At 32.7% G+C, this 72,089-nt stretch overlaps 3 protein-coding genes and 1 long non-coding RNA gene across 4 annotated transcripts; 3 read left to right on the plus strand and 1 right to left on the minus strand.

The window, feature by feature from the left end:
• Nucleotides 1-604: 604 nt before the first annotated feature.
• Nucleotides 605-1,865, minus strand: LOC133034015 (uncharacterized). Its single transcript, XR_009685990.1, has 3 exons — nucleotides 1,350-1,865; nucleotides 1,174-1,272; nucleotides 605-1,003 (listed from the first exon to the last, which is right to left on the minus strand). It is a non-coding gene; the product is annotated as an uncharacterized LOC133034015 (long non-coding RNA).
• A 12,479-nt stretch (nucleotides 1,866-14,344) lies between these two features.
• Nucleotides 14,345-15,370, plus strand: LOC115720641 (germin-like protein subfamily 1 member 17). The gene is given in 3 exon segments (XM_030649805.2): nucleotides 14,345-14,492; nucleotides 14,494-14,545; nucleotides 14,669-15,370. Coding segments are annotated over 3 exon segments (681 nt in total). The 5' UTR covers nucleotides 14,345-14,420; the 3' UTR covers nucleotides 15,226-15,370.
• A 25,446-nt stretch (nucleotides 15,371-40,816) lies between these two features.
• On the plus strand, nucleotides 40,817-42,209 carry LOC133035067 (uncharacterized). Its single transcript, XM_061110737.1, has one exon. It carries the CDS (start codon nucleotides 40,822-40,824, stop codon nucleotides 42,103-42,105), a length of 1,284 nt encoding a protein of 427 aa, XP_060966720.1. The 5' UTR covers nucleotides 40,817-40,821; the 3' UTR covers nucleotides 42,106-42,209.
• Nucleotides 42,210-67,594: 25,385 nt separating this feature from the next.
• Nucleotides 67,595-68,598, plus strand: LOC133029076 (germin-like protein subfamily 1 member 17). The gene is made up of 2 exons (XM_061110738.1): nucleotides 67,595-67,814; nucleotides 67,932-68,598. Exons 1-2 carry the CDS (start codon nucleotides 67,691-67,693, stop codon nucleotides 68,486-68,488), a joined length of 681 nt encoding a protein of 226 aa, XP_060966721.1. The 5' UTR covers nucleotides 67,595-67,690; the 3' UTR covers nucleotides 68,489-68,598.
• Nucleotides 68,599-72,089: the final 3,491 nt, after the last annotated feature.

The raw sequence follows: 72,089 nt of genomic DNA on the forward strand, positions 1-72,089 counted from the left end.
AAGGAGGCTTGGAATCCATCTCCACATGATTGGATTAAGTTGAATTGCAATGTTAGTGTAACACCCTAACTTATTAGGCATGTTAGCGCGATTTTAAACGTACTGTGCAGCTCGTGTCTAATCAACGAGATTAATGAAAAACGTGATTAATTAAAATTTTTCTTATTTAATTAGGAACATAAAGTAATACATTTGTAAAATCTCGGGATCTCATTTACAAAAATTTATTATTCATATACAAAAGTTTGTCGCCTGGCAACTATACAGTAAAAGCCCTGATGTCCCAAAGATCGTACGCTCCAGGCCTAACCGCCCGGACATGTGCACAGTACGTGACACTTCAACGCGCATCACTAATGAGGCTGACTGGAAAAGTAATTTTTAGTGACGTTCCAAACGTGTCACCGAATGCTTTTGCACTCATTGTCTGCGCGTCACTATAGGGGTACAGTGTTAGGTTTTGTCAGACTAGAAAAACAACAGCCACTTACATGGAGTGTCACTATATCCTATTTTATTTTTTTTTTCCTTTTTTTATTAATATTTTTAGAGATATAGTGACACACCAAAAGTGCCTCTACATTATATATTTTTTTAAAAAAAATATAATAATTAATTATTTTAATTCAAATTTTATATATTATAAATAATAATTTATATTAATTATATACAAATACAATTAACTATAACAATAATAATTTTAATTGACCAAATGTAAAATTTATATAAATTAGACCATTATAATAATTCACGTCAACACAACTAATAAATATTACATATTAATTCATTATACCAATAAATCCATAACTATAAAATTATAAAATAACTATTGGTCTATTAAAACAAAAAACAACTAAATAACCGATAACATATCACTTGCCCATTGGTCTATTAAAACAAAAAACAACTAACGTCAGTAAGTTTGAATAACCGATAACATCTCACTTGCCCAATGCTCTTTCACTTCATCAATTTATTCTTCTGTATAATTTGCATCACTTAACTACAAAATTTAAAAATAAATAATATATTAATTAAAGTTATCATCATATATTCATTCTTAATAATAATAATAATAATAATAATAATAATAATAATAATAATAATAATAATAATAATAATAATAATAATAATAATGTATGACATATTTATATAGTTTGTATGTTAATATACCTCGGCCAAAAAGTGTTTCCGGTTCGAAGCTTGAATTAAATCTTTCATCATCTTCATTACATAATATCCACATTCGGTGTCTTCCAGTTGATGTGGACACTAAAGATTTTTCTTTAAATTAACAAAGATCTTAACAAAATATAATTTAATTTTTTTCTTAGAAAAAGAATACGTACAGTTGGGCGTCGAACTTTTAGCTTCGGTGGAATTTCTTTCCTTATAGCCCTGTAGTAAGTTTGAAATGCCAATGTGACCGTCTCTCTAATATTAGGTCGATTACTCAAGTGTGAGTTTTTGGGATCCATGAAACATAACCAATAAGAGTCCGGCACCAATAATATCAACATCCAATTCTCACTACATAATCCATCTATTATAGCAAACAAATAATTCAAATAATTCAACCAACATGCAATAAGTTTTCATCCTTATACCACCGCAACACAATCAAATTTTCGCAGAACCTACTTCACTAAGGGACACAAGTTAGAAACCTTCCGTTATCACCGCAACACACAATTAATATTAAAACCTACTTCACTATGGATGAATATTTAGGATATTCAAACTCCTCTAACATTGGTATAATATTAATTAACATAAAAAAATTAATATGCACACGTACCTCTTCTAATTTAAAATGATCACGTTAACTTTGTAAGAATCCTTGCTAGTAACCAAAACACTAATAATAACATTGAAAAAAAAAACTATTAAAATAGGTAATAGAAATGACAATCATCATTATCAAGCTAATAATAGTAATAAAAAAAAAGTATAGTTTGGTTTGCTTATTATTCTCTTTCTTATGTTTGAGATTTGAAAATACCACTAGAAAATTATTATTTTCCAATAAAGTAATGATTTAAGAGAGGAGACAACATAGTATTTAAAAAAAAAAATTCATGTAAACTTTGACTATCAAAAAAGGTCAAAACTTTATTAGCTTTTCTATTATTTTATTAAAACTAAAATTATAATTTATAATATTTGTTTTCTAAAAGATTTTTATCATGCTAAAAAATATTTTAATTTTCATATTTAGATTAAAGCTCTAGATACAAAATAGAGTATACCCAAATTTTAATTAATTTTTTACTCTTTCAATTTTTTTGAGCTTGTACTCAACAAATTCTATTTTAAAATAATCTAAAATAACAAAAAAAAAAAAAACATAAATAAAAAACAACATAAATAATCTGAAATTAAAAAAAAAATTATATTTAGATTCAAGTTTTAAATGCAAAATTAGGGTATACCTAAATTTTCTATTTTAAAATAATCTAAATAACAAAAAAAAAAAACCATAAATAAAAAAATAACATAAATAATCTGAAATTAAAAAAAAAATATTTAGATTCTAGTTTTAAATACAAAATTAGGGTATACCTAAATTTTAACTAATTTTTTTATCTTGAAATTTTTTTGAGGTTATACACAACCCACATTATTTTAACATAATCTGAAATGAAAAAAAAAATAATAAACGAAAATGAAAATTAAAAAAAAAATAAAATTGTTACCTGAGATGGAGGAGCACACAGCGCCTAAGATGGAGGAGCACCGGTCTCTGGCTGAGAGGGAGGAGCTCTGCGCTGGCCTGAGATGAAGAAGAAAAAAAAACTAAATATTTATAAAAAGAAACTAAACAAAATAAAAAACCATTACACTTACCTCCTTTGACCTTTGGAAGATAGTCTTTGATCTTGGAGGGTATCGCCGGTAGCAGGAACAATTTTTTTTTGGGTCTGAGTGGCTAGTATCGTGTGGGAGCAGTGGCCTGGTATGGTGGAGCTGTGTTTTTAGGGGAGAAGCAGGAATATTGGGACGATATAATAAGGATGAAATAAAATGGGATTAGGGCTGATATGTATTTTCCTTTTTTTTTTTAATAAAATGGTATACGGTGACGCGCAAAGGGTGTGAGCAAACATGTTTCCCCACGTTTTTTGCGCGTCACTAAAGCCACGTGGCTTTAGTGACGCGCAGAAAACATGGGAAAACACGTTTGCTGACACGCGTGGCACGTCTCCATAGGCCATGGTTTTTTTTTAATTTAATTTTTAAAAAATTATATATTTTGGGTTTTAGTATTTAGTGACACTCCATATTTTTAGTGACACACATTTCGCGTAATAAACACTGAACATTTAGAGTCTAATGTTGTGTGTCACTAAAAGCCACTCTTAATTTTTTAGTGACCCACACTTTTATGAGTGTCACTATATGGTCACTAAAAGCCTAATTTCTAGTAGTGGTGCAATCTTCATCTGCTCGCCCTCACGGTTGCTCAGCCTTAGTCTTGCCCTTAGCTACATATGGAAATAGCACTGTGAGTCGACAGACTCAGTAAGAAAAGCATAACATAAAACATAATAATATCCTAGGTTATAATCAGGCGCCCATACACCTAACCATAACCCTATCCCTGTGTCCCACACGGTACTGAGTCTAGAACGTTCGTACGACCATACTATCGATCATAATGTCAGCCTATACTCAATATGCCGGTCATACTCCAGCCATATTGATGTGACAACATCGATCAGTATTTCAGCCAACATACATTTATCTGTAATTAATACAACTCTACTTATATTATTATTGCTATCAATATATTCTATCAGGCATGAACAACATGTATGCGAAGCATGTAATAACATATGCATGGCATTATACTAATCACATTGATTATTATAACATAGATAAGTAACACGCTAAATCACTTTTCAGGGACTTAAACTTGAAACTAAGAGTTTCCCTATCGATAAATAACATGTCGATAACCTAAAATCACAAAAATGGTAAAAACTAGGGTTCCCAAAATTGCCCAACTGGTAGACCGGTTCCCGAACCGGAATTCCAGTTCTGTGGGGTTTCCTAGGGACCAAGCGAAATTCCGGTTCCTACAGGTTCCACTGAACCAGAATTCCGGTTCAGTGCAGAAAAACTTCAAAATTTCATAACTCCCTCAAATCAACCCCAAATAAAACCAAACCTTCCAAACCTGTTTTATACATCCCAAAGAACATACTCAAGGCAATAAAACACTACTACATGCACAGAAAAAAAAACTTGCCATTAAAGACCAAAGTGTATACTACTAGATATGCACAATAAACCCAAGCTTATTATTCACTGATGTTCAGATTTAGTCTTTCCTTACTTGCACTTATAAAGAGACTGTGAGTCAACAAACTCATCAACAAGAAAAGCATGCATAATATAACAAATATCTAATTTATAACGAAGTGCCCATACACTCAGTTACTATAAATCAACTAACTGTGATCCAAATATTCCTACCTATAATATGATTAACCATTATACTAATATAATTCTAGTACTCTAGTCGTATTTATGTTGGTATCGTTAATTCATACTATCTAATACCCTCTAGCATCACTAGATATTAGTATCTAAATGTAAATCTATGTATATGTATATTGATATCTCTAGTATACTAGGTAAACGATATCATAAACATGTATAACTAAACATGTGCATATGTGCATCTAAATACTTTTCTCACCTAGAATCCAATTCAAGTGTGCCAACCAACCTAAATGGAATTCCGTTCAAAGATTGGAGGCCTTTAGTCACATTAGCGGTAAATTAGTAAGTGTCTATCTCAAACACTTTCGAATAACTAGATACAAAATCTAGGGTTTCCCTATCAATCTATTAAGTGAAAATACCCTAAATACACCTAAAATGCAAGAATCAGGTCACCCCTTGGGATTGGCAATTCAGTTAACCGAATCTACATTCTAGTTAACTGTTTGGAAACTTGTTCACCAATACCAATAACCGGATAACTAATTATCAGGCAAAAACCCTAACTAATTTTTTTTTAAATTCTAGCCTTCAAAACCTGATTAAATCATCACCAATCTTCCCCAAACTTTCCACAATAGTTTAGTGTACTAAACAAGACTAATACAAAGCCTTAAAAAAGATTTAACCCGTAAATATAAAATCTACCATTACAGCTCAAGTTTTAAACTATAAAGCTCTAAATTCCCATTTTCAAAGTCTATTTCAATAAGCTCAAATAACTCTAACAAAAAATTATTCAAATAACTCTACTCTAACCTTAATATATAAAACTATAATTTATTTAAACACAAAATGCCTAATCATATAATAGAAAACTAAATAAAATGTTTTCTTTCACCAGCAAGCTTCCAAACACCTCAAGAACAATACCTTTTCCAAGAGTTGACTCCAAGTGTTCGACAAAATAAGGAAATGAGGGTGACATTGATTTCTGTCTAAAAATTTCTATCAAAATTCTTAAAGGAATAATAAATGAATTCTATTTTCATTAATTACTCAAAAAGTACCAAAATGCCGCTCATAACAAAACTTTAATAAAGCCAAACCTAAGGATAAAGTTGTAATTTTCCTGTTCCACTAACACCAAAATTGGTTATTTCTAATGACCCGCAATTTATTTTTTGTCCTGTGTTTTTAAATGAGACTTTATTATTATATTTATACAGTGCAACAGTTTCATACACCATTGTTGAGAGTGACAGTGTCAGATTTATATGCAGAAAAAGTTTCTAAGTCTTATCCCTTTTCAAATAAACTTATGTAATCTAAGTGTGTGATCGTGTACAAGACTAAATCACCAACTGCAGTCAATTTTCATTTTCAAATAAGATGTCAAATTAGTAGAGATTTCTAAGCTAATTAATCTATTTTCCTCTGTTGAATCTTGTGCTCTCTTTCAAATCTGTTTCATAATATATGATATTCCTATGTATTTACTATTAGAATATTTTTATTATGGAAATTATTTTCTAATTAAGAAAATGATTTTCTATTTAAGGAAATAAATAAATAATTGATTTTCTGATAAATGAATATTTTATATTCATTAAATCTGGACAAAATCAATTATGTAATATTCTATATATGGTCAGATTTCTATATTCATTGCCTGATTTGATTTCCTGAATTAATTGTCAAAATATTCTGACAATTAATGTGGCACAGATACTGATGGAGTATCTCACCTATAAATATAGGGTCTCGGTCCCCGAGCTCCTCACTCATTCTGAATCCATTCAGCAAATTCCATCTAAAGAGAGTTGAGAGAGCGAGGAAGCCCGAACTCCAATACTGAAGCTATCGCAGGGATTGAAGCTCAAAGATCAATGGCTGGAGGTACATCGATCCTTTCATTGCATATATTATTGATATGATTTCATTATATTTTCCGCATTTTCATATCATTGTATATGCTATATTATATACACTATATATATAGTCTAACAGTTGGTATCAGAGCGGATTTATCTCTGCCTTGATTTTATTTGAGTTTCATATATATATATATATACATACATATACTGTTCATATATATACATATTTGTTTTCGGTTCTGTATATATATATATTTATATTCATACCATTTATATTATATATACTTTTTAATCAGTATATACATATATATATATATTTTATTGTTCATATATACATATATATTATATACTCATACATTCGTACGTGTATATATATATATTTTATATGTATATATGTTTATATATATATTGTATATTATATATATGTTTTGTCACATAATAATAATCATAATATTCATTTTTTTATTATGTGATATATACATGCATATATATATATACATGCGTATATATAATCACGATCGGTCCATGGTTTTGTTTTTTCCTTTTTTCATTTTTTGGTGTTTATTTCGAATTCTATATACATTACTATATTCGTATAGTATTATAGATCGATCTAAGCATTGAAAATTCATTGAAAAACTTAAAGATGGAAAAAATTTTCAGTTAAAACTTTTTCGGACCCGATTAGTTTCGTGATATTAAAGTATATATTTTTTCGTGTTTTCGTGCATAAAATCTATGTGGATCTCTTTATTATTTGATTTAGAACATTTTAGATTTGAAAACACGCAATTTGGTCGTCGGAAACGCAATTTCCGATCGGGTTTGGGTCGGGTTCGACGGACCCGCGTGCAGAAAAACGGGTCAAATTCGACCCGGTTTGGCTGGAGAAGACGACACAAACGACATGTCGTTTGTCAAAAAACGACGTGTCGTTTGTCAAAAAACGACGTGTCGTTTGCCCAAAAAACGACGTGTCGTTTTCCAAAAACGACGTGTCGTTTTTCCAAAACGACGTGTCGTTTTTCAAAAACGACGTGTCGTTTGAAACGCTTCATTTTCAGATGTCGTTTGAAAAAACGACATGTCGTTTTTCACAGTGTGAAAAACGACGTGTCGTTTGCATTCATTTTCAGCCCTTCAAATTTTGGAAAAACGACGTGTCGTTTTGCTTTTTGCAAAAACGACATGTCGTTTGGTAGTATGGATTTTTCAAAAAAAAAAAAGAAAAGGGAAAAATTCCGAATTTTTTTATAAATTTTTATTTATTTGGAATATTAATTATTTTCCCATTTCAGTGTTAATTTAGTCAATAAATTGCATTTAGTTAATTTTCCATTTTTGTTTAATACATATATATAGTATAAATTGAAAATGGAAATTTGTTTAAATTTGGTAATTTATTACATGATTTGTTTAGGCATGTAAAAATTGTGCTAATTTGTGCATTTAACTATATATTACCAAATTTTTGCAATTTATTGTCTAAATTAATTTTGAAAAATCTGCCATTAATTTCATATTAAGGAATTTGCATTTAATTAATTATCATACATTAATTGTATTATTTTGTAATTATTTGATAAATTTATGTTTAATGCAATTACTTTAGATATGTATGATTTAAATGCTATTCATAAATTCCTTTTATAGTGCTAGATATATTTAGAAATATTCAAACATTAAGATAGGTTGAATATTTTATTTAGCAATTAAGTTTCATAAAACTTCATAAAATTATTCATAAAATATTCATAAAACTTAATAAAATGAATAAAATATGAATAAAACGTAAGTAGTTTTGTGGTTTGACATAAGAAAACATGAACCTGGGACAAATGCTCATATCTAGAACGGTTTTTAATGATCTTCGGACGACCACACTAGGAGCACTAATCTCAGTGATTGTCTATTATGTTAATAACGAAATTACTTTTAGGTAGAGCCCAATACCTAATGTCTAAAGTGAAAATATAATTTTTTATAATTAGGGAGTAGCCACAGCATCTTTAATTATATAAAATTATATATTAATTAAAATTCACCTTAATGGACAAAACTTGTAATTAATTATTTGGATATAATAATTTTACCCCACAGGGATTTTATTATATTTTTATAATTAATTAGGATAATATATTAAGTTAAATTCTCTTAATTTACCCCACAGGGAGTTATGAGGATTTGAATTAATAGTGTTATCACAAATTTTAATTAAAGATAGATTTCATTCCTCCATTATTTCTAAATTAAATACTTCATTAAATCTATCATAAAGTTCATCTAATTTTATTAGATTTAAAATTTAGCCCACAGGCAATTTTAGATTTAATAAAATTTTCATCTTCATCATGTTTCTACATTGGTAAAACATGAATTCATTAAAGCCTCAATTCTTTTAAACATCTAAATTTTTTGTAATCCTATTCTTGCAGCTATTTCATCCACCTCTAAATATGCTGAAATCACTAGTGAAATCCCTGAGCTTAGGAGTGACAACTTCAAAATCTGGAAGGAACGAGTTCTTCTCCACCTAGCTTGCACTGACATGGATTATGCAATAAGGAAAGATGAACCAGCTGCTATCACTGATACTAGCACTGCTGCTGAGATTGCACTGCGTGAAAAGTGGGAGCAATCTAATCGTCTCTGCATCATGTTCATTATGTCCAGAATTCCTATGGGAATGCGTGGATCGGTGGAGCCACCTGAGAAGGTGAAAGACTTTATCAAAGTTATGGATGAGCAGTTTGACACTTCAGATAAATCTTTATTCATCAACCTCATCCAAGAGTTCTCGTCCACAAAACTCACCGGTGTTAAAGGAGTTCGAGAACACATTTCTAAAATGAGGGACATCACTGCTCATTTGAAGAAACTCGATGTTATCATTCCTGATACCTTCCTGGTTCATTACATTCTTCACAATCTTCCTTCACAGTATGGGCCTTTCAAAATTTCCTACAACACACATAAAGAAAAATGGACTATCAATGAATTGATGACCATGTGTGTTCAAGAGGAAGCCAGGCTCCTACAGGAGCAAGGAGAAAATGTTCACCTGACCACTCAACCTAAGAAACGCAAGCCATTCAAGAAGAACAAAGGGAAAAAGCCCATGGCTCCCAAGGCTGCCATAAAGAAAGATTCCATCAAATGTTTCTTTTGTAAACAAAAGGGACATGCTAAAAGGGAGTGCAGCCAGTTCAAGAAATGGATGGATGACAAAGGTAATCCAATTTCCTTAGTATGTTATGAATCTAATATGGCTAATGTTAATCTTAACACATGGTGGATTGATTCCGGTTCAACAATTCACATAACAAATTCCTTGCAGGATATTCAAAATCTAAGGAAGCCAGTGGCAAGTGAGCAAAGCATCTTATCTGGAAACAAGATGGGCTCACATGTGGAAGCTATTGGAACATGCAATTTAGTTTTAAGTAATGGTTTTATTTTAAAGTTAGAAAAGACCTTTTATGTACCAAGTTTCTCTAGAAACTTGATTTCAGTTTCAAGACTTATACCCTTTGGTTTTTCCTTTACATTTTCAGACAAATATTTCAATTTATATTATAAATCTGAATGTGTTGGAAATGGTATTTTGTCTGATGGTCTTTACTGCCTTAATTTACAAAATAATACCACTAATAATGTTATGCATGTTCACGCTGGCACTAAAAGATGTGTTATGAAAGAGGATTCCTGTACATTGTGGCACCGGAGATTGGGACATATCTCCATTGATAGAATTAAAAGGTTGGTAAAAGATGGGGTACTCAATACCTTAGATTTTATCGACTTTGATACTTGTGTGGATTGCATTAAGGGAAAGCAAACCTCCAAGTTCTGTCAAAACTGGTGTCCATAGGAGTTCTGAAATATTAGAAATCATTCATACCGATATATGTAGTCCGGGATATGGAGTCACATGGTCAGAAATACTTCATCTCATTCATAGATGATTACTCACGCTACATGTATATCTACTTACTTCATAATAAAAGTGAAGCATTAGATGTCTTTAAGATATTTAAAGTCAAGTAGAGAAACAATGCAACAAGCAAATTAAGATAGTGAGATCGATAGAGGAGGTGAGTATTATGGTAGATACACAGAAGATGGACAAGCACCTGGTGCATTTGCGAAGTTTCTTGAAGAAAATGGGATTGTTGCCCATTACACCTTGCCCGGTACACCCGAGCAAAATGGTGTTGCAGAAAGAAGAAACCGAACATTAATGGACATGGTGCGGAGTATGCTTAGTAGCAACTCTAACCTTCCTAAATCCTTGTGGACTGAAGCATTAAAGACATCCGAGTACATATTAAACCGAGTTCCAACAAAGGCAGTCTCAAAAACTCCTTTTGAATTATGGAAAGGTTGGAAACCAAGTTTGAATCATGTACGCATTTGGGGATGTCCATCTGAAGTCAGAATATATAATCCACAAGAGAAGAAATTGGACCCAAGGACCATAAGCGGATTCTTTATAGGGTACGCTGAAAAGTCTAAAGGTTACAAGTTTTATTGTCCATCTCATAGCACAAGAATTGTGGAATCAAGGAATGCAAAATTTCTTGAGAATGCCTTGATCAGTGGGAGTGATCAATCAAAGGACTTAGGTCCTGAGAAAGATCCTTCAGAACCTTCCACTTCAAAAGCAAGATTGATAATGGTTAACACTCCTGTAGTTCAAACGAATGTTGAACAACCATTACCAATCACTGAAGATCCACAAGTTGGTAATGATAATCCAGTAGATCAAAATGTTCAAGAGTTGCCTGCAACTGTTGAACAACCTGCTGAACCTGCTGCTGCTCCACAAGAGCCTGTTGGTGAAGTCTTAAGAAGATCTACTAGACCTATCAAACCAAGGATTTATAAAGACTATGTTGTGTATTTATTAGAATCTGATATTGGAATTGGAAATGATCCAGAAACGTTTTTACAAGCTATGAACAGTAGAGAATCAAAATTGTGGTACAATGCTATGGATGATGAAATGAATTCTATGAGGTGCAACAGAGTCTGGGAACTTGTAAAGTTGCCTAATGGGGCGAGAGCCATTGGCTGTAAATGGGTCTATAAAACTAAGAAAGACTCATTAGGCAACACTGAGAGGTACAAAGCGAGACTTGTTGCTAAAGGATTCACTCAAGAGGAAGGAATTGACTATACGGAGACTTTTTCTCCTGTATCAAAGAAAGATTCCCTCAGAGTCATCTTGGCATTAGTTGCTCATTTTGATTTAGAGCTGGAGCAGATGGATGTAAAAACTGCTTTTCTGAATGGTGATCTAGAGGAGGAGGTATACATGAAACAACCAGAAGGATTCACCTCTAGTGAAGGTCAGGATTTGGTATGCAAGCTCAAGAAGTCCATCTATGGATTAAAACAAGCATCCCGCCAATGGTATTTAAAATTTCATGATGTCATCTCTTCCTTTGGATTTGAAGAGAATGTCATGGATCAATGCATATACCTGAAGGAAAGTGGGAGTAAAATTTGTTTTCTTGTTTTATATGTGGACGATATTCTTCTTGCATCCAATGATAAAGGGTTGCTACGTGAAGTGAAACAATTTCTTTCAAAGAACTTTGAGATGAAAGACATGGGTGAAGCATCCTATGTCATAGGCATTAAGATTCATAGAGATAGATACCGAGGTATCTTAGGTTTATCTCAAGAAGCCTACATCAACAGAGTTTTAGAAAGATTTCATATGAAAGATTGTTCACCGAGCGTTGCTCCAATTATGAAGGGTGATAAATTAAATTTGAGCCAGTGCCCAAAGAATGATTTTGAAAGAGAACAAATGAAGAACATTCCTTATGCTTCTGCTGTTGGAAGCCTAATGTATGCTCAGGTGTGCACAAGACCCGACATTGCTTATTCTGTCGGAATGTTAGGAAGATTTCAGAGTAACCCGGGGATAGACCACTGGAAAGCTGCAAAGAAAGTTATGAGGTATCTTCAGGGTACTAAGGATTACAAACTGATGTTCAAACGAACTGACAATCTAGAAGTAGTTGGCTACTCGTACTCGCATTTCGCCGGTTGCGTGATTCACGTAAATCTACATCTCGGTTACGTGTTTATGTTTGCCGGTGGAGCCGTGTCTGGAGGAGTAACAAACAAACTTTGACTGCTACTTCTACTATGGAGGCTGAGTTCGTTTCTTGTTTTGAGGCTACATCACATGGTGTATGGCTAAAGAGTTTCATTTCAGGCCTTAGAGTGGTTGATTCCATTGCAAGGCCGCTAAAGATGTTCTGTGACAATTCAGCTGCTGTTTTCATGGCTAAGAACAACAAAAGTGGAAGTCGAAGCAAGCACATCGACATTAAGTACTTAGCTATTAGAGAACGTGTTAAGGAAAATAAAGTGGTCATTCAACACATTAGCACTGAATTGATGATTGCCGATCCTATGACAAAAGGCTTGCCACCTCATAAATTCAAGGATCATGTAGAGAACATGGGACTTGGTTCCCTTATGTAATTTGTACAAATAAAGTTATTATTAATGAAACTCTTATTTTTGATTTTTCTCATATTTATGCGCATCTTAATTTTACATTTGAGAAAAATTTCAGAGGACCTGAATAAACATAAGGTTTAGGGTTTATTCACTTAAGTACATTGCCACATAAAGTACATTGTTATATAATAAATGTATTGTAATACATGGAAGATAATACTCGATTCATAATGAGGACATGTCGCTATGATTCGTATGTTTATTATATAATGAGGAACGTTGGGTTTGAATATTTTAGTTTAAATGCTGACCAAGTGGGAGAATATTAGAATATTTTTATTATGGAAATTATTTTCTAATTAAGAAAATGATTTTCTATTTAAGGAAATAAATAAATAATTGATTTTCTGATAAATGAATATTTTATATTCATTAAATCTGGACAAAATCAATTATGTAATATTCTATATATGGTCAGATTTCTATATTCATTGCCTGATTTGATTTCCTGAATTAATTGTCAAAATATTCTGACAATTAATGTGGCACAGATACTGATGGAGTATCTCACCTATAAATATAGGGTCTCGGTCCCCGAGCTCCTCACTCATTCTGAATCCATTCAGCAAATTCCATCTAAAGAGAGTTGAGAGAGCGAGGAAGCCCGAACTCAAATACTGAAGCTATCGCAGGGATTGAAGCTCAAAGATCAATGGCTGGAGGTACATCGATCCTTTCATTGCATATATTATTGATATGATTTCATTATATTTTCCGCATTTTCATATCATTGTATATGCTATATTATATACACTATATATATAGTCTAACATTTACTAGCAATACCTAGAACTACTAAACCAACTGCAGATTTTTATCAAATTTTCTGACAAGACTATAGTTGCAATTTAATGTTAGAAAAACTAGGACATTTTTAGTAAATCCACATGTTATATTCATTTTGCTTTTAACTAAGAAATGTCAGTTAATTATATGCGGTTTCCTATTTCAAATGTTTGAAAAGTTTTGTGATTACTTGCATATATAATATGTATACATAAATGTGTGTGTGTGTGTGTTCACATCATAGACCAAGCTATATATATTTTTTTAAAAAATAAATGGACTGAGTATATATAATAATATAGAAAATTCCTTCTGGTTCAAATAAGCATAGACATCCGCAGCAAAATTAAAGTAGATACAAAACTTAACGAAAAGAATAATGTATTTGCTTGAAAAGGTAAACAAAATAAAATAAAATAAATGATAAGAGTGGGTGAAGAAGCCCAATTAAAATGACTAGTTCAATAACGTTGTCATTAATAAATCTCCTTTTGGAAGAAACACTTTATTTAACACATATAATTACCAAGTCACTACTAAACCAAATTTACCAAGTCTTTTATGGAGAAAACAAGCAAGTCTAGGTAGCTATGATATGCTCCCTGGATTAAGAGAGACTTGTTCAGAAACTTCCATCTATAAATATGAGAAGTAGGAATCCATCCATAATTATCAAATCTCACTCAAGCAAAAGAAAGCAAAACTTGATATATAGATTTATAACATAGCATTTATAGTTGCAAATTGATCAACAAGTACTCCAACATGAAAGGTATTCATTTTCTTCTTTCACTTACTGTGTTGGCTTTGGCAGCCTTCATAGCCTCTCGCCTCGACTCCAAGCCCTCTCCAAGATTTTTGCGTGGCTGTAGATGAACCCCACAAAGCTTGTATGTATACATTTCTTTCATTACTAACTTATCATAACATTTTTCTCTATCGTTATTCTATTCTATAACTAGCTACTGATAGTGATAAGATATACTAACAAAATATTCTTTCTTTCCAAGTAGTATTTGTGAATGGAAAATTCTGCAAGGATCCCAAGCTTGCTAAGGCTGAGGATTTTTTCTTTTCTGGGCTCAATGTTCCAAGAGACACACACAACCCAGTTGGATCTAATGTGACCCAATTGAATGTGGACAAAATTCCAGGACTCAACACACTCGGAATATCATTGGCTCGTATTGATTATGCACCATACGGCCAAAATCCACCTCACACACATCCTCGTGGCTCTGAAATCCTAGTTGTTGCTAAGGGAACCCTCTACGTGGGCTTCGTATCGTCGAACCAAGACGGAAACCGGTTGTTTACCAAGGTTTTGAAAGAGGGAGATGTGTTTGTATTCCCAATTGGTTTAATTCACTTTCAATTCAATCCAACACATGCTCCAGCTGTTGCCTTTGCTGGTCTCAGTAGCCAAAATGCAGGAACTATCACCATTGCAAATTCAGTATTTGGATCAAATCCTGCTATTAACCCTCATGTCCTTACTAAGGCTTTTCAAGTTGACAAGAATGTCATTGACCAACTCCAGAAGCAGTTCTGGTATGGCAATGACAATTAAACATGGTTCAGAAGAAGAAAGTCTATGAATTGAATAATCTTTTTTTATATACAATATATGTTCGTTTTCTATTATCCAATAAGTACCAAATAGTTTGGTCATGATTGAATTTGTACCTCATTGATATTTTTAAATAAAATCCATTTAATATAATAATTTTTAATTCTTGATAATAAACTATATTACTTATATATACACAGACATAAATTGATTAACGAAGTGAATCAGTCATTTTGCGTCATTTAAATCAATGTAGGTTATGAGCAATAGTTACTAGTTCATAGAGATATAAAACAATATATAAATTATCATGCTTACATATTTATTTTTTATCATTTAAGTCTCTAAAAATTATTTTAATAATTATATATTCAATTTAATCAATATATTAATTACATCAGTACTTAAGCTAATATGTTCTTTAAAATGCTTACTTTGAAAAATAAAATATTTACACTGTTCCTCAACTATATATAGATTTTAGTAAATTAGTCATTAAGCTTTTTTGTTTTTTATCAAATTGATTTTTAAATATATAAATTTTGATCAGTTAATCCAGGAATTTTATCTTTCTTTTTAAAAAAGAAAAGAAAAATTGATCTTCAAACTTTTTTTTTTTACATTATAAGTCCTCATTGCTATATAATAGTTATTTTGTTGATTTATATTTATTTATTTTATTTTTTTAGTTTATTTTTTTGTGAATTTCAAATATTTTATGATTTTATGTGAACATAATTTGAAAAATTAATGCATGATTTTTATTTAATTCTCTACTTTAATCATTATTGTCAAATATTTAAAATATTTTATTTATAAATATATATTTAGAATATGCAAAAAAAAAAAAATAATTTGAATGAGATTGCATAAATGTTTTTGAAAAATTGAAAAAGTACGTAAATAAATATTTTTTCATTCAGACACTAATTAAGTAAATGATATTTTTTTAAGATTATTTTTTTATTTATGCTCACTAGAAAACAATCGGCAGATATTTAAAAAAATTTAAATTATATATATAAAATAAATCATAATATTTAATTAATAACAACTAAGTAATGAATCGTATCAAATTATAATCTAATTGTTTATTTAATTTTGTATGAAAAATTAGGTGTGTACAAACAGACTAATCCAATTCGTATTAACAAAATCACGTTATTATAATAGAAGTCAGACACGACTTGTATAACATGATGTTAGGCTTGACCGCTCGAATTGTTATAAAAATTGATAAATTTATAGAAAACTATCCTATAATTTCAAAACTGTTCTTATTACCGTATCTCACTTGTACTCAACATTACATTCAAGGGTACGTGTTGTTATTGTCTTATCTCACGTGTATAACATGATGTTAGGCTTGACCCTAATATGTTTGTTGTATTTATAAAACAAATCAATTAATGAGTTAACTACTCACTTTTATAAATAAGTGACACTGCAAAAAATTTTAATTTTAGTCACAACAAAACTTGTAACTAAAAGTAAAAAAGTTGTGATTACTTTTATATGTTGTGACTAAAAGGTCCGTGGCTAAATTGTTAGTCACAAAAATTACAATTTGTTGTGACTAAATGTATTTTTAATCACAATATTTATTGTGACTAAAACTAAATTAGTCATAACTGTTAGACTATAATATAGTGTATGTAATATAACATATACAAATGATATGAAATGCGGAAAAATAACTGTAATCATATCTATAATATATGCAATGAAAGGATCAATATACCTCCAGCCATTGATCTTTGAGCTTCAATCCCTGCGATAGCTTCGGTATAGGAGTTCGAGCTTCCTCGCTCTCTCAACTCTCTTTAGATGGAATTTGCTGAATGAATTCAGAATGAGTGAGGAGCTCGGGGACCGACACCCTATATTTATAGGTGAGATACTCCATCAGTATCTGCGCCACATTAATTGTCAGAATATTTTGACAATTAATTCAGGAAATCAAATCAGGTAATGAATATAGAAATCTGACCATATATAGAATATTACATAATTGATTTTGTCCAGATTCAATGAATATAAAATATTCATTTATCAGAAAATCAATTATTTATTTATTTCCTTAAATAGACAATCATTTCCTTAATTAGAAAATAATTTCCATAAATAAAATATTCTAATATTCTCCCACTTGGTCAGCATTTAAACTAAAATATTCAAACCCAACGTTCCTCATTATATAATAAATATATGAATCATAGCGACATGTCCTCATTATGAATCGAGTATTATCTTCCATGTATTACAATACATTTATTATATAACAATGTACTTTATGTGGCAATGTACTTAAGTGAATAAACCCTAAACCTTATGTTTATTCAGGTCCTCTGAATTTTTTTTTTTTCTCAAATGTAAAATTAAGATGCGCATAAATATGAGAAAAATCAAAATAAGAGTTTCATTGATAATAACTTTATTTGTACAAATTACATAAGGGAACCAAGTCCCATGTTCTCTACATGATCCTTGAATTTATGAGATGGCAAGCCTTTTGTCATAGGATCGGCAATCATCAATTCAGTGCTAATGTGTTGAATGACCACTTTATTTTCTTTAACACGTTCTCTAATAGCTAAGTACTTAATGTCGATGTGCTTGCTTCGACTTCCACTTTTGTTGTTCTTAGCCATGAAAACAGCAGCTGAATTGTCACAGAACATCTTTCGTGGCCTTGCAATGGAATCAACCACTCTAAGGCTTGAAATGAAACTCTTTAGCCATACACCATGTGATGTAGCCTCAAAACAAGAAACGAACTCAGCCTCCATAGTAGAAGTAGCAGTCAAAGTTTGTTTGTTACTCTTCCAAGACACAGCTCCACCAGCAAACATAAACACGTAACCAGATGTAGATTTACGTGAATCAGTACAACCAAATAAATCGAGTCCGAGTAGCCAACTACTTCTAGATTGTCGGTTCGTTTGAACATCGCTTGTAATCCTTAGTACCCTGAAGATACCTCATTACTTTCTTTGCAGCTTTCCAGTGGTCTATCCCCGGGTTACTCTGAAATCTTCCTAACATTCCGACAGAATAAGCAATGTCGGGTCTTGTGCACACCTGAGCATACATTAGGCTTCCGACAGCAGAAGCATAAGGAATGCTCTTCATTTGTTCTCTTTCACAATCATTCTTTGGGCACTGGCTCAAATTTAATTTATCACCCTTCACAATTGGAGCAACGCTCGGTGAACAATCTTTCATATGAAATCTTTCTAAAACTCTGTTGATGTAGGCTTCTATCTCTATGAATCTTAATGCCTATGACATAGGATGCTTCACCCATGTCTTTCATCTCAAAGTTCTTTGAAAGAAATTGTTTCACTTCACGTAGCAACCATTTATCATTGGATGCAAGAAGAATATCGTCCACATATAAAACAAGAAAACAGATCTTACTCCCACTTTCCTTCAGGTATATACACTGATCCATGACATTCTCTTCAAATCCAAAGGAAGAGATGACATCATGAAATTTTAAGTACCATTGACGGGATGCTTGATTTAATCCATAGATGGACTTCTTAAGCTTGCATACCAAATCCTGACCTTCACTAGAGGAGAATCCTTCTGGTTGTTTCATGTATACCTCCTCCTCTAGATCACCATTCAGAAAAGCAGTTTTTACATCCATCTGCTCCAGCTCTAAATCAAAATGAGCAACTAATGCCAAGATGACTCTGAGGGAATCCTTCTTTGATACAGGAGAAAAAGTCTCCGTATAGTCAATTCCTTCCTCTTGAGTGAATCTTTTAGCAACAAGTCTCGCTTTGTACCTCTCATTGTTGCCTAATGAGTCTTTCTTAGTTTTATAGACCCATTTACAGCCAATGGCTCTCGCCCCATTAGGCAACTTTACAAGTTCCCAGACTCTGTTGCACCTCATAGAATTCATTTCATCATCCATAGCATTGTACCACAATTTTGATTCTCTACTGTTCATAGCTTGTAAAAACGTTTCTGGATCATTTCCAATTCCAATATCAGATTCTAATAAATACACAACATAGTCTTTGTAAATCTTTGGTTTGATAGGTCTAGTAGATCTTCTTAAGACTTCACCAACAGGCTCTTGGGGAGCAAAGAATGTTCAAGAAAGTTCAACAGGTTGTTCAATAGTTGCAGGCAACTCTTGAACATCTTGATCTACTGGATTATCATTACCAACATGTGGATCTTCAGTGATTGGTAATGGTTGTTCAACATTCGTTTGAACTACAGGAGTGTTAACCATTATCAATCTTGCTTTTGAAGTGGAAGGTTCTGAAGGATCTTTCTCAGGACCTAAGTCCTTTGATTGATCACTCCCACTGATCAAGGCATTCTCAAGAAATTTTGCATTCCTTGATTCCACAATTCTTGTGCTATGAGATGGACAATAAAACTTGTACCCTTTAGACTTTTCAACGTACCCTATAAAGAATCCGCTTATGGTCCTTGGGTCCAATTTCTTCTCTTGTGGATTATATATTCTGACTTCAGATGGACATCCCCAAATGCGTACATGATTCAAACTTGGTTTCCAACCTTTCCATAATTCAAAAGGAGTTTTTGAGACTGCCTTTGTTGGAACTCGGTTTAATATGTACACGGATGTCTTTAATGCTTCAGTCCACAAGGATTTAGGAAGGTTAGAGTTGCTACTAAGCATACTCCGCACCATGTCCATTTATGTTCGGTTTCTTCTTTCTGCAACACCATTTTGCTCGGGTGTACCGGGCAAGGTGTAATGGGCAACAATCCCATTTTCTTCAAGAAACTTCGCAAATGCACCAGGTGCTTGTCCATCTTCTGTGTATCTACCATAATACTCACCTCCTCTATCTGATCTCACTATCTTAATTTGCTTGTTGCATTGTTTCTCTACTTCAGCTTTAAATATCTTAAAGGCATCTAATGCTTCACTTTTATTATGAAGTAAGTAGATATACATGTAGCGTGAGTAATCATCTATGAATGAGATGAAGTATTTCTGACCATGTGACTCCATATCTGGACTACATATATCAGTATGTATGATTTCTAATATTTCAGAACTCCTATGGACACCAGTTTTGACAGACTTGGAGGTTTGCTTTCCCTTAATGCAATCCACACAAGTATCAAAGTCGAAAAAATCTAAGGTATTGAGTACCCCATCTTTTACCAACCTTTTAATTCTATCAATGGAGATATGTCCCAATCTCCGGTGCCACAATGTACAGGAATCCTCTTTCATAACACATCTTTTAGTGCCAGCGTGAACATACATAACATTATTAGTGGTATTATTTTGTAAATTGAGGCAGTAAAGACCATCATACAAAATACAATTTCCAACACATTCAGATTTATAATATAAATTGAAATATTTGTCTGAAAATGTAAAGGAAAAACCAAAGGGTATAAGTCTTGAAACTGAAATCAAGTTTCTAGAGAAACTTGGTACATAAAAGGTCTTTTCTAACTTTTAAACAAAACCATTACTTAAAACTAAATTGCATGTTCCAATAGCTTCCACATGTGAGCCCATCTTGTTTCCAGATAAGATGCTTTGCTCACTTGCCACTGGCTTTCTTAGATTTTGAATATCCTACAAGGAATTTGTTATGTGAATTGTTGAACCGGAATCAATCCACCATGTGTTAAGATTAACATTAGCCATATTAGATTCATAACATACTAAGGAAATTGGATTACCTTTGTCATCCATCCATTTCTTGAACTGGCTGCACTCCTTTTTCGCATGTCCCTTTTGTTTACAAAAGAAACATTTGATGGAATCTTTCTTCATGGCAGCCTTGGGAGCCACGGGCTTTTTCCCTTTGTTCTTCTTGAATGGCTTGCGTTTCTTAGGTTGAGTGGTCAGGTGAACACTTTCTCCTTGCTCCTGTAGGAGCCTGGCTTCCTCTTGAACACACATGGTCATCAATTCATTGATAGTCCATTTTTCTTTATGTGTGTTATAGGAAATTTTGAAAGGCCCATACTGTGGAGGAAGATTGTGAAGGATGTAATGAACCAGGAAGGTATCAGGAATGATAGCGTCGAGTTTCTTCAAATGAGCAATGATGTCCCTCATTTTAGAAATGTGTTCTCGAACTCCTTTAACACCGTTGAGTTTTGTGGACGAGAACTCTTGGATGAGGTTGATGAACAAAGATTTATCTGAAGTGTCAAATTGCTCATCCATCACTTTGATAAAATCTTTCACCTTCTCAGGTGGCTCCACCGATCCACGCATTCCCATAGGAATTCTGGACATAATGAACATGATGCAAAGACGATTAGATTGCTCCCACTTTTCACGTAGTGCAATCTCAGCAGCAGTGCTAGTATCAGTGATAGTAGCTGGTTCATCTTTCCTTATTGCATAATCCATGTCAGTGCAAGCTAGGTGGAGAAGAACTCGTTCCTTCCAGATTTTGAAGTTGTCACTCCTAAGCTCAGGGATTTCACTAGTGATTTCAGCATATTTAGAGGTGGATGAAATAGCTTCAAGAATAGGATTACAAAAATTTAGATGTTAAAAGAAATTGAGGCTTTAATGAATTCATGTTTTACCAATGTAGAAACATGATGAAGATGAAAATTTTATTAAATCTAAAATTGCCTGTGGGCTAAATTTTAAATCTAATAAAATTATATGAACTTTATGATAGATTTAATGAAATATTTAATTTAGATTAATGGAGGAATGAAATCTATCTTTAATTAAAATTTGTGATAACACTATTAAATAAAATCCTCATAACTCCTTGTGGGGTAAATTAAGAGAATTTAACTTAATATATTATCCTAATTAATTATAAAAATATAATAAAATCCCTGTGGAGTAAAATTATTATATCCAAATAATTAATTACAAGGTTTGTCCATTAAGGTGAATTTCAATTAATATATAATTTTATATAATTAAAGATGCTGTGGCTACTCCCTAATTATTTAAAATTATATTTTCACTTAGACATTAGGTATTGGGCTCTACCTAAAAGTAATCTCGTTATTAACATAATAGACAATCACTGAGATTAGTGCTCCTAGTGTGGTCGTCCGAAGATCATTAAAAACCGTTCTAGATATGAGCATTTGTCCCAGGTTCATGTTTTCTTATGTCAAACTACAAAACTACTTACGTTTTATTCATATTTTATTCATTTTATAAAGTTTTATGAATATTTTATGAATAATTTTATGCAGTTTTATGAAACTTAATTACTAAATAAAATATTCAACCTATCTTAATGTTTGAATATTTCTAAATATATCTAGCACTATAAAAGGAATTTACGAATAGCATTTAAATCATACATATCTAAATTAATTGCATTAAACATAAATTTATCAAATAAATATAAAATAATACAATTAATGTATGATAATTAATTAAATGCAACTTCCTTAATATGAAATTAATGGCAGATTTTTCAAAATTAATTTAGACAATAAATTGCATAAATTTGGTAATATATAATTCAATGCACAAATTAGCACAATTTTTACATGCCTAAATAAATCATGTAATAAATTACCAAATTAAACAAATTTCCATTTTCAATTTATACTGTATATATGTATTAAACAAAAATGGAAAATTAACTAAATGCAATTTATTGACTAAATTAACACAAAAATAGGAAAATAATTAATATTCCAAATAAATAAAAATTTATAAAAAATTCGGAATTTTTTCCCTTTTTTTTTTTTGAAAAAAAAACACACTGCCAAACGACATGTCGTTTTTGCAAAAGCAAAACGACACGTCGTTTTTTCCATTCTGAAGTGTGCAGAAAATATACAAAAACGACACGTCGTTTCATACACCAAGAGGCTGCCTCAGAGGACGAAAAACGACATGTCGTTTACTATAAACGACAGGTGCAATTAAGCCTTTCAAACGACACGTCATTTTTGACAAACGACACGTCGTTTTTTGACAAACGACACGTTGTTTTTGACAAATGACATGTCGTTTGCGTCGTCTTCTCCAGCCAAACCGGGTCGAATTTGACCCGTTTTTCTGCACGCGGGTCCGTCGAACCCGACCCAAACCCGATCAAAAATTGCGTTTTCGACGACCAAATTGCGTGTTTTCAAATCTAAAATATTCTAAATCAAATAATAAAGAGATCCACATAGATTTTATGCACGAAAACACGAAAAAATATATATTTTAATATCACGAAATTAATCGGGTCCGAAAAAGTTTTAACCGGAAAAAATTTCCATCCTTAAGTTTTTCAATGGATTTTCAATGCTTAGATCGATCTATAATACTATACGAATATAGTAATATATTTAGAATTCGAAATAAACACCGAAAAAAATAAAAAATGGAAAAAACCAAACAATGGACCGATCGTGTTTATATATATATGCATGTATATATCACATAATTGAAAATGAATATTATGATTATTATTATGCGATAAAATATATATATAATATACAATATATATAAACATATATACATATACGTAAATATACCGATAAAAATATATATATATACTGTATGTACGTGTATGTATTATATATATATAAATATATGAATAAATGTATATATGTATATACGTATGAAAATATATATATATAAACGGGATTGTATGAATATGAGTATATATATATATACACCAACGAACCAAAATAAATGTATATAAATATGAACAGTGTATATAAGTGTATATATATATGAAACTCAATCAAAATCAAGGCAGAGATAAATCCGCTCTGATACCAACTGTTAGACTATTATATAGTGTATGTAATATAACATATACAAATAATATGAAATGCGGAAAAACAACTGTAATCATATCTATAATATATGCAATGAAAGGATCAATATACCTCCAGCCATTGATCTTTGAGCTTCAATCCTTGCGATAGCTTCGGTATTGGAGTTCGGGCTTCCTCGCTCTCTCAACTCTCTTTAGATGGAATTTGCTGAATGAATTCAGAATGAGTGAAGAGCTCGGGGACCGACACCCTATATTTATAGGTGAGATACTCCATCAGTATCTGCTCCACATTAATTGTCAGAATATTTTGACAATTAATTCAGGAAATCAAATCAGGTAATGAATATAGAAATCTGACCATATATAGAATATTACATAATTGATTTTGTCCAGATTCAATGAATATAAAATATTCATTTATCAGAAAATCAATTATTTATTTATTTCCTTAAATAGAAAATTATTTCCTTAATTAGAAAATAATTTCCATAAATAAAATATTCTAATAATAACTTGTATTTCAATACTATGTTTTAGTTACAAGTAACATTTTATTGTGACTAAAAGTCACATTTAGTCACAAAAAATTATGTCAAATAAAATTTATTAATTAATAATGAAAAAATAGATATAATTGTATCTCATTCTCATACAAAATAAAAATCTATAAAAATAAAGGTAATTGATAAATCTAGAAAACATTAAAATAATAATAATTGACTCAAAACCGCTAATAATAATAATAATAATAATAATAATAATAATAATAATAATAATAATAATAATAATAATAATAATAATAATAATAATAAGGTATGATAGTATATATAGTATGTTTTTTTTTAAAAAAAAATAATTATTAAAATAATATAAAATTATTAATTTGTAGATTTATGTTCTAATAAAATATTAAAGATAAGAGAATTAAGCAAAGAAGAGAAAAATAAATTACTAAAATAATAGTAAAATATCAATTTATAAATTTATGTTCTAATAAAATATTAAACATGAAAGAATTAAGGTGAGAAAAGAAAAATAATTTTAGAAAAATTTTAGGTGTTGTATCACTGCTTCATATCTTATAATATAATAATATGTATACATTTTTATAATATACATAAGTACTTGTAAAATAAAATAAATTATAAACCTTTTTTTATAATTTAAAAGAATAAGATTAATATATATTCTTTTTATAAAATAATAAAAAAAAATTAAACATGACACTAAAGATAATTAACTAATGAATGAAAAATAAATATATAAAAAAATTATTTAACCGTGGAAACTTAATATTGTAAACCACAACGAATTAAGAACTTAGAAATCAATTTAGTGAAAAAGAAATCTTGGGCATAAATTTGTCAAAACTTATATGGTTAGAGACCAATTGCCAATTTAAAAAAAAATAACCAACAATACAAATAAAAAAAAAATAGAACTCTTAAAGCTTCACCAACACATGAAACAAGGAGGGTTGCTTGTCAGATCCTATCGCTAATATTTAAATTTGATTAAGGAAAAAAAAAACCTGAGGAGCAATATTGCCAAGCAATGACAGCAAATCTTGCCTTCTTTGGCAAAAAAGCTAGGTGAGAATTTATGTAGGCTTATCCATTTTAATAGACACTTTTGTGAATTCTTCTATTAGTGATACTCTTATATACCAAATTTTTAGAAGAAGCTCTTTATTGTTGTCAATTTTTTCAACTTTTTCCATTATATCTATCATAAAAGTTAATTTGTTCATTTTTTTTTGGTTGTTTCAAACAAAATTCATCAATATATATATTTATATATATATAAGAATTAATATGTTTATAGTAGGGACATTAATTTTGTCCATATGGTAGTGATATTTTTAAAACCATAAATATTTATCTAATAATGAGTATTGGTATAATAATAATTTACATTTAGGTGCATTAGATTATTTTTTATTATTTAATAATATTTTTGAAATACATGCACCTTTACAAATCAATTAAATATTAATATTCTCACTCCTCTCTCCTCTCTCCTTTCTCCTCTCTCCTCTCTCCTCTTTATCTATCTATACATTTTTTCATCTTCTCCATTTATTTTTTATTGAGGTTTCTTCTTCTTTCTCCTCTTTATCTTTCTTTTCATCTCCTCTCATAATTCTTTTATCAAATGAAGTGATAAAAAATAAAGAAGAATGTAAATCCAACACAACTTTAGTTAAAAATTTAATTTCTAGTCTCAAAAGAATTTGCCACCCAATTTAATTGATCACAAATTGATAATTAAAATAGAAAAATTAATGCTTGAAAAAAGCTAAAATAATTGAATTTATATTGAAGAAATAATGCAATTGTAGAGACACCACTATATCAAAACATTTTAAAGGAGTAGTATTCAGATTCTCTTCATCAGTGTCATCTACACCTTTAAAACTATGGACAAAACTATCAAAGACTACCATAAAAAGCATAAAATTTGTGAATCAGTCCAAAAAAGCTAAAATGATTGTGAATAATAGTATAAAACATATCTTTGTTCTAGTCTAAATGATTTTGATTGCTATTGGCCACTACTAATATGTTATGTAAATTCTAACGATTGCGGACTAATTTTATGTTAATTTGTTAGATTTTTTTTTTTTCTCTCTAAACTTGTAAAAATGTTCTTCAATATTTTGGCTTTTTTTTCAACTGTGGTGATATCTGCAAATGATAATTTTTATTTGTTCTTCAACTTTTGTTTAATTCACTTCAACAAGCTTTTTTTCTTTTTCTAGAGAAAAATTCCCAAAAAAGTAAAAGAGAGAGGCTTCTATTGAGATTAAAGAATTTTTTTCTCTCTATAGAAGCTATTTTCACTAGAACCCAAAAGAAACAAGAGGATGATAGGTTTATTTTTTTTAATAACCAATAAGAAGTTTAATTTTTTGGTGTTAGTATGTTTACTTTTTAGAAAAAATAATTGAAAAAAAAAATCTAATTTGCTGCATAAAACTGCATATTATATAATGTGGACTTTAAAAAATCATATAAATGAATGGTTAAGAAAATATCTCTATAGTATAGAGACAAAACCAATGTCACTATTATAGAATTATTCTATAATATATATCCTCATATTAGTACTATTAGTGTCATCATGGAAGAGAGATTATATGCATGTTCGGGTCAACAAGTTAATAAACTCAAAACTTCAATCGTTTTTAGTAAGAATACTTCCAATGACATGAAAAGAGAGATCAAGGAAGCTTTGGGGATTGGCACACCTAAGGAGAGCGTCAAGTATCTGGGTCTTTCCCTGTTCAGATCAAGATATAAGGACGCGGACTTCAATTTTATCCTGGATAACCTCACTTCGAAGTTACAAAGGTGGAAAGAAAAAACCCTGTCAAAGGCAGGTCGTGCTACTCTCATAAAATTTTTGGTCTTGTCTCTGCCTTTATATGCTATGCAAACTACCTAGCTCTCCAATCGCCTTGCTACCAAAGTTGATGGTTTGGTGCGTGATATTTGGTGGGATTAAAAAAAGGTAACCATGGGTTGCATCTAAAAGCTTGGGATAAGCTCTGCCTTCCCAAATCTCTTGGGGGCCTTGGGTTCCGGAAAACCAGAGAAATGAACTTGGCCTTTCCGGCTAAATGGGGGTAGAACATTCTGAATGGTTGTCACTCTCTGTACTGCAAGATTTAGGAATCAAAATACCTTAAAGGGAAGGAGTTCCTTTACTGTAACTACAAAGATTCAGACTCCTAGTTTTGGAAAAATGTTGTTAAAACCAATTCGATCTTAAGGAAAGATGCCTATAAATTGGTGACTAATGGCAGGGATACTAAAATTTGGAGGGACCCTTGGGTCCCTCATATCAAAGATTTTATCCCGAAATCTAATGGTGGTCCCACCAATGATCAATGCAAAGTTGTCGATCTCTTAGCTTCCAATGATGTTTGGGATGTAAAAAAGTTTAACAACCTCTTTGATCTAGAGACTGTGCCTGCAATCTTAAAAGGGGGTACTCCCTCTGGTCAGGGCAATGATAAGTGGGTGTAGAATCTTGAGAGTAATGGCCAGTTCTCGAGTGAATCTGCCTACCTTGCTCAAGCGTTGGAAAGGGCTCCTCACTGTGAGATATCGACGTCACTTTGGAACAAGCTCTGGAACAGTAGAATTCTAGAGCGCCATAAAGTACTTTGGTGGAGTATCCTATCCAGTGCGCTTCCTGTTCGGTCTGTGATCAGGAATAGATTTTATATTGATGATACGAGCTGTTCTCTCTGTGGGGTGGGGGAGGAATCTTTAGAACACTTATTTCTTGCTTGCGATGTGGCTTTTCACTTTTGGCGGGCGTCTCCGTGGGGTATTTATCCTATTTGTGATATCAGTATTCGCATGTGGGAATGGGTCAAATTCATTTGGGACCTCAAACATAGGGGAATTCTTGAGGGGAATATCTTCTTTGATGCTTCGATTGTTGTTGACACCATCTGGAGGATCTGTAATGATAAGGTACACAATAATAGTCCAACTGATGTGAAGAAGTTAATAACTCTATTTGTACTTCTTTTGTAGATTTACATACTTCGTTTTCCTTTCCCTTGCTTTGTGCTTAAAGGAGGCTTGGAATCCACCTCCACGGGATTGGATTAAGTTGAGTTGCAATGTTAGTGTAACACCCTAACTTATTAGGCATGTTAGCGTGATTTTAAACGTACTTTGCAGCTCGTTGCTAATCAACGAGATTAATGAAAAATTTGATTAATTAAAATTTTTCTTGTTTAATTAGGAACATAAAGTAATACATTTGTAAAATCTCGGGATCCCGTTTACAAAATATATTTACAAAAATTTAATATTCATATACAAAAGTTTGTTGCCTAGCGACTATACAGTAAAAGCCCTGATGTCCCAAAGATCGTACGCTCCAGGCCTAATCGCCCCGACATGTGCAATCTTCATCTGCTCGCCCCCACGGTTGCTCAGTCTTAGCCTTGCCCTTACCTACACATGGAAATAGCACTGTGAGTCGACAGACTCAATAAGAAAAGCATAACATAAAACATAAGAATATCCCAGGTTATAATCAGGCGCCCATACACCCAACCATAACCCTATCCCCGTGTCCCATACGGTATCGAGTCTGGAACGTTCGTGTGACAATACTATCGACCATAATGTCAGCCTATACTCAATATGCCAGTCATATTCCAGCCATATTGATGTGACAACATCGATCAGTATTTCAGCCAACATACATTTATCAGTAATCAATACAATTCTACTTATATTATTACTGCTATCAATGTATTCTATCAGGCCTAAACAACATGTATGCTAAGCATGTAACAACATATGCATGACATTATACTAATCTTACTTTGATTCCAAATTCAAGTGTGCCGGCCAACCTGAGTTGTAATATCCCAGAAAATAAATAATATTTAAATGGACATATTTTATTAAATATGTAATTACTTGGAAAATGAAGTAGGATTATGATCTTACTTAGGTAATTGTTGAGCAATTAATTAATGAAATACGTTAGTTTGGGCCCGGTAATTGTGGAAATTTAGCTATGTGGTTAGCAATGTCACGACATTAAATGAAAGAATTATTTTGAGAATATCCCGGATTAAGTTAGAATTTTATTAGATTGTCGGATTGGGAAATTAGTAAAAATTACCAAAATGCCCCTAGGTTATAATTTAAGCTTAGGTTATTTTGAGGGATAGTTTAGTCATTTTATGTTTTGTCTTTTTTTTTTATTTATTTAGTTATTTTGTGGGCTGATTGATGAGAAGAAAAAAAAAAAAGAAAGAAAAGGAAAATTTTTTTTATTACTTAAGGACCAAGTAACCTCAAAATGACTAACTTCTTCTTCTCCTTTCTCTTTCTCTCGTGCAAGCCATGAAGCCAGCCAACTTTTTTTGAAAACTTTGCTGAAAAATCATTGAATCAATTCATAGAACATCATAGAAGTTAGAGGTAATCCTTGTTATGTTTTCTTTTCTTTTCTTCTTGATTTCCTATGGTTTTGGGTTAGTTTTGGTTAGGGTTTTAAAGTTTCAAGGAGCTGTGAGTTATATGGATGATGGAGTATGCTCTTGGGGTAGTTTTGAGATTGTTTGAACTTATAATTTGTTGGATGTAGGGGCTGGTTTGGAGTGAATAAGCTAGATGAGGCTAAAGTAGAGTTTTTCTTCACTTGAGTATGTGAATTTGATTAAATGAATGAGTTGTTGTGTTTTGAAGCTTGAGACATGTTGTTTTATAGTAATTGCACTGTTCTGGAAAGTTTGGCTAGGTTTGGTGGAGTTTTGGGTCGAAATTTGGAGAAGAGAACCTTAGTTCCTGGTCTGCCAGAACCGGTCGACCGGATGGGTTCTGGTGTACCAGAACCGGTCGACCGGTTGCTTGCAGGGGAATTTTTCCGAGTTTGTCTCAAGTTCAGTTTTGACCCGGGGAAATTGTGTACTATCTGTTTTAAATTAAATGTGGGATGCTTGACCTAATTTGGGGTTGTTGGGAGTTAAGTTATGTTTAATTTCTAAACTAGGGTTTGAAATCGAAATTTTGAGTTAAGGTATTTATTGTGTTTCAATTGTCGTGACATAGGACCGGGATTGCCTAGCTTGTTTTTCCACCCTGGTCGGCCATATTCTTGACTCCTGAATTAAGGTAAGAAAAGTGGCAAGCACCGTATGTGGTTAAAGATTAATGGGTGAATGGAAGTGGCCTTAATTATTATCATGATGCTGATTAAAAGTTTATTAAGCCTAGGTTATGACCTAGGGTTGGAAACGGTTATTACCGTTATGAGTAATTACTCTTGAAACTGCGGTTAGGTTTCTTACTTATCGGTTGCTTTATCGGGCAACGATAGTGACATATTCAGCTCGTATGTAACGAGTGGTAAAAAGTGGTACTTTATTAAGTACCAGGAATGTGAGATGTTTAAGGGAATGCTTATTATTATCAATAATGAGTATGCATAATGGCATGAGATTAAGTGGATAATCATTTTCTTTCAATTATTGTTTTGATCACTTTCTTGCTGAGTCTCTGTGACTCACTGGTGCTTTATGGTGCAGGTAAAGGAAAAGCTAAAGTCGAACAACCATGAGTTATGGTCACAACAGCAATGTACATACCAGCCGCAGGCAGCCCAGTTTACAGGATGCTCTATTTTGATTGTATTTTGGAAAATATAAAGTTTATGTTGTAAAATACTTTGAAATCAGTTTGTAAATATTTTGAAAACAGGGGGACCCCATAAATCATGTTACTTATCTTTTGTTAAACAATTTAAAGGTTGAGTTTTAACTATCAAAATTTTAATTACCCACACTTTTAGTATAATTACATCTTATATAATTATTGGTATTTTAAATAAAGTGCACACACGTGGCGTCCCTGTTGGACAGGGCGTTACAACATGGTATCAGAGCGCCAAGGTTTTTAGATCCTGAAGACTGGTTTGATATGTACATTGGCTGCAAGGACCTGATCGACTCATGGTTTAGTAAGTTTTAAGTTAAAAGATAGCTGGTTAATTTTTTTTTGATTACCTGATTATCTGAATTATGTCGATATCAGAATGTTGTGGGAAGGATTATAATATATGGAAATACTTATCAGTATTGTTATTACTTGGAATGTGATCGCAGGTGTATAGTTATGCACCCAAGGCGGACTGGTAGGGGTGCCCGCGAGCTAGCTGGGCTCGGGGCTGCCGGTGAGGGGGAGAACCCTTTACCACCACCTAATTGGGAACAGTTATATGCTGCTATGCAAGAAACTATTCGGCAGCAGGGTGAGCAAATCAGAGAATTAAGAGAGCGAAATGAGCTCACCGCTCTAAATCTTAATCCTGATCCTCCGGCACCTCTAGTAGTGCCACCGGATGCAGGGAATCGTTTGGAACCATTATATGAACGGTTCAGGAAGCAGAACCCGCCAGTGTTTGAGGGTGGTGCTGATCCACTCAAAGCGGAGCAATGGATGAGTATGCTAACATCCATTTTTGATTTTATGCGAGTTGAAGATAATGACCGGGTCAGGTGTGCTACCTATATGCTACGAGATGATGCCCGTATTTGGTGGGAGATTGTATCTCAGGGCCATGATCTGAATAATATGACCTGGGAAACTTTTCGGGCCTTATTTTTTGAGAAGTATTATAATGAGTCTATTAAGGCAGCAAAGGCAGAAGAGTTTATACGGTTAACTCAGGGTAGTATGACTGTGACAGAGTATGCTACTAAGTTTGATCGACTGGCAAAGTTTGCCTCAGATGAGGTGGCTACTGAAGCTGCTAGAAAAGCCAAGTTTATTCGGGGGCTGGATGAACACATCGCCCGGGATGTGATTGTTGCTTCTAAACAACCGGGGGTTGCCCGAACTTATGCTCAGATAGTTGAGTTGGCTTTAGTTTCTGAGGGTGCAGAGGCTCAGATACGAAAGAAAAATATTGCCAGAAGAGATTCATGGAAACAAACAGCAGGTGCTGGTTCGGGTAGGGGTACTGATCTTGGTGACCGCAGGAAAAGACCTAGTGAAACATCAGCAGCAGGCCCAAACAAAAGATTCCAGGGTAACCAAGGTTTCCGTCGTAGTGGGAATGAAAACTGGCGGACTTTTCCTGAATGTCCGAGGTGTAAAAGGCATCACCTGGGCGAGTGTCAGGCTAGGGCCTGTTTCCACTGTGGAATGGTGGGTCATATGAAGAGAAATTGTCCACAATTGCTACGGTTAGAGCAAAAGAAGGATGATACACCCGCTCCTCGCTCGAGTATTTGCCCCGACTCAAGCCGAGGCCGATGCCGGTCCCTCTACCGTGACAGTCGGCTTTACTGTTCTTTGGTACTTTATTGGATCGTGTTAATTGATTCGGTGCGACGCATTCTTATATTTCAAGTAGAATAATTGAGCGAATTTGAATAAACCTAGTGATGTGCTTTCTAGAGGTTTTGGAACCTTGTTGCCTACTCGGGAGTTGGTTATCTCCGGCAGTGGGTTCGATCCCTTCCAAAGTGTTTGTGGAAGGAAGAGAGTTATCGCTGATCTGATAGAATTAAATCTGGAAGATTTTGATGTTATTTTGGGGATGGATTGGCTTGCTAAATACAACGCCACCATTGATTGTAAAAGAAAGATGGTAACTTTTCAGCCTGAGGGCGAGGACCCCTTTGTATTTGTGGGTAAGATGCAAGGATCTCGGATTCCCTTAATTTCAGCCCTTAAGGCAAGGGATTTGTTGTGTGAGGGGTGCATTGGTTTCTTGGCAAGTGTTGTGGATATTTCCAGGGAACCACTAGCGGGACCGGAGCATGTCCCGTTGGTTCGAGAATTTCGGATGTGTTCCCGAGAAGAGTTACTGTGGTTGCCACCAAAACGTGAAATTGATTTTGAGATTGATTTAATACTGTGAGCCGAGCTCCGTATCGAAAGCTCCCTACAAGATGGCACCTGCAGAGCTGAAAGAGTTAAAAGTTCAATTACAGGGGATGATGGATTTAAAATTTACTAGACCTAGTACTTCACCTTGGGGTGCACCAGTTTTGTTTGTGAAAAAGAAAGATGGAACATTACGAATGTGTATAGATTATCGGGAGTTAAACAAATTAACAGTGAAGAACAAGTACCCTCTGCCAAGAATAGATGATTTATTTGATCAGTTGCAGGGTAAAACTGTCTTTTCTAAAATTGATCTTCGATCTGGTTATCACCAACTGAGGATTCGAGAGGAGGATATTCCCAAGACAGCTTTTCGGACCCGGTATGGTCATTATGAATTCCTGGTAATGTCCTTCGGATTAACAAATGCCCCGGCAGCATTTATGGACTTGATGAACCGAGTGTTCAAAGATTTTCTGGATGATTTTGTTATTGTCTTTATCGATGATATTCTAATTTATTCAGACTCGGAAGAGACTCACGAAAGACATCTTCGAATGGTATTACAACGTCTCAGGGAGCATAAGTTGTATGCCAAGTTTAAGAAATGTGAATTCGGTTACCTCGTGTGAGTTTCTTGGGGCATGTGGTGAGTAAAAATGGTATTTTAGTGGATCCAGTAAAGATTGAAGCAGTTCGTGACTGGCCTCGACCTAAGTCAGCAACTGAAGTTAGAAGTTTCCTGGGGTTAGCAGGGTATTACCGAAGATTTGTCGAGGGTTTTGCAAAGATTTCTACGCCTTTAACTGAGTTGACCCGAAAGAATTATAAGTTTGTTTGGACTGACAAGTGTGAAGGTAGTTTCCAGGAATTGAAGCAAAGGTTGATTACCGCTCCTGTGCTAACCTTACCAAAAGGTGACGAAAAGTTTGTAATTTATTGTGATGCGTCCAAACAAGGGTTAGGTTGTGTTCTTATGCAGTCAGGGAAAGTGATTGCTTATGCATCCAGGCAATTGAAGGAGTATGAACAACGATATCCTACCCATGATATTGAATTAGCAGCGGTTGTCTTTGCACTAAAAGTTTGGCGTCACTATCTGTACGGTGAAAAGTGTGAAATTTATACAGATCACAAAAGCCTCAAGTACTTTTTCACTCAGAAGGATTTAAATATGAGGCAACGACGATGGTTAGAACTGGTCAAAGATTATGACTGCGAGATTCTCTACCACCCTGGTAAAGCAAATGTGGTAGCGGATGCTCTAAGTCGGAAAGGACCAGGGCAAGTTTGTGAACTAAAGGAAATCTCAGCCAAGTTGGCTGAGGATATGACGAGAGCGGGAATTGAATTTGTAATTGGAAAACTTGCTAATATCACCATACAATCTAATCTATTGGAAAGAATTAGAGTGGCCCAACAAAGTGACCTTGAGCTACAGGGACATAAGGAGAAGTTAGAGGCTGGATTGGCAAGAGACTTTTCGTGCTTATCTGATGGGTTGTTGTGATACAAAAACAGAATCTGTGTACCGGTTGATAAAGAAATCAGACAAGAGATTCTTGATGAATCTCATACTACACCGTACTCCTTACACCCGGGAACAACCAAGATGTATCATGATGTGAAAGCTTTATACTGGTGGCCGGGTATGAAGAGGGATATTGTTGAATATGTGTCAAAATGCTTAACTTGTCAACAAATTAAAGCAGAACATCAAAGGCCGGCAGGTTTGCTTCAACCTCTAAAGATTCCTGAATGGAAATGGGAAGACATCACCATGGATTTTGTGGTAGGATTGCCCAGAACAGTAGGGTATTATGATTCTATTTGGGTGATAGTGGATCGATATACGAAGTCTGCTCACTTTCTCCCGGTAAGAACAACGTATACAGTGGATCAATATGCTGATTTGTATATTAAGGAGATAGTTCGACTTCATGGTGCCCCAAAGTCGATAGTTTCAGATCGAGATCCAAAATTTACATCCAAATTCTGGGAAAGTTTACAGCAAGCAATGGGTACTAAGTTGAAATTCAGTACAGCTTTTCATCCTCAAACCGATGGTCAATCTGAAAGGACTATCCAGATACTTGAGGATATGTTGAGAGCATGTGTAATGGACTTTGAAGGTTCTTGGAACAAGTACCTACCTCTGATTGAGTTTTCTTATAACAATAGTTATTAGAGTACCATTGGCATGGCTCCGTATGAGATGCTTTATGGAAGGAAATGTCGATCACCTATTCACTGGGATGAGGCTGGTGAACGTAGGTACCTTGGACCTGAAGCTGTCCAAAGAACGAGCGAAGCTATTGAAAGGATTCGAGCTCGTATGCTTGCTTCCCAAAGTAGACAGAAAAGCTACGCAGATCCAAAGCGTAGAGATGTTGAATTCCAAGTTGGGGATTTTGTTTTTCTTCGGGTATCCCCAATGAAGGGAATTCGAAGGTTCGGGAAGAAAGGAAAGTTGAGTCCCAGATTTATTGGTCCATTTGAGATTCTCGAGAAAGTAGGTCAGGTAGCTTATCGGTTGGCTCTACCTCCTGCTTTATCTGGGGTTCATAACGTGTTTCATGTCTCGATGCTTCGGAAATATGTATCTGACACAACTCATATTTTAAGTTATGAAGACATCGAGCTTCAAACCGACCTGTCATATGAAGAACAACCAGTACAGATCTTAGACAGGAAAGAAAAGGTGTTGCGAAACAAGACTATTCCACTAGTCAAAGTGTTGTGGCGAAACAGCAAAGTTGAAGAAGCGACTTGGGAATTAGAGTCGCAAATGCGGGAGTTGTATCCCGAGCTTTTCAGGTAAATTTCGAGGACGAAATTCCTATAAGTGGGGGATAGTTGTAATATCCCAGAAAATAAATAATATTTAAATGGACATATTTTATTAAATATGTAATTACTTGGGAAATGAAGTAGGATTATGATCTTACTTAGGTAATTGTTGAGCAATTAATTAATGAAATACGTTAGTTTGGGCCCGGTAATTGTGGAAATTTAGCTATGTGGTTAGCAATGTCACGACATTAAATGAAAGAATTATTTTGAGAATATCCCGGATTAAGTTAGAATTTTATTAGATTGTCGGATTGGGAAATTAGTAAAAATTACCAAAATGCCCCTAGGTTATAATTTAAGCTTAGGTTATTTTGAGGGATAGTTTAGTCATTTTATGTTTTGTCTTTTTTTTTTATTTATTTAGTTATTTTGTGGGCTGATTGATGAGAAGAAAAAAAAAAAAAAGAAAGAAAAGGAAAATTTTTTTTATTACTTAAGGACCAAGTAACCTCAAAATGACTAACTTCTTCTTCTCCTTTCTCTTTCTCTCGTGCAAGCCATGAAGCCAGCCAACTTTTTTTGAAAACTTTGCTGAAAAATCATTGAATCAATTCATAGAACATCATAGAAGTTAGAGGTAATCCTTGTTATGTTTTCTTTTCTTTTCTTCTTGATTTCCTATGGTTTTGGGTTAGTTTTGGTTAGGGTTTTAAAGTTTCAAGGAGCTGTGAGTTATATGGATGATGGAGTATGCTCTTGGGGTAGTTTTGAGATTTTTTGAACTTATAATTTGTTGGATGTAGGGGCTGGTTTGGAGTGAATAAGCTAGATGAGGCTAAAGTAGAGTTTTTCTTCACTTGAGTATGTGAATTTGATTAAATGAATGAGTTGTTGTGTTTTGAAGCTTGAGATATGTTGTTTTATAGTAATTGCACTGTTCTGGAAAGTTTGGCTAGGTTTGGTGGAGTTTTGGGTCGAAATTTGGAGAAGAGAACCTTAGTTCTTGGTCTGCCAGAACCGGTCGACCGGATGGGTTCTGGTGTACCAGAACCGGTCGACCGGTTGCTTGCAGGGGAATTTTTCCGAGTTTGTCTCAAGTTCAGTTTTGACCCGGGGAAATTGTGTACTATCTGTTTTAAATTAAATGTGGGATGCTTGACCTAATTTGGGGTTGTTGGGAGTTAAGTTATGTTTAATTTCTAAACTAGGGTTTTAAATCGAAATTTTGAGTTAAGGTATTTATTGTGTTTCAATTGTCGTGACATAGGACCGGGATTGCCTAGCTTGTTTTTCCACCCTGGTCGGCCATATTCTTGACTCCTGAATTAAGGTAAGAAAAGTGGCAAGCACCGTATGTGGTTAAAGATTAATGGGTGAATGGAAGTGGCCTTAATTATTATCATGATGCTGATTAAAAGTTTATTAAGCCTAGGTTATGACCTAGGGTTGGAAACGGTTATTACCGTTATGAGTAATTACTCTTGAAACCGCGGTTAGGTTTCTTACTTATCGGTTGCTTTATCGGGCAACGATAGTGACATATTCAGCTCGTATGTAACGAGTGGTAAAAAGTGGTACTTTATTAAGTACCAGGAATGTGAGATGTTTAAGGGAATGCTTATTATTATCAATAATGAGTATGCATAATGGCATGAGATTAAGTGGATAATCATTTTCTTTCAATTATTGTTTTGATCACTTTCTTGCTGAGTCTCTGTGACTCACTGGTGCTTTATGGTGCAGGTAAAGGAAAAGCTAAAGTCGAACAACCATGAGTTATGGTCACAGCAGCAATGTACATACCAGCCGCAGGCAGCCCAGTTTACAGGATGCTCTATTTTGATTGTATTTTGGAAAATATAAAGTTTATGTTGTAAAATACTTTGAAATCAGTTTGTAAATATTTTGAAAACAGGGGGACCCCATAAATCATGTTACTTATCTTTTGTTAAACAATTTAAAGGTTGAGTTTTAACTATCAAAATTTTAATTACCCACACTTTTAGTATAATTACATCTTATATAATTATTGGTATTTTAAATAAAGTGCACACACGTGGCGTCCCTGTTGGACAGGGCGTTACATGAGTGGAACAACTGCTCGACAAATTATAGGCCCCTAAATCACATCGATCATAACATAGATAAGTAACATGCTAAATCACTTTTCGGGGACTTAAACTTGAAACTATGAGTTTCCCTATCGATAAATAACATAGCGATAACCTAAAAATCACAAAAATGGGAAATACTAGGGCTCCCAAAACTGCCCCAACTGGTAGAACGGTTCCTCAACCGGAATTCTGGTTTTGTGGGGTTTCCTGGGGACCAAACGGAATTCCGGTTCCTACAGGTCCCGATGAACCGGAATTCTGGTTCAGTGCAGAAAAACTTCAAAATTTCATAACTCCCTCAAATCAACCCCAAATAAAACCAAACCTTCCAAACCTATTTTATACATCCCAAAGAACATACTCAAGGACATAAAACACTACTACATGCACAGAATCAAAACTTTCCATTAAAGACCAAAGTCTATACTGCTAGATATGCACAATTAACCCAAGCTTTCTATTCACTTATAAAGTTACTGTGAGTCAACGAACTCATCAGCAAGAAAAGCATGCATAATATACCATATATCTGATTTATAACTAAGTGTCCATACACTCAGTTACTATAAATCAACTAAATGTGATCCAAATATTCCTATCTAGTATGATTAACCATAATACTAATATAATTCTAATACTCTAGTTGTACTGATGTTGGTATCATTCATTCATACTGTTAACTCAAACTTTTCGATCTCCTTGTTTTGATGATTAGCAAATATTTGATTATTATTTGTTACTAATGATTTATTGATTTTGTAGCAAATTTAAAAGAGAAAATAAATATTTTGGTATTTTTACCAAACTTTTAAAAGCAACACTAAATGGACTCAACAAGCATATCAAGAGCAAAAGATTCATCAAGGGATCAACAACTCAAGACCCTATTCAAAAGAGGTCTTCAAAATCCCAAAGTCAAAAAGTCAACCCGAAAGTCAAAGTCAAAGTCAAAGTCAAGGTCAACTCTCGGGAAAAATCAACTTGGGATCAAAAACATGCAAATCAAGCTAGGAGGCTCATCTACATCAAGACTACTCAAAATTAAATGGTATAAATCTACTTTAGTCTTGTTAAAGTGATTTGCATAGTACACTAATTTTTATAAATTTGAATTTTGGCCCATTCACTAACTTGTGCAACAAGTTTTCTCACACGATAGTTCAAAAAATTTTTTGATTGAATTTCTAAATCACATTTTGTTTAACTAAGAGAACAAAGTTGGAATTTCTGAAATCGGATAATCGAGTAAGAAGTTATGCACGTTTAAGTCCCGAAAAATGGCACTTTTGCCACTGGTCAGCCATCCGGAATTCCGGTTGGCAACCGGAATTCCGGTTGTAATCAATCCGGAATTCCGGTTCCCATCCGGACTTCCGGTTCATGGCTGACCTCACCTCGGGAAACGTGCTAACGGCTATAAACGGCTAGTTTTTTATCAAACATTATATAAACTCGATTTTTCTTTCAAAAAATAAGTTGGTTGAGCATTTATTACATATATCTAACCTATCTAAGTGAGATTAAGGAGCTTCTAAGTTTGAAATCCAAACCAACACATTTCACACACTTTGAGCCAAAATTTGATTTTATTCATCTTAAGTGTGCTTGCTTTTCACTCTAGGTTTCCATTGTATCATCATATTTCTAGAGTGATTTTAGCTTGTATATCAAACACATTTCCATATTGTGATTGAGGTGAGGTTGGCACCGGTTTTGTAAACAACCCGGAAATAGTGAGATTGGCACTTTAACAATCCGAGAAAGAGGTTAATAGTCCTCGGGGGTGCGAAACTATTGTAAGAGGTTTGGAAATACCTTGGTGAAAATTTCCCAGTTGTAAGGGTTAGTCAAGCCCGTTAACTTGGCTCGATATTGGAACTCAAAGCTAGGTCCATAGCTTTGAAGACCAAGGACGTAGGTGGCATAGTTCTACCGAACCTTGTAAAAATCGAGAGTTTGCATTTTCTAATCCTTAAACTCTTTACTTTACAAGTTTAATTATTTGTCTTAATATATTGCTTGCCATACTACTTGCTTTTACTTGATTAATTGACTAATTGCATAATTTTGTGTTAAAAGTTTTAATTTTCCGAAATTAGTTTAAATTTCCAATTCACCCCCCTCTTGGAAACATATCTTGGGCTAACAATTGGAATCAGAGCAAGGGCTCAAATTATTTGATTAGATTTCACAATCTAGAGCATGGCGTTTCCAAGTAATTCACAAAATAACATGTTAGAAGGTTTTAGCACAAATAGAGCACCATACTTCAATGGAGTAGATTTTCCTTATTGGAAAATTAGAATGGAAACTTACCTTCAATCTATTGACTATGATTTGTGGCATATTGTATCTAGTGGTCCTTATGTTGCTAAACATGTCATAAATGGTGTTGAAGTAATTAAGACTTATGAAGCATATGATGAAAATGATAAGAAAATGCTTTCTAAAAATGCTAAAGCTAAATATGCTCTTATATGTGGTTTGGATAGAGATATCTTTAAAAATATTGAACAAGCCTCTACCGCTTATGATATGTGGAAAATGCTTGACGTTACTCATCAAGGAACTAGTGCTATGAAGGAAACTAAAATTCAAATTTATTCCACTCAATATGAGAACTTTAAGATGAAATCGGATGAAACCATTGCTAATATGTATACTCGCTTCACTACAATTACTAATGGTTTGAACTCTCTTGGCAAGGTACTTACTCAAAAGGATATGGTGACCAAGATTTTGAGAAGTCTCACCAAGGCTTATCAAGGAAAGGTGGTTGCTATTCAAGAAGCCAAGGATCTCTCAACACTTCCCTTGGAAGAACTAATTGGCTCACTCATGAACCATGAAATTTTCATGAGTGCTCAAGAAGAAGAGGAAGTTGAGAAGAAAAAGAAGACTATTGCATTCAAGTCTTCATCCTCCCATGCCATTAGTGAAGAAGATGAGGAAAGCTTAGGTAGTGACATGGAGGACTTGGCACTCTTCTCTAAGAAATACAAAAAGTTCATGAAATTCAAAAAGAACTTTGGGAAGAAGCCACAAAGAGGGAGTGACTCAAAAGAAAGAAAAAGCAAAGATGATCCACCAATTTGCTTTGAGTGCAAAAAGCCCGGACATATGAAGATGGATTGTCCAATGAGAAAGAAGAACAAATACAAAGGAAGGGCAATGTTGGCGGATTGGCTCAATAGTGACGAAGAGGACTCCGAAGAAGAAGGAAAGAATGAAGTGGCAAACATGTGCATGATGGCACTTGATGATGGGGTAAGCACTTCTAACCAAAATGATTGTGATAGCGAAAATGATGATGATAACTTAGATATGTCATATGATGAGTTGTCTAATTCATTTAAGGAACTATTTGATGATTTTGGTAAATTGCTTGTTAAAAATCAAACCCTTAGAGAGAAGACCAACATGCTTTTAAAAGAAATTGAGATTTTGAAAATAAATGAAAAAGAACTTATAGCTAAATCTCAATGTGCTACATGTGCTTCACATAAGAAAGAAATTATTGATTTGAAAGCCCATGTGAGAAGCCTAAAAAATGACATATATACCTTCACTAGAGGTAAGGAAGGCTATGATCTCATGGTGGGAAACCAATCATGTGGTTTTTCAAAAAATGGTATTGGTTATGATCCTAGTAAGAAACAAAAATTTTTGAGAAACTTTTTTGTGAAATCATCTAGTCTACCTCACTTTACATGCACATATTGTAACCGAGATGGTCATACTATTTCCTATTGTCATGTAAAGAAATTTGCATATCTAGGCAAGACTAAATGGGTACCAAAGGGTTCTAGAACTAACATGAATGGACCCAAAGTTATATGGGTACCAAAAGCCAACAAATGAATTTGTTTTTGTAGGAATCAACAAGAAAGAGCCAAAGCTTATGGTTCTTGGATAGTGGATGTTCAAAGCATATGACCGGTGATCCATCAAGATTTTCAAGCTTTAAAAGCAAGGAAAGTGGCTTTGTCACTTTTGGAGACAATTCAAAAGGAAAAATCTTGGGCATTGGTGATATCGGTAACATATACTCTCCATGTATTAAAAATGTGCTTCTTGTTGATAATCTTAAACATAACTTGCTTAGTATTAGTCAATTATGTGATATAGGTTTTCGTGTTGTGTTTGAATCCTCAAAATGCTCCATTGAAAATGTTTCAACCAATGAAGTTATTTTCCTTGGAGTAAGGAAGGATAACGTGTATGTTATTGATGTTGATTCTTTTGATAGTAAAAATAAATGTTTAACCGTTATGAATGATAATTCTTGGTTGTGGCATAGAAGATTAGGACATGCTAGTATGGATTCTATTTCAAAATTGGTTAGAAAAGATCTTGTTATTGGTTTGCCATCTATTCCGTTTGTTAAAGATAAACTTTGTGATGCATGCCAATTTGGAAAACAAATTAAAACATCTTTTCATTCCAAGAAAGAAATTTCAACTACTAGACCTTTGCAATTGCTTCATATTGATTTATTTGGTCCTTCTAGAATTGCTAGTCTTGGTGGTAAATACTATGCATTTGTAATTGTTGATGATTTTTCAAGATTTACTTGGGTTATTTTCTTGACTCTTAAAAGTGATGTTTTGGAAAACTTTGTCAAATATTGTAAAAATGTGCAAAATGAAAAAGGATATTCTATTACCTCCGTTAGGAGTGACCATGGTGGTGAGTTTGACAATGATGCCTTAGAATTGTTTTGTGATGATCATGGTTTTAACCATAACTTTTCGGCACCAAGAACTCCACAACAAAATGGAGTTGTCGAAAGGAAGAATAGAACAATTCAAGAAATGGCTAGGTCAATGCTAAATGAAATTTCATTACCAAAATACTTTTGGGCCGAGGCCGTCAATACTTCTTGTTATATTTTGAATCGTGTTTTCATTAGGCCCAACATGAATAAAACCCCTTATGAGCTTTGGAAAGGAAGAAAACCCAACATTGGCTATTTTAAAGTTTTTGGATGCAAATGTTACATTTTAAACACCAAGGACAACCTTGGAAAATTTGATGCTAAATCCGATGTTGGAATTTTTATAGGGTATTCAACACATAGTAAAGCTTATAGAATTTATAACAAAAGAACTAATGTTGTTGAAGAATCTATTCATGTTGCTTTTGATGAGACTAACCCACCTACAAGCAAAAGTTTAGATGATGATGTTGTAGGTTTGGGAGATGAGGTTCAAAATCTCGAAATTGGAGAAACTTCTAATGCTCCTTCACAAACTCCCAAAGAGGAACCACCCGTGGAAAAGGTAAATGAAAGCCAAGGTATGAACTCTAACCTTCCACATGAGTGGAAATTCAAAAGTGCTCATCCTATAGACCAAATTCTAGGTGATCCTTCTCAAGGTGTCACTACTAGAAACTCCCTTAGAAACTTGTGTAATTTCATTGCTTTTATTTCTCAAATTGAACCAAAGAATTTTAAAGAGGCCGAAGTTGATGAATTTTGGCTTCTAGCTATGCAAGAAGAAATAAATCAATTTATAAGAAATAATGTTTGGGAGTTAGTTCCAAGACCGTCACATCAATCGGTGATTGGAACAAAATGGGTCTATAGAAATAAGGTAGATGAGCATGGGGTCATTGTGCGTAACAAGGCTAGATTAGTGGCCCAAGGTTACAATCAAGAAGAAGGAATTGATTATGAGGAAACCTTTGCCCCGGTAGCAAGACTTGAGTCCATTAGAATGTTGTTAGCTTTTGCATGCCACAAGAATTTTATCTTGTATCAAATGGATGTAAAAAGCGCATTCTTAAATGGGTACATTATGGAAGAGGTTTATGTCTCTCAACCACCCGGTTTTCAAAATCATAAATACCCTAACCATGTTTACAAATTGAAAAAGGCTTTATATGGTTTAAAGCAAGCTCCTAGAGCTTGGTATGAAAGATTAAGCACTTTTCTTATTTCAAATGGTTTTTCAATGGGAAAAGCGGATAATACACTTTTTATAAAAAGAAAATCCAAAGACATTATTATAGTACAAATTTATGTTGATGATATTATCTTTGGTGCTACTAATGATGCTCTTTGTGACGAAATTTCTAAGTGTATGCATAGTGAGTTTGAGATGAGCATGATGGGAGAACTTAACTTTTTTCTTGGACTTCAAATCAAGCAACAAAAGGATGGCATATTCATAGGTCAAACTAAGTACATCAAGGATCTCCTTCAAAAGTTTGACTTGGCAAATGCAAAGTCCATGAATACACCCATGAGCACATCCATAAAGATGGACAAAGATGAAAGCGGTAAGAATGTGGACATCACCAAGTATCGAGGTATGATTGGCTCTTTATTATATTTAACCGCTAGTAGACCGGATATTTTGTTTAGTGTTGGTCTTTGTGCTAGGTACCAATCTTGTCCTAAAGAATCCCACTTAAGTGCCGTTAAAAGAATATTTAGATACTTGATAGGCACAATGAATCTAGGACTTTGGTACCCCAAGAACTCAAACTTTGAAATAGTTAGCTACTCGGATGCCGACTTTGCCGGTTGTAAGACGGATAGAAAAAGTACTAGTGGAACTTGTCACTTTTTAGGAAATTCCTTAGTGTCATGGTTTAGCAAGAAACAAAACTCGGTAGCTCTATCCACAACCGAAGCCGAATATATAGCCGCGGGTAGTTGTTGTGCACAAATACTTTGGATGAAACAAACTCTTAAGGATTTTGATATTGATTTTGAATGTACACCCATAAAGTGTGATAACACTAGTGCCATTAACCTCTCTAAGAATCCAATATTGCATTCTAGAGCCAAGCATATTGACATAAGGCACCAGTTCCTTAGAGATCATATCCAAAGAGGTGATATTATGCTAGACTTTGTAAGCACCAAATTCCAATTAGCGGATATATTCACCAAGCCTCTTAGTGATGAGAGATTTAGTTTCATTAGAAGAGAGCTAGGCACGACCAACTTAAATGAAATATAAGGTTTGCTAGCTATGAAAAAATTTCATATCTCTTTACTTACTTATTTATGCATAATTGTTCCAAATATGATATTAATGAGATTTATATGCATAGATGAGAAAATTTATTGATACTTGACTTATAAGAACTATCCTTGTTGAAAAACTTAAAATTATAGGTCAAAATGTGGATTTTTGGTGAACTTTGGACTTGTTTTTAAACAATTGAACATGTGAATTTTTGCATATTTGATTTTCTTGTGTGTCTATATGCTTGAATATGTGAAATAGAGTGTATTTAGTATGCCTATAAGTTTGCCTTGATTGAAATTTGCATGAAACAAATTTTTGGTACCTCACTTGTTGAATTTTTAGATTTTTAGGCCTAAAAGAGTGTTTTTCGCCAAACTCTCTCATTTTTCAACATTTTTCGATTCCGTAAGTTTGTACACCTCACATTTTATTTTATAAAACTGCTGGAAAAAGAATTTTTCAATTTCGTTGCATAAAACTCATTTTTGGTACGGTTCTAATTTTCTTGGCAATTTTCGAAAAACTTACCGTAAATCGTCATTTTTCATTATTTTTCAGATTTTCTTGTTTGAGCAATTTTGTTTTATCATATTAAAGGTATTAGAATTGGTTTGGGGTCATTTGGGTCAAAATTGAATTTTTTAGCACGTTTTTAGGATTTTTTTTTTGCTGGTCCTGTACCAACCGGAATTCCGGTTGTACCATCCGGAATTCCGGATGGCACAGGATCAGCAACAGGGGTGTTTTTGTCCTTTTATTGCGATTTTTTCCCTTTTTAAACCCTACCACCGAATTTTTTCTCCCCCATTCAGTTTTTTCAACCCTAATACAGCAGCCACCATCTCTTTCTCTCTAAAATTCTCTCTTTCAAAGCCTCACTCTCATCTTCCAATAATTAATAAAAAAAAAAAAGAGAAGTGTGTTCTTCAATGGCTTCCTCATCAAGAGCTCCCAAGAGAATGGCTAGTGCAATTCAACAAAGGGAAATAATGGCAAAAGCAAGGCAAGAGCCCACTCTCTTCTTCAATGATGAAGATCACAACAAGTTTGTCAATGATTTCTCCTCTAGGAAAATTCTCAAAGGTAAAATTTGTGATCTCCCTAGCCTTGATTGTGTTGATTTTAGTCATCATTTTGATACCCTAGGATGGACATCTTTTATTCAAATTAATACTCCATTGTATCCTAGGCTAGTTCAAGGTTTTTATGCTTGTATTAAACCTACTTTAGAACCTTTAGGTGTTAGAGGAACCCTTAGAGGAGTAGCTTTTGAACTCAATGTAGCATCTCTTAATGACATGTTAGGAGCACCAAATGGTGGCATATTACTTGAACCCAAACTTTCTCTCAAAAATGATGCCATTTTTAACTTTGATGAGTGTTCTAGGAATATTTGTGGTGATGGCCCTTTTATTATGAGACCAAAAAGACACCAACTCACTTTAGAGGCTAAAATCCTCCACAAATTTATTGTTGCAAATCTTGCTCCTAGAAGTGGCCACCAAGATGAGATCAATTCCATTGATCAATTACTCATGCATCTCATTATAGCCAAAACCACACCCATCAACCTAGGCTATCTTATTTTAAAATTCATACTTGATGTGGACAAGCCTAATATGATTAAGGCACTTCCCTTTGGTTTTCTTCTTAGTTACCTTTTTCCTCTCTTAGGAATTCCTACCCTACATGAAAAGAAAAATGATCCTACCTCTAGTGACATTCTAGGATCCAAAACTTTCAAGGCTATGGGTTACAAATTCCTTAACAATGAGTGGGTGTTCACACCCAAAAGAGGGCAAAGAATGCAAATTGATTTGGAGAGTGATGATGAAGAAATTAATTTGCCCGCAAGTGAAAGTGAAGAAGAAGAAGAAGAAGAAGAAGAAGAGATGCCTCCTCAAGCTCCTCCCATGCCTACTTTTCCCCAATTCAACCTTGAGGAAGCGTTTACTCGTCTTCACACTTCGGTTGACAACCAATTTCAAACCTTGCGAAATGATCTCAACTCACAACTCACCAACCTCAACAATGACATTAACACCATGAGGAGTGACATGGTTCATGGGTTTGCTAATGTGCAAGAGGAGATGGCACAATGGAGGGCATACATGGATCGCTTTGGCCCCCCACCAAACTAGTTCTTGCATTATTTTTTTTTTGGCTTATTTAGTTTCTTTTTATTTTTTTTTTGGTTGTGTGCAAAGGCTTCATGCCTTTTGACTTTGTGTTAGTTGGTACTTTTTCTTTGTTTTATTTTTTTTGTTTGAATGTTATTTTGGATGTTGTGTCTTTTTTTTTAATGCATTGGCTTGTTGCTTTGTTTTTATTTTTATTATTTATTTTTTTTTCTCTTTTCTTTTATATTTTGTGAATTCCTTGCCACCCTTTTTGATGTATCAAAAGGGGGAGAACAACTATTGATTAATTTTTTGGCATCACCTCAAATTTTTTTTTGGTATCTAATCCTTTTATCATAAGTAAAAATTGAGGGGGAGTTTACAATTTCATGCAAGGTAAAATTAAAAGGTAAATTTTTTTTTCTTGCACACATTAAGGGGGAGCTAATCCAACTTACTTTGCTTAAATTTTTTTTTCTCCCTTTAAAAATAATCAAATATTTGATATCATCAAAAAGGGGGAGATTGTTAACTCAAACTTTTCGATCTCCTTGTTTTGATGATTAGCAAATATTTGATTATTATTTGTTACTAATGATTTATTGATTTTGTAGCAAATTTAAAAGAGAAAATAAATATTTTGGTATTTTTACCAAACTTTTAAAAGCAACACTAAATGGACTCAACAAGCATATCAAGAGCAAAAGATTCATCAAGGGATCAACAACTCAAGACCCTATTCAAAAGAGGTCTTCAAAATCCCAAAGTCAAAAAGTCAACCCGAAAGTCAAAGTCAAAGTCAAAGTCAAGGTCAACTCTCGGGAAAAATCAACTTGGGATCAAAAACATGCAAATCAAGCTAAGAGGCTCATCTACATCAAGACTACTCAAAATTAAATGGTATAAATCTACTTTAGTCTTGTTAAAGTGATTTGCATAGTACACTAATTTTTATAAATTTGAATTTTGGCCCATTCACTAACTTGTGCAACAAGTTTTCTCACACGATAGTTCAAAAAAATTTTTGATTGAATTTCTAAATCACATTTTGTTTAACTAAGAGAACAAAGTTGGAATTTCTGAAATCGGATAATCGAGTAAGAAGTTATGCGCGTTTAAGTCCCGAAAAATGGCACTTTTGCCACTGGTCAGCCATCCGGAATTCCGGTTGGCAACCGGAATTCCGGTTGTAATCAATCCGGAATTCCGGTTCCCATCCGGACTTCCGGTTCATGGCTGACCTCACCTCGGGAAACGTGCTAACGGCTATAAACGGCTAGTTTTTTATCAAACACTATATAAACTCGATTTTTCTTTCAAAAAATAAGTTGGTTGAGCATTTATTACATATATCTAACCTATCTAAGTGAGATTAAGGAGCTTCTATGTTTGAAATCCAAACCAACACATTTCACACACTTTGAGCCAAAATTTGATTTTATTCATCTTAAGTGTGCTTGCTTTTCACTCTAGGTTTCCATTGTATCATCATATTTCTAGAGTGATTTTAGCTTGTATATCAAACACATTTCCATATTGTGATTGAGGTGAGGTTGGCACCGGTTTTGTAAACAACCCGGAAATAGTGAGATTGGCACTTTAACAATCCGAGAAAGAGGTTAATAGTCCTCGGGGGTGCGAAACTATTGTAAGAGGTTTGGAAATACCTTGGTGAAAATTTCCCGGTTGTAAGGGTTAGTCAAGCCCGTTAACTTGGCTCTATATTGGAACTCAAAGCTAGGTCCATAGCTTTGAAGACCAAGGACGTAGGTGGCATAGTTCTACCGAACCTTGTAAAAATCGAGAGTTTGCATTTTCTAATCCTTAAACTCTTTACTTTACAAGTTTAATTATTTGTCTTAATATATTGCTTGCCATACTACTTGCTTTTACTTGATTAATTGACTAATTGCATAATTTTGTGTTAAAAGTTTTAATTTTCCGAAATTAGTTTAAATTTCCAATTCACCCCCCCTCTTGGAAACATATCTTGGGCTAACACATACTATCTAATACCCTCTAGCAATATCACTAGATATTAGTATCTAAATGTAAATCTATGTATATCTATATTGTTATCTTTAGTATACTAGGTAAACGATATCATAAACATGTATAACTAAACATGTGCATATGTGCATCTAAATACTTTTCTCACCTAGAATCCAATTCAAGTGTGCCAACCAACCTGAATGGAATTCCGTTCAATAATTGGAGGCCTTAAGTCACATTAGCGATAAATTAGTAAATGTCTATCTGAAACACTTTCGAATAACTAGATACAAAATATATGGTTTTCCTATCAATCTATAAAGTGAAAATACCCTAAATACCCCTAAAATGCAAGAACCAGGTCACCCCTTAGGATTGGCCATTCAGTTAACCGAATCTACATTCTAGTTAACTGTTTGGAAACTTATTCACCTGTACCAATAACCAGATAACTAGTTATTGGGCCAAACCCTAACTAAATTTTTTTTTCAAATTCTAGCCTTCAAAACCTAATTAAATCATCACCAATCTTCCCCAAACTTTCTACAATAGTTTAGTGTACTAAACAAGACTAATACAAGGCCTTAAAAAAAGATTTAAACCATAAATATAAAATCTACCATTACAGCTCAAGTTTTAAACTATAAAGCTCTAAATTCCCATTTTCAAAGTCTATTTCAATAAGCTCAAATAACTCTAAACAAAAAATTACTCAAATAACTCTACTCTAACCTCAATATATAAAACTATAATTTATTTAAACACCAAATGCCTAATCATATAATTGAAAACTAAATAAAATGTTTTATTTCACCAACAAGCTTCCAAACACCTCAAGAACAATACATTTTCCAAGAATTGACTCCAAGTATTCGACAAAATAAGAAAGTGAGGGTGACATTGATTTCTGTCTTAAAATTTCTATCAAAATTCTTAAAGGAATAATAAATGAAATCTATTTTCATTAATTACTCCAAAAGTACCAAAATGCCCCTCATAACAAAACTTTAATAAAGCCAAACCTAAGGATAAAGTTGTAATTTCCTGTTCTACTAAACCCAAAAATTGGTTATTTCTAAGACCCGCAATTTATAACATAATATCACGTACTACTAAATTCTAAATTGCTATCTTTCTACCAATTCGATGAAGTTCACTGTTGCTCTGATGATTATCATAATTCATAAAATAACATAATAATAATGTGGGACACCGATCATTTAACTCTATAATTAGATTACTATTCACATAGGGTTTGTTTGGAACGCCGTATTAGGTCGTATTGTATTGTATTGTATTATATTGAATTGGATTATATATCATATTTTTATATAAAACTATGTTAAACTTTAATTTATACTAAAATATTATATATTTAGGTGTACATAAAAGTTAATACCACATATAGTTTTACATAAAAATATTGCATAAAATACAATTCAATATAATACAATACAATACAATACGACTTAATACGGCGTTCCAAACGAGCCCATAATTGTTTATTTTTCACAAAAAGGTCATAATTAAATGATGTACATAATAATCCTCTTTATTATAATTCTTATTAGTTAGCATAATTATCTAAAAAAAAATAATTAGTTAGCATAATTTCTATATTTAATTATGCAGTTATTACAATTATTTGTTTGATATATTATTTATTTTCTGTGTTGTTAAATGAGACATTATTATTATATTTATCTAGTGCAACAGTTTCATGCACCATTGTTGAGAGTGACACTGTCAGATTTATATGCAGAAAAAGTTTCTAAGTCTTATCCTTGTTCAAATAAACTTATGTAATCCAAGTGTGTGATCGTGTACACACTACTACAATATGGGCCTTTAGCTTCCTTTTTTTTAAACCCATTTTATAAAAAGGGCAGCTAAAGGGTATGAAAACACCCACCTGATTCGAAAGTGACATTTAGAGGCAGTTTTTTAGTAAAAACCGTAGGTATATATATTAATAAACCCTATCCCGTCGGTTGGAAATTGGTAAAGTTTGAGAGTTTTGGGGAAACCCTATGCCGTCTGTTCCTAGCAAAGAACCGACGGCATAGGTGCACACTTTATTGACACGTGTGCACCTATGTCGTCGGTTCTTTCCTAGGAACCGCGGCATAGGGTTTTCCTAAAAAACCCTATAAAGCGTCTTCTTCTTCCCCACTTCTTCTTCTCAACCATAACCAGCCACTCTATAGCAGAGAAAACCCACGAAAATCCTCGCCAACCACCTCTAAAAACCCCCATATCTCTCTCATTTCTTCACCATTTCATCCCATTTTTGTCTTAAAATTTTCTATTTTCAATATCTAATCTCATACACTAAAAAAGTTTTGTTTTTTTACCCATTTACACTGTACCCGAACCTATTTTAAAAAAAAGGTGGTGGTATAACTCCGGCCACCGATTTTAGCGGAGAAAACGTTGAATCTCAACGTTCATTAAGGTATAAATATGATTTCTATTCATTTTATTAATGTACATTGGTATTATTTCGTTTTTGTAAATTTTTTTTGGGATTTTTTCATTTTATTAATATTATATTGTGTGTGCTATAGGTGGCCGAATTTTTGGTCACAATTTATCGCCGGATTGCGTTTATAAGGTAAATATTTATTTACTTGATATAATATATATATATATTTTATATTGTATTATTGAATATGTGTTTATATATATGTTGTGTGTATATATATTGTGTATATACTATTTGTGTATTTTGTGTATTTGTATTGTATATATATTTGTTGTGAATGAGAATGAGAGGTAGTAGGAATTTAATTAGTTTAGAGTTAAAGTTTTTAAAATAATGGTAGTGTGATATATAATTGATTATATATGTATATATATGTATATGTTATTTTTTAAAAAAATTAACTATGGAAATTAGTAACTAGTAACTTGCTACATTTTTTAATAACTAGTAACTAATTTAATAATTAAAATTTTAATTTGGTTGTATATCGCATTATGTTATAGGTTGTGTGCTAATATTTGAGGGTCGACATATTTCGGTGTTGATTGGATTTGCAATAGGTATATCCATCCGCTAACTTTTTGTTATTATAATTAATTATCAATGCATGCTTAGTTGAGTTTGAATATCTTAAATATTGATCCGTAGTGAAGTAGCTTCTGCGAAAACATGTACTGCGGTCAGATGGGTGGAAAAATTTTGTATTGTTTATGTTAGTTTCTTTATTCTGTATTGTTATATTTGTTTTGTTTGTTATTTTAGGCACTTTTAAAATTTTTGAGAACGTCCAATTACAGCCGTTATGCTGCCAAAATTTCGGTTGAATTTGGATCAAATTTTATTATAAAAAACATAAATGTTAAAGGAAAAGTACATAACATAAATAACTAGGTTATTGCTCGCTAGTTGTAAGAAATTAGGTGACATAACACATTCATATAAACTTGTCTTGTATAATCTAATTGATGTGTCCATGCATTTATTATACTTAGTAGGTCTTTATATTTGACTCAAAACATGTTCCTGTTAGTAGCATGATTATCAATGTCAAAGTTCATATTTGAAAGGTTCTTAAATTTTGTGTGTTAAAGTGTAGATATGGCCAACTCGAGTTCAGGATCTGATTCAGACCCAGAGGGAGAGTTTCCAACAGTAATACCTACAAGAGGGCCTACTCAAATGAATGAAATATCCAAGCTAATGGATCAACTCAAAAGAGTGGCCCTTGAGGTTAATGACAAAGGACAATACTGCGGCAAAAGCTATGCCAAGCTCGTATCAACTTTAGGAGTCCGATGCCGACAAACGATAGGGTTGTCCTATAAAAATTAGAAAGAAGTCAACCCAACTCTGAGAAATAAAGTTTGGAAAGATATACAAGTAAGCAGTTATTTGTTAGAATTTTGATTTGTTTTTTTTATTAATTCAAATGTTCACTCTAACCGTGTTTGTTTTCCTTCAAACTAGACGGGATTCATTGTGTCAGATTCTTTCAAACATGATTGTCTCATCCTAGCTCAGAAGTTAATGAAAGACTTCAAGAATAGGATGACAAAAGACATCATAATGCCCGTTGTGGAAGAGAAGGATCTGGGACGACTGACACAAGTCCCTGAAAAGCACCCCGAAATTGACCATGTTGATTGGTGCACTTTTGTTGAAAGTCGACTCACTTCTGAATTTCAGGTACGCTAATTATATTTGTACTAAGATAAACTCTTAAATACAAGTACATGTATCTAATGTATTTTTTTTTTTGCATTGTAGGAATTGAATAAGGTGCAACGTGAACGTTCCTCGAAAATCCAATCTAGACATCGAAGTGGTCGGAGTGGAATGGTGAACGTACAAGAAGTTGTGGTAAGTAATGCTTAAATTCTAATAATGTGCTATAAAATTTAATTGGTACTCATTTAATTGTTATAAAATAATGTAGAAAAAGGATCTCGACGTTCCAGATCTCCCCTGCCACCGTGTTTGGATCAAATCTCGCACCAAGAGTCGAAAACTTATCACTGATTACGACAAGGAAATTGCAGAGAAGATAGTAAGTATATATTAATCCTTAATTGAGTTCTACTAATGAGTTAGTGTATATAATTCACATACTAATTTCTTGAATATATGCATGCATTAGGCTCTATTAGAGGAGAAGCTTAGTCAGGGACAAATTCAGGTCCAGGGCCAAAACGATATCCTGACGCAGCCGCTTGAGACACCAGAACATTCTGGACGTGTCAGAGCTGCTGGGTATGCTATTACTTGAAATATTATTTATTTAGTTACACAAATAAAATCGTAGCTAATTTGCATTTTATGATTTGTAGGTTCCTGACCAGGGCATCTAAACTATTCGGCAGGAAGAAAAGGGAAGTGTCTGATGTTGTGGCTCAGCAAGCGAAGGAGATTGAAAAATTAAAAGCCGAAGTCCAATCCCTTAAGCAGAAGAGAAACGCTGCCGAACAAAAGGAAGAAGGAGAGGTGGCTGGTGAGGCGTATGTTCCACAACCATACGCTCGTGAGGATGAGGGTCAACCACAACTTATGCTGAGGAGTTTATTTCCCTCAACGACCAAGCTCTCCTGTACAATTTCGATGACCATGCAGCCCTTAATCAGCAAGTATATCTCTGCTCTGACAACATCGACAACATTGTGGCCCGAGCGTATTTGTACGAGCATGTTGGTAAAACCACTGTTCACTGCACGGACTATGATGATTCACATGCTTGGATTCTGGTTTCAGAAATGCTGCAAGAGGACGCTGAAATCCCAATCCCAATTGAAGGGTGCAGATATGTTAGGGACGTATCACAGATGTGTTGGAAATTATTTTACCAGGATCTTAAATCTACTCACAAGTATGTTTATTAACATCCTAAATAAGAACTTTCTAAAACGATAAATTAAACACATATAAAGTTTAAGAAACCTTACATTGGGTGCAGCGGAATTAAATGACTCCTTCTGTTCAGATCTCTAACCCTTGTATCCTTTCTGTAGCAGAGTATTATCAAGATCTGAATCTGGATCTCTTTCTCTGAATCCTTGATGCTGAAACTCCTTTGCTGATGATCTTTCTTCACAATCTTCCTCACTATGATTGAGGTATTGCTTGCTGTGTGTGGGCACTACTCTAATCACTAGGGTAAGTTCGAAATGTGAAGGAAGGAGAGAGAGAGAGTGGCGGCTAAGGAAGAGAGAGAGGAGGCTCAGGTTTTTCTGATTCAGAAAGTGTAATTTTCCTGAAGCCTTCACTATCTATTTATAGCATTCCACTAGGGTTAGGTTTGAATTATTTGGCATTAAAATAATGAAAATATCAGCTTAAAAAGCCTACAAAGGTGGTCGGCCATGGCTTAGGGGATTGGGCCTTGCTTTTTGCAATTTTGCAATTTTAACACTTTTGTATCTGATTTTCTCAAAAATGTCAATTTCCTAATTCAACCATTTAAATGTCAGTTCTAACTATTTAATAACTATAAATAATTATTAAATAATATTTTCATTTATCATATTTATTAATTGAACCATACAAAGTATCATAATTAACAAATATGCCCCTATCAACTCTTTCTTTACAATTTCGCCCTTACTTAGTGAAAATTTCACAAATAGACATAGTCTAATTTGTGAATTATAATTGATTAATCAAAACCAATTACATGAGTCTTACAAACAATATTATCTCAACTAGTGCGGGGACCATGGGTCTATATAACCGAGCTTCCAATAAGTAGATCAAGAATTTAGCACTAAAATTCACTAACTTATTAATTCTTCGTTGAATCCACGCATAGAACTTAGAATTGCACTCTCAGTATATAGAATGCTCTATATGTTCCACCATATAGGTTATCCATTGTTATAATCCTAATTTGATCAATGATCCTCTATATGAATGATCTACACTGTAAAGGGATTAGATTACCGTAACACCCTACTATGTATTTCATCCTTAAAACACTTGACCCCGTATAAATGATATTTCAGCTTATGTGAAATGAGATCTCCACCATTTATTTTCGTTTTGTCAAGCTCGAAGGAGATCATCCTTTGCTTACTATTCGCCAGATAGAAGCTATAGATTCCATGTTTATGCTAGCGCTCCCACTCAATTGCACTACCGTGTTCCCAAAATGTACGTATCACCCAGACCTAAAAGTCGGCTTAACTAACAAATCAAAGAACACAAATAGCCTCTTGAGATTGAGCCTAATCATAACAGGATTAAGATCATTTGATCTAGGATCAACTTGGCGATATTGACTTGAATAGATTTTACGGTAAGTTTAATTAAATCTAAGTCAAAGTTCAATATCGGTCCCTTCCGATGCATACTCCATGCATCCAACCTGAGCTTTACTTTAACCAATGTTCTGGAAAGAACATAGTATTTCTCCAAATACAAGTAAACTCTTGTTGTAGATTATCATATCAGTAAAACCCTGTGTCTGATAAATCTAGGAAACTTTATTCACATAGTCATGTTTACTTTCCAATGTGATGACAGCACAATAAACATGATCAAGTATGTGAAAAGGGTTTAAGATGAATTTATAAATCAAATAGACAAGCAATTGATAAAGTGATCCAAAACATACACAAATGAATGAAAAATACTTCTGTTTCTTTATTGATGTTGAATAAAATAGATTACATTGAAATGGAGTTTTATTTAGGGCATAAAACCTAACAAACTCCCACTTGCACTAATATAAAACTAATTAGTACATATCAATTAATCTTAAATTCTGACGGTGCTTTTCAAAGGCTGTCACGGCCAGGACTTTGGTAAATGGATCAGCTAGGTTGTCCTCTGTGTCAACTTTCTCAACTAGTACATCCCCTCTTGCCACGTATTCTCTGATAATGTGATACTTCATTTCAATGTGTTTGCTTCTCTTGTGGCTTCGAGGTTCTTTACTGTTTACTATTGCTCCATTGTTATCACAGAGTAGTATTAGAGGCTTTTCCATTCCAGGAACAACACCTATGCTGGTGAAGAACTTTCTTAGCCAGACAAGTTCTTTAGCAGCTTCGAGCCGTCGCTATGTATTCGGCTTCCATAGTTGAGTCCGATATCGCGGTTTGTTTAGCACTTCTCCAAACCACTCGCTCCACCCCCAAGAGTAAACACCATCCCAGATGTAGATTTCCTGTCTTCAAGACTTGCCTGGAAATCTGAATCAGTGTAGCCTATGGGATTTAAAGCACCACCCTTGTAGACTAACACAAGATTCCTTGTACTCCTTAAGTATTTCAGAATATACTTAACTGCATTCCAATGTTCTTGTCCTGGATTAGACTGATACCTGCTCACGATTCCAACAGCATAACAGATGTCAGGTCTAGTGCATAGCATTGCATACATTAGACTTCCAACAGCAGAGGCATAGGGAATTTTTGCCATGTCCTCTATCTCTTGAGGATCAGTCAGTGACTGTTCCTTAGATAGACGAATACCATATCTAGAAGGCATGTTTGCCCCATTGGCATTGTTCATGGAGAATCTCTCTAAGACTTTGTCTATGTAGGTTGTTTGAGAGAGAGCAAGAGATCTGTTCTTCCGGTTTCTGATAATCTGAATACCAAGAACATAGGCTGCTTCACCCAAATCTTTCATATCGAATTGAGTGTTGAGCCATTGCTTGATGTGAGTCATTTTCTTGACATTGTTTCCAATGATCAAAATGTCATCAACATAAAGGACCAGTAATACTACTATTTGGTCTTCCTTGAGTTGGTAAACACAAGGTTCATCTTCATTCTGAAGAAAGCCGTAGGTCTTGATGATTTCATCAAACCTTTTGTTCCATGAGCGAGAAGCTTGCTTAAGTCCATAGATAGACCTATTTAATTTGCAAACTTTCTTTTCCTGCCCAGGAAGAACATAACCTTCTGGTTGCTCCATATAGATGGTTTCTTCAAGTACCCCATTAAGGAAGGCAGTCTTGACATCCATTTGCCAGATTTCATAATCGAAAGCAGCGGCTATGGAGAGAAGAATTCGGATGGATTTGAGCATGGCAACAGGACTAAAAACCTCATAGTCCACGCCTTCTCTTTGGGTATAACCCTTGGCTACAAGTCTAGCTTTAAAAGTTTCGACTTTGCCTCCAGCTCCTCTTTTCTTCTTGTAAACCCACTTGCATCCTATCGGATGATGGTCGTCACGTGCGTCTATATGTTCTTTTTCATGGAATCCATTTCTGAATCCATGCCGGCTGACCATCATTTCCGTTGCGGACTAGCCATTGCCTGTTTATAGGTTAATGGATCGTCATCAATACCGTCACCTACGACCATATTGATTTCACCATCCAAGCCATAACGAGCAGGTTTTGTTGAAACCCTCCCACTACGACGAGGTACGGTTGTCTTCTGAGCAGAAACTTTAGTAGTAGATTTCTCAGTTTGTTCAACTGAGGGAGTGGGATTGTCTTCTTCACGAGTGGAAGAAGACGGAACATTGGAAGGACTTATATCTGATAGCAATTCCTCTAAAACAACTTTACTTTTCGGTTTGTAGTCTTTAATATAGTTCTCTTCAAGGAAAGTAGCATTTGTAGAAACAAACACTTTGTTATCCTTGTGACTATAAAATAGTCCACCCCTAATCTCTTTAGAATTTCCGACAAACATGCATACTTCGGTACGTGATTCAAGTTTGCCTTCTTTCTTTCTTAAGACATGAGCAGGGCACCCCCAAATTCTGTAATGGCGTAAACTAGGTGTTCGACCATTCCAAAGTTCGACGGGTGTCTTAGGGACTGCTTTAGATGGAACAACATTTAGAATGTCATTTGCCATCTGTATAGCATATCCCCAGAAGGACGTAGACAGAGTTGAATAACTCAGCATAGACCTAACCATTTCCAAAAGAGTGCGATTTCTTCTTTCTGCAACTCCATTTTGTTGTGGAGTGGCTGGGGCAGTGTATTGGGATTCAATTCCAAGTTTAATTAAATGATCTTTGAACTGCATATCCATATATTCTCCACCCCTATCAGTTCGTAAGATCTTTAATGATTTACCTAATTGGTTTTGGGCCAAAGCATGAAATTCTTGAAACTTTGCAAATGTTTCAGATTTCTTATGCATAAGGTAAATATGTCCATATCTAGAGTAATCGTCAATGAAAGTGACAAAGTACTCATAACCACCTCGGGCTTTGACATTCAAAGGTCCGCAGACATCGGAATGCACTAACCCTAGGGGTTGTTTGGAACGCTCTCCCTTTGCAGAGAAAGAACGTTTAGTCATTTTTCCTTCCAGGCAGGACTCGCATACTGGCAATTCACCTAAGACGATATTTTTCAATGGACCGTCTTTGGTTAGCCTATTGAGTCTATCAAAGCCTATATGACCTAAACGTAAATGCCATAGATATGTTTCATTATCATCAACGATCTTTTGTTTTTTGTGGTTTCTAGGTTTAGCTACTTTAAAAAGTTCGTTATGTAGGGCAAATGGTGTTTCTGGTCTAAGAACATAAAGCCCCTGTTCCATGGATGCAACACAAATCTGAATGTCATTTCGAGAAATGGTAGAACCAGAATCCGAAAAATCTAATTTGTATTGTTGCAATTGTAAGCATGAAACAGAAACCAAGCTTCTACTGAAATTTGGAATGTATAAGACATTGTCTAATTCCAAAATTCTGTTTTGAAACTTGAGTTTGGCTTTTCCTCTAGCTCTAACTGAAACCATTTCGCCATTTCCAACTTTAAGTTTCAACTTTCCGGATTTCAAATAATTCCAATTCTCAAGCAATTGCAATGAACAACTTACATGGTTTGTAGACCCAGAATCAAGAATCCAAATGGATTTATCATTCTCTAACACACATGATTCGAAGACTAAAGCATTACTGCTTATTCGTTTGTTAATTGTTGTTCTTGCTAGTTCATTTTGTTGTGAAGTATAACTTGAGGAAGTGGAATCACTTTCTCTTATCTTCTCAACTAAGCTTGAAATAGTAGGAATGATGGAGTTATGAACTATTTGCTCTTCAGAGTGAACAATTCCTAGCTTACCTGCTTTCTGGAATTTAAAGTCCATCATGAGCATATGTGAAGTATTACTCTGACAAGGAGTTTATAACTTCAAGTTCAATTGCTAAGATAAATTAGGAGTGGAATGAGAAGGGGATTATAGACACTACAACACATCAATAAAACAGAAGTAAGGTTTTGGTTCAAAATTCATACACAAGTTCAGAAAATAACAAGTAATGACATATGTTATAGAAATACTAAATCTAACATAGTTTATTTTCCAAGGTTTCCAACATAATGAAATACAGTGTCCCGGTAGGCGAGAGTCAAAGATAACATTAGTTGAATAGAGTTGTCAGCTCATCTAAAATTAAACATTTTAGCAACCTTTTATTCGATCAAAATGATAATCCAACGTTGTCCCGGTAGGCGAGAGTCAAGGTTATTCTCATTTTATGAGCTTCCACCATTGTTTCATGTTTTATGAGTTTATCTCTAAGTAGTCACCGTAGGGGAGAGTCTAAATAGAGACGAAAACTCATAAAACACTTATCAAATGAAATCTTACGGTGTTAAAAGTGTTCAACGAATAACCATCCATAGGGGGACGAAGTCTAGCGTCTCGAGGTTATATTGAAAAAGTTTAACTATTGTAAGACCAACAATGGAGATCGAATATCTTTTGATTAAAAGCTCATTATTTAAAATATATATATGTATTTTGTATAATCATAATATTCGATATTATAATAATGAAAAATTACAAATTAAAGTTGGTTTAAATAAAAAATCAACTTCGATTAATTTTCAATTATTATTTAATTTGAAAAATAAATTCAAATAAATATCGAACAAGTTCCATAATATAATAATGAAAAATTACAAATCAAAGTTGGTTTAAATAAAAAATAAACTTTAATTAATTTTCAATTATTAATTAAATTAAAAAAAAATTGAATATTTAAATGGAACAAATTTGAAAATATCTTGTTTAAGTTGTTTTAGAAGAATCTAAAAGAATCAACTTAAATATCTTTCAAATCAAATTTAATTAAATATAAAATTAAGTTGTAACCATTTAATTTTGAAGATATTCTATTTTAAGTTAATATTCGAAAAGATATTAACCTAAAAAATATCTAAAATATTCCATTTTAAGTTAATATTCGAAAAGATATTAACTTAAAAAATATCTAAAGAATCTTAATAACCAATACCTAAAATTGCTCAACTTAATTTTGAAATTTTAAATCCAAAAGATATTCAGATTTAAGTTGGTTAGTTGTAGATAACTAAATATCAACTTAAATAGGAATATTTAATGAAAAATTTAAATTAAGCTTCAGAAAGAATCTAGATGGTTATAATTCTATATTTAATTAAATACAAGAAAATACATATAGTTTAGCTTAGAATATAAAATTCTTTAAACTATGATTTTCTAAATTAATTTCAAAATAAATGAAATTAATTATGTTGCTAATCAATTTTAATTAGGTTAAACTAGTGTAATTAACCTAGTATAGTCATTCAAATCAGGCAAATGGGCCTTTACAATTGGGGTGGTTCACGTGAGGGGGTGCTGGGTTCAGTATGTCGTACCCACTTCTATGGCTCCCAACTCTCACACAAGGCCCAAAAGAGAGGAATTTAACCTTAATAAGAACAAATGTTATTAATTGAATAGGCCCAAAAACTAAATGGGCCTAAATAAATTCTATCAAGAACTATGATAATTTATTTTAGCAACAACAACCTATATGCATCTATAATAAAATTAAACACATAGGCTCACACAGGCACACTTTGGATGGGTCCTATCATGTTGCTAGGTCATACACAGATGAAAGAAGTTTGTAAATATACCTGTTACAAATTATTATCTTGACCAAGGGAGCCATCAGATCATTAGATCTGGCAAAAAGTAACCATGGCTATTTGCAATCAAGTAATAATAGGTTTTGAAAACTTACACACAAGCTAAAACACATACTCCTGCAACAAGGTTAGTTGGATAGTTGGATGTAGGATTTATTTAATTTTAAATTAAATAATTAATTTTGAAAATTATTAATTAATAAAAAAAATTCGAAAAATTTTAAAAAAAATTTGAAAAATAAAAAAAAATTCGAAATTTAATTAAATATTTAAATTTAAAATTAAACCTACAATTTTGAAAAATTAGGTTTCAACCAACCTAAATATCATTTCAAAAATTTGCCAACTACTTTTAAAATTTAAATGTTATTTTATAAATAAAAATTAAATAAAAAGTTAGAAAAGATAAATGAATATCTTTTCCAAATTTTAAATGTAATTTAAATAAATAAAATAACAAAATTTAAAAATTAGCAAAATATCTTATATCATTTAAAAATTACATGATTATAGTTATCTTATTTTAAATTTAAATAAGGTCATATTATTAAAAAAAGATTAATTTAAAATACTTTAAATCTGACCTTAAATTTAAAAATAAGATAAGATATAATCAAATTTTAAAATAAGATAGATTATTAAGCAAAAAGATAGATACTAAATATTTTCAAATTCAAATTACACTAATATCTTGAATTAAATTTAAAAAATATTAAATTAATTCAAAATGATAATTAGAATTGAAATAGGAATAGTAATAGTATAAATACAGAACTACACAAAAAATCGGAAGTTAATTCCATGAAAAAGCATGAAAAAACGAAGAAAAACGAAAAAATTGTGAGCTGTACGGATAGTTTTCGCGATCGCAGGAAAATTTCAGCACAACTCCGATTTTTTCGAATCTTCAAAAAATCATAACTAATTCAAATTAAATCGAAATTGAGTTCTGTAAAAAAGTAACTTGCTTAATTTTTTCCATACTATCCAATAAAAATAATTCCAGAAACAGAGATTCAATTATTTTTAACGAAAATTCACAAACACCAATCAATTATCAAATAACACTCAATACAACATGATACCATCCAAAAAACAAACAAACATTTTAAAGTCCAAATTTCTTGCAAGTAAATTAATTACCATGGCTCTGAGGCCAGTTTTTGGAAATTATTTTACCAGGATCTTAGATCTACTCACAAGTATGTTTATTAACATCCTAAATAAGAACTTTCTAAAACGATAAATTAAACACATAAAAAGTTTAAGAAACCTTACATTGGGTGCAGTGGAATTAAATGACTCATTCCGTTCAAATCTCTAACTCTTGTATCCTTTTTGTAGCAGAGTATTATCAAGATCTGAACCTGGATCTCTTTCTCTGAATCCTTGATGCTGAAACTCCTTTGCTGATGATCTTTCTTCACAATCTTCCTCACTATGATTGAGGTATTGCTTGCTGTGTGTGGGCACTACTCTAATCACTAGGGTAAGTTCGAAATGTGAAGGAAGAAGAGAGAGAGAGAGAGTGGCGGCTAAGGAAGAGAGAGAGGAGGCTCAGGTTTTTCTGATTCAGAAAGTGTAATTTCCCTTCAGCCTTCACTATCTATTTATAGCATCCTACTAGGGTTAGGTTTGAATTATTTGGCATTCAAATAATGAAAATATCAGCTTAAAAAGCCTACAAAGGTGGCCAGCCATGGCTTAGTGGATTGGGCCTTGCTTTTTACAATTTTGCAATTTTAACACTTTTGTATCTGATTTTCTCAAAAATGCCAATTTCCTAATTCAACCATTTAAATGCCAATTCTAACTATTTAATAACTATAAATAATTATTAAATAATATTTTCATTTATCATATTTATTAATTGAACCATACAAAGTATCATAATTAACAAATATGCCCCTATTAACTCTTTCTTTACAATTTCGCTCTTACTTAGTGAAAATTTCACAAATAGACATAGTCTAATTTGTGAATTATTATTGATTAATCAAAACCAATTACATGAGTCTTACAAACAATATTATCTCAACTAGTGCGGGGACCATGGGTCTATATAACCGAGCTTCCAATAAGTAGATCAAGAATTTAGCACTAAAATTCACTAACTTATTAATTCTTCGTTGAATCCACGCATAGAACTTAGAATTGCACTCTCAGTATATAGAATGATCTATATGTTCCACCATATAGGTTATCCATTGTTATAATCCGAATTTGATCAATGATCCTCTATATGAATGATCTACACTGTAAAGGGATTAGATTACCGTAACACCCTACTATGTATTTTATCCTTAAAACACTTGACCCCGTATAAATGATATTTCAGCTTATGTGAAATGAGATCTCCACCATTTCTTTTCGTTTGGTCAAGCTCAAAGGAGATCATCCTTTGCTTACTATTCGCCAGATAGAAGCTATAGATTCCATGTTTATGCTAGCGCTCCCACTCAATTGCACTACCATGTTCCCAAAATGTACGTATCACCCTGACCTAAAAGTAGGCTTAACTAACAAATCAAAGAACACGGATAGCCTCTTGAGATTGAGCCTAATCATAACAGGATTAAGATCATTTGATCTAGGATCAACTTGGCGATATTGACTTGAATAGATTTTACGGTAAGTTTAATTAAATCTAAGTCAAAGTTCAATATCGGTCTCTTCCGATGCATACTCCATGCATCCAACCTGAGCTTTACTTTAACCAATGTTCTGAAAAGAACATAGTATTTCTCCAAATACAAGTAAACTCTTGTTGTAGATTATCATATCAGTAAAACCCTGTGTTTGATAAATCTAGGAAACTTTATTCACATAGTCATGTTTACTTTCCAATGTGATGACAGCACAATAAACATGATCAAGTATGTGAAAAGGGTTTAAGATGAATTTATAAATCAAATAGACAAGCAATTGATAAAGTGATCCAAAACATACACAAATGAATGAAAAATACTTCTGTTTCTTTATTGATGTTGAATAAAATAGATTACATTGAAATGGAGTTTTATTTAGGGCATAAAACCTAACAAGATGTTCCTTCCTTGGTCTAAACACTTAATTCTAACATCCGAGGTAACTTCTCTTATAAATTAATTATTAATGATTAGTAGAGTTTGAATATCTTCAATATTCAACCATAGTGAAGTAGGTTATGCGAATATATGTGTTGCGGTGGGATGGATGAACAAACTACTATTATATATGTGTTATTTGTCGTTATACAAGCATGTTTAAAATTTTTGGGGGCATTCAATTACAACCGTTATGCTGCCAAAATTTCTGTAGAATTTGGATAAAATTTGATATATTATGTTCTGTTTTGTTTAGGGTCCACTCGCTCAACCGCCTTCAAGACGTGATGCGTCGAAGGGGAAAGCTCCGATGCTTTCTCCACAAGGCGGTGGTGCACGGGAAGATGAATTGTTCTAGAAAAAGAAGATGGACTTGATCCCTAAATCGCTAAAATAGATGGTTGTTGAATTCCTGAACCTTAAAGATAAGCGTGATAAAATCACAATTCCTGTACCCCGAGGATTCATAGCACCGCGTACCCTAATCACGTTATCTGGAGAGGATTTGCAGCAGGTTGCTACGTGTGACTTCATTGGCAACCAGGTTATGCTGTTTGGAATGATGTTTAGTCTTCTTAATCTAATTAACCTTATATATCAAATTCTAGTCAAATTATTATAAGACACTAATACTTAACAATTTTTTTGGCAGGCACATCTGGGAGAGGATCAACGGTATGAGAAAATTTTTCAAGTTTTACGACCCAGAGCTTCTCGTAGTGAATGGGAAAACCGATGAAGAGAAGAGTCAGTCTTTTGATAATGCAGCAAGACGATTGGCTGATTGGTTATCATTGATGAATAACAACCACCAAATGTTCTTTATTCCTTGGAATATCGGGTAAACTCTATTTAATTCTTTAGTGCTAATTGTTCATTTCTATATTATGACTTCAAATTATTTTTATACTATCTTACTTATATATCAATATAATTTTGTAGTGCGCATTGGACGCTAGAGGTCATTACGCCAAAGAAAATTATCCATTTAGACCCTGTACGTGGCCGCCCAATTCCCGAAGAAATTACTCAAATGATCGGAAGGTAATAATTTAATGACTTCTTTTGTAACAAATTTAAATTAACTAATGAATTGAAATGCTAATATAATTTTTCAAAACAGTGCATTCAGATATATAGTGGATGCACATGAGTATCTTGGCCCCTGGCAAGGAATTTCACTAGCAAATTGTCCAAGACAACCTAAAAGCCAAGAATGTAGTTTTTATGTTTTGAAATACATGACTGACATCGTCGCACGTACAAACCCCAACCGTTACATACAAGATCAAAAAGCTGTAAGGTTTAATTATTGATTATAGTACTTATTATAATAACAAATATATAATATACATATATATCAACTAATATAAATTTTTAATTTTTTTAACATTTTGGGGGTAAGGGGCAATACCATCCAAAAACTGAATTGTTACCATTACAGCAAAAGTGGATAGAACGATTGATGGCGCTGATTCACGATGACGATTGAGGATGAAAGGCCCAAGAATTTTTCTTCATTATGTAATTTTTGTAGATTAACTTTTAGTTAGATTTATTAACTTATTAATATTTTAGACTAATTTTACATTAATGTTTGTGTAATATTTAATTACTTTTATGAAATGAAACTATGTATTTTAACCAATTTTAAAATTAATTTAAATAATATTTAATTTACATTTTAAAAAATAAATATGTAATTTAAATTAAATTAAATAATATATAAATTAATAAATATATAATTAAAATAAATTATATAAAATTAAAAAAACTGAAAACTGATCATTTTTGGTGTCGGTTCCTACGCCCCTTATGACGTCGGTTATTATTTAGGAACCGATGCCCTATATACCCCTATGGCGTCAGTTCCTAGATAATAACCGACGCCATAAGGGTATATATGGCGTCGGTTTTTCAAAACCCTTTAGCGTCGTCCTGATCAGCGTCGTTAGCGAATTTCGCCAAAACCGACACTGAAAGGGCTTAAAAACCGCCTCTAAAGAGAGTTTTTGTAGTATTGACAAGACTAAATGATCTCATATTTCAGTCAATTTTCATTTTCAAAGAAGATGTCATATTAGTGGTTAATCTATTTTCCTCTGTTGAATCTTGTGCTCTCTTTTCAATTTGTTTCATATATATGATGTTCCTATTTATTTACTAGCAATCCATATAACTACTAAACCAACTACAGGTTAGTTGCAATTTAATATTAGAAAAGTTAAGACATTTTAGTAAATCCATATGTTATATTCATTTTGCTTTTAACTAAGAAATGTCAGTTAATTATATGCGGTTTCCTATTTCAAATGTTTGAAAAGTTTTGTGATTACTTGCATATATAATATGTATACATAAAAGTGTGTGTGTTCACATCATAGAGCAATCTATATATATTTTTTTAAAAAAATCAGTATATAGAAAAATATAGAAAATTCCTTCTGCTGGTTCAAATAAGCATAGACATCCGCAGCAAAATTAAAGTAGATACAAAACTTAACGAAAAGAATAATGTATTTGCTTGAAAAGGTAAACAAAATAAAATAAAATAAATGATAAGAGTGGGTGAAGAAGCCCAATTAAAATGACTAGTTCAATAACGTTGTCATTAATAAATCTCCTTTTGGAAGAAACACTTTATTTAACACATATAATTACCAAGTCACTACTAAACCAAATTTACCAAGTCTTTTATGGTGAAAACAAGGAAGCCTAGGTAGCTATGATATGCTCCCTGGATTAAGAGAGACTTGTTCAGAAAGTTCCATCTATAAATATGAGAAGTAGGAGTCCATCCATAATTATCAAATCTCACTCAAGCAAAAGAAAGCAAAACTTGATATAAAGATTTATAACATAGCATTTATAGTTGCAAATTGATCAACAAGTACTCCAACATGAAAGGTATTCATTTTCTTCTTTCACTTACTGTGTTGGCTTTGGCAGCCTTCATAGCCTCTGCCTCTGACCCAAGCCCTCTCCAAGATTTTTGCGTGGCTGTAGATGAACCCCACAAAGCTTGTATGTATACATTTCTTTCATTACTAACTTATCATAACATTTTTCTCTATCGTTATTCTATTTTATAACTAGCTACTGATAAGATATACTAACAAAATATTCTTTCTTTCCAAGTAGTATTTGTGAATGGAAAATTCTGCAAGGATCCCAAGCTTGCTAAGGCTGAGGATTTTTTCTTTTCTGGGCTCAATGTTCCAAGAGACACACACAACCCAGTTGGATCTAATGTGACCCAATTGAATGTGGACAAAATTCCAGGACTCAACACACTCGGAATATCATTGGCTCGTATTGATTATGCACCATACGGCCAAAATCCACCTCACACACATCCTCGTGGCTCTGAAATCCTAGTTGTTGCTAAGGGAACCCTCTACGTGGGCTTCGTATCGTCGAACCAAGACGGAAACCGGTTGTTTACCAAGGTTTTGAAAGAGGGAGATGTGTTTGTATTCCCAATTGGTTTAATTCACTTTCAATTCAATCCAACACATGCTCCAGCTGTTGCCTTTGCTGGTCTCAGTAGCCAAAATGCAGGAACTATCACCATTGCAAATTCAGTATTTGGATCAAATCCTGCTATTAACCCTCATGTCCTTGCTAAGGCTTTTCAAGTTGACAAGAATGTCATTGACCAACTCCAGAAGCAGTTCTGGTATGGCAATGACAATTAAACATGGTTCAGAAGAAGAAAGTCTATGAATTGAATAATCTTTTTTTATATACAATATATGTTCGTTTTCTATTATCCAATAAGTACCAAATAGTTTAGTCATGATTGAATTTGTACCTCATTGATATTTTTAAATAAAATCCATTTAATAACATAATTTTAATTCTTGATAATAAACTATATTACTTATATATACACAGACATAAATGGATTAACGAAGTGAATCAATCATTTTGCGTCATTTAAATCAATGTAGGTTATGAGCAAAAGTTACTAGTTCATAGAGATATAAAACAATATATAAATTATCATGCTTACATATCTATTATTCATCATTTGAGTCTCTAACAATTTTTTCAATAATTATATATTCAATTTAATCAATATATTAATTACATCAGTACTTAAGCTAATATGTTCTTTAAAATGCTTACTTTGAAAAATAAAATATTTACACTGTTCCTCAACTATATATAGATTTTAGTAAGTTAGTCATTAAGTTTTTTTTTTTTTTATCAAATTGATTTTTAAATATATAAATTTTGATCAGTTAATCCAGGAATTTTATCTTCTTTTTTTTTTTTTACATTAAGTCCTCATTGCTATATAATAGTGATTTTGTTGATTTATATTTATTTATTTTATTTTATTTTATTTATTCTTTATATGAATTTCAAATATTTAATGATTTTATATGAATATAATTTAATTTTCTACTTTAATAATTATTGTCAAATATTTAAAATATTTTTTTTATAAATATATATTTAGAATATACAAAAAAAAAAAAATTGAATGAGATTGCATAAATGTTTTTTAAAAAGTACATAAATAAATATTTTTTTCATTCAGACACTAATGTTAAATGATATTTTTTAAGATTTATTTCTTTTATTTATGCTCACTTTGTTTAGAAAAAAAACTTCACTTTGTGTTTATATTATTATATATATATTAATAAACAACTTGCGCTTCGCGACGATTGATGTTTGAAAAATTTTAAATTATATATATATAAAATAAATCATAATATTTAATTAATGACAACTAAGTAATAAAATCGTATCAAATTTTAATCTAATTTTTTATATAATTTTGTATTGAAAATTAGGTGTGTACAAACCGATCGATGCAACTTGTATTTACTAAATCCCGTACGTTATTATAATAGAAGTCAGACGCGACTTGTATAACATGATGTTAGGTTTGACCCATCGAATTATTATAGAAATTGATTAATTTATAGAAAACTTATCATATGATTTCAAAACTGTTCTCATCACCGTATCTCACTTGTAATCAACATTACATTCAAGGGTACGTGTTGTATTGTCATATCTCACGTGTATAACATGATGTTAGGCTTGACCCTAATATGTTTGTTGTATATATAAAACAAATCAATCAATGAGTTAACTAGTCACTTTTATAAATAAGTGACACTACAAAAAAATTTACTTTTAGTCACAACAAAACTTGTAACTAAAAGTAAAAAAAATTGTGATTACTTTTATATGTTATGACTAAAAGGACCGTGGCTAAAATTATTAGTCACAAAAATTACAATTTATTGTGAATAAATGTCTTTTTAGTTACAATATTTGTTGTGACTAAAACTAAATTAATGATAACTTGTATTTAAATACTATATTTTACTTACAAGGAACATTTTGTTGTGACTAAAAGTCATATTTAGTCATAAAAAATTAAGTTGTGACTAAAAAGTTGTCACTAAATGTAAAAAAATTTTGTAGTGAATCTATAAAATTTTCTTTTATAAAAGTATATGTCAAATAAAATCTATTAATTAATAATGAGAAAATAAATAAAATTGTATCTAATTCTCACACAAAATATATATTTTTTTAAAAAAAAGTAATTGATAAATCTAAAAAATATATGATTCAAAACGGCTAATAATAATAATAATAATAATAATAATAATAATAATAATAATAATAATAATAATAATAATAATAATGGTGTATTTTAAAATTAATATTAAAATAATATCAAATTATTAATTTCTAAATTTATATGTTCTAATAAAATATTAAAGATGAGACAATTAAAAAGAAAAGAGAAAAATAAATTACTAAAATAATAATATATTATCAATTTATAGATTTATGCTTTAATAAAATATTAAAAATGAGAAAAATAAGATGAGAATAGAAAAATAATTTTGGAGAGATTTTAAGGTGTCACGTCACCGCCTCATATCTCTCCTTTATATATATAGATACTTGTAATATAATAGTATATATATTTTTATAATATTTATTAATACTCGTAAAATAAAATAAATTATACACTATTATATACCTTTTTTTATAATTTAAAAGAAAATAAAATTAATATATATTCTTTTTATAAAACAATAAAAAAATCAAACATAACACAAAAGATAATTAATTAATAAATGAAAAATAAATATATAAAAAAATTAACTTAATGTTATGAACGATAACGAATTAAGAACTTGGGAATCAATTTATTAAAAAATAAATTTTGGGCATAAATTTGTCAAAACTTATATGGTTAAAGACCAATTGCCATATTAAAAAAAAATTACCAACAATTGCCATTTTTAGAACTTCACCAACAAATGAAACAAGTAAGGTTGCTTGTCAGATCCTATCGCTAATATTCAAATATGACTAAGGGAAAAAAAACCTCACCAGCAATATTGCCAAGCAATGACAACAAACCTTGCCTTCTTTACCATAAAAGCTAGGTGATAATTTATATAAGCTTATCCATTTTAATAGACAATGTTCTGAATTCTTCTATTGGTGATGCTCTTATATGCCAAATTTTTAGAAGAAGCTCTTTATTGTGGCCAACTTTTTTCAAACTTTTTTCATTATTATATCTATCATAAAAGTTTTGTTCAGTTTTTTCTATTGTTTCAAACAAAATTCATCAATTTATATATATATAAATATATATTAAGAATTAATATGTCTATAGCAGGGATATTGATTTTGTCCCTATGGTAGTGATATTTTTAAAGTTATAGATATTTGATTTGTAAAATAAATATGTATATAATAATAGTTTACATTTGGCTGCATTAGATTATTTTTTATTTTTTAATAATATTTTTGAAATACATACACCTTTACAAATTAATAAAATATTAATATTCTCACTCTTCTCTCCTTTTTATCTGTCTATACGTTTTATCATCTTCTCTATTTTTTTTTATTCAGGTTTCTTCTTCTCTCTCCTCTTTATCTTTCTTTTCATCTCCTCTCATGATTCTTCTATCAAAATGAAGTGATAAAAAAACAAGAAGAATGTAAATCCAACAGAACTTTAGGTGAAAATTTAATTTCTAGTCCAAAAGAAGTTGACACCCAATTTAGCTGATCACAAATTGATTATTAAAATAGAAAAATTAATGCTTAAAAAAGGCTAAAATATTTGAATTTATATTGAAGAAATAATGCAATTGTAGAGCCACCACTAAATCAAAACATTTCAAAGGAGTCTGTCCAGATTGTCTTCATCAATGTCATTGCACCTTTGAAGCTATAGAGAAAACTGTCAAAAACTACCATAAAAGGCATAAAGTTTGTGAATTTCAGTCCAGCACT

This window comes from Cannabis sativa, chromosome 2 (genome assembly GCF_029168945.1).
Source record: "Cannabis sativa cultivar Pink pepper isolate KNU-18-1 chromosome 2, ASM2916894v1, whole genome shotgun sequence".
Lineage (NCBI taxonomy): Eukaryota > Viridiplantae > Streptophyta > Magnoliopsida > Rosales > Cannabaceae > Cannabis > Cannabis sativa.

Excerpts from the sequence above, each read along its gene's own strand:
- LOC133035067 (XM_061110737.1), top strand. The coding sequence starts at position 40,822 with ATGAAGGAAACTAAAATTCAAATTTATTCCACTCAATATGAGAACTTT.
- LOC133029076 (XM_061110738.1), top strand. The coding sequence starts at position 67,691 with ATGAAAGGTATTCATTTTCTTCTTTCACTTACTGTGTTGGCTTTGGCA. Across the intron at positions 67,815-67,931 it reads AGATGAACCCCACAAAGCTT|TATTTGTGAATGGAAAATTC; the intron begins GTATGTATACAT and ends CTTTCCAAGTAG.